Here is a 71,588-nt window from a genome sequence, read left to right as displayed (position 1 = left end):
TAAAACTCAAAATCTGCCTTTGGCAATACTGGMATTATCTCCTTCCCTAGATCATTTAAAAACCAAAAAACAACAATCCAAAATGCAAAGGAAAGTAAGCAGATCTGAGGGGGGAAAAACAGGTAAATTGTTTTACATCTAATTTAAGACTGCTATGAGAACAAAATTGCTGAATATTTAATTAATATTATTTCAAAATAAAAGTTTGGATCAAGGCTACTTGTTATTACTCTTTGGACAAGTTACTGCATAGCCCACTGCAAATGAAGGGCAGGTGATACTACTGCAATGAGGTCTTGAAAAACCTCACTATAAATCTGGAAAATAAACTTGGAAGAAAAATCTCTAGCTATTCAGTTAAGTTTGGAAACCACAAATGTTGAAGACAGGGACAGGTAGTCATCTGTGGTAAAATAAGTAAACTGGTCAAGAAGGCTGACCACAAATCAAAAGCAAATCAGTAACACTTTGGAAATATAAAAAATGTGCAATGYATCTGTGAGAATAGAATCTCATACAAAATCACAAAGCAAAAACATCTGTTAAGACTTTGGCCTTTAAAGGTGAATAAAAGAAAGGGCAACCTGATTAGGCAACAGTGCAGGTAATACTTTCCACAGATAGAAAACTAAGCTTATACAGAGCCCTGTAGCTCAGTACCTCTGAAATACCTCCACACCCTGTCACTAACAATAGTCCTCTAATCTGAAGTAGCCTATAAACYGGTTTTGTAGTTTTCTAAGAATTTTTGTCATCTACTTTGGGTTTTTAAGCTATCCATGCAAAAATACTATTTTACATGTATAAAGGAAGAACAAGATGATTAGCAGTGTGTGAAGCAAAACCACCTTTTTACCTGCTTTTAAGAAAAAAATGTATTACCAACATGTTCTTATGAAAARGACTCACTTGCCCCATACCCTAAATCGAGAGAGAGAAAGCACAAGAGGATGGGCACCAGCCATTTAGGAAATTCAGATGCCCATTAATAGCCTGACTTTCATGCTATCAAGAACCACACAGCTGCAGTATTTTGAGTAATCCTCTGACTCCCACAAGTTATAAATCTCAAGTTTACCTTTGGTAGATGGAAATGCAAAAAGAAATGGAATAAGCCTCTTGAACTCTTGTTCAAAGTGATCAGTAGACACGTGGTCCCTGATTTTTTTTTAATGACACACTCTTCAGTCCTTCTGTCTCACCTCAGATCCCACTGAGTCTGGTAAAGGAACATTCTCTGTTATCCCACACTCCTTTTCAGAAAGTGGGAACACTCTCAGAAGAATACATTGCCAGTAGAGTAATACACTGCCAAAGAGCCCTTTGCAATTGTTTCCTCCACAGTTTGGTTGAAGTGGATCATCTTGTCTAAATCACCGGAGTATGACTACAAGCAGGTAACCAGGGTAATAACATTTTCCACAAGTTTACCACTAGTGACCACTTTTTATAACTTCTGTGAATACAAAYGCCTTCCACAGAACTGGCAAAACATTTCTTCTTCTCCAGTAGATGCCAATGGATATTCTATGCTTTGTTAATAACAGATTTAAGTATATTAAAATTTTGAAAAGTGAAAGTTCAATCTAACCTTCTCCTGAAGTATCCAATTCTGAGACACACTGAGACAAAGGTACAAGCAAATTTTRAGCAAAGAGTTTAAAGAAAAAGCTGTTCACGTTAAATTAAATAGAACATGTTATCAACTTTTGTAYACGTATGTACTTGTTCAGTCTCTAGCCAGTCTGGCAAAAAAACAGGAGTTGTATTGACTCATTTAAAGAGAGAGTTCTCAAAGTCAATCTACATAACTACACTTTTTTAACAAATGCTGTTAAACAAAAATACCACATATACAGTATTGTAAAGGTACTTAACATGAAACAGTTCCACTACTTTAACTTGTTCTACTTTAGAAAGAATAAAACCAAACAGTAAGATGACTTCAAAACTAGAAATGGATTTTAAAAAACCCAAGAACAGAAGAAAGTCATGTGGTTAAGGTGTTTCAGTTTACTTAATTTAAAAACTGAATACTGTTCTTGACGCARTAGAGAAGCTTTATGAATTCCAGCACTCATCGTTAGCTCTCAATTTTATTTAACTTCATGCAGTCTACAGTACAAATTATCAGTTCAGATCACACTTGTGACAACAGCTTATTGCTGCCTTAAAACATTCCCCAAAGACAATTCACAAACCTCAAAGCAACTTTATACCTTGTGTATGGAAAAAAAAAAGCTTACTATTTAATAGGTTTGGTTCAGTCTTCTTGGAAAGGATTGAACCAATGTTCTTTGACAAAATGCAAGAGCTGCTATCATTCCCCCTCATTTTGTGTATCACTTTCTTGATGTAAAAACCCCCTGAAATTTCAAGTTGCTTAAYGCAAGTGAACATTCACAGTATCATAAAGGAAGAGCTACTTAATGTAGGCGTAACATATAGCCCACATATCCAGCATTGACTTTGACACTTTCTAAAACAACTTTAATCTAATTCCTTGAAGAATATAACATGAGAAATATTTTCTAAAATGTTGCCTTAGTAAATAGATTTGAATTTTAGGACAGTCAATGTAAGAGAAAACTGAATACTACAAAATAAAATTTTGTTGTCAAAGCCATGGAAAGGATGAAATGTATTTTAKGCAAAGCCTTTAAAAACAGAAATACAAACAACTTTATTTTAAAGCTGATGGTGCCAGAATACAGCATTGCATTATTTTGCTTTTAAYACACCAGAAACTGAGAGACATCCCCTCAATAGGTGCTGGTAAAACCAAACCCACCTGACTGGAGATGTCCATTGCGGCATGCCAGGTTAGTACTGTCATTATAGACCTCCATTTGCGCCTTGGAAATTTGCAAAACTGCCTGCAGCTTCTCTACATAGTAGACAGAGGGGGAGGGAGGAAAAAGGACAAAATAAACAAACAAAAACCAAAAATGAACCAAGAAAATTTATGTATGTTGAACACACAAATGTCAAGTTTGGCTTTGTTATAATTAAAGTTAAAAGGAATATTTCTATCTATTCTACACATTCAGCAAATGTGTAAGAAAATTCTGTTAGTATGAGCATGACTGAAAACAGCTTTAAAATTCACCCTTTATGGCTGAGTTAATCACAACAATCTTTACAGTCTAATSATTGCAGTTACTTCGCAAAAACTATGTTCAGGATTAACTCAATTTAATTTACCAAATACTTATGTTGATAACCCATTTCTCAAAGTCCTCCTCAAGGTGTTAATTTTGACCAGCTGCAAGAAGTCATCACTTCTCTGCATATTAAATGTTTCACTTAAGTAGTAACAGCCAATTAACATTTTATAGAAACCTTCAAACTTCAGCAGAATACCATATAGAGATGACAGTGATGTCTTTTATTATCTCTATTTAATTRCCTTGAAATTAAGTCAATAAAGTTGTCATGCAAATTGTGTCCTTTAGGAGGATTAGCTTCAGAAACACCTGAATATAAAATCTATAAAGTTAATCCTTAAGGAGACARAAATTAATTCTGAGAAGTAATGAAAAACAGCCAAACCATAAGTCAAAGAGGTGTAAGGCTGCAAACACAAAAAAACCAGTTAAGGAYTATTTATTTTCTGCAACCCAGCTACCATACTTGGTTTTCCTAATGCAGTTAAAAACCTCTGGGTTGTACTTCTGGGGCACTTTACTGCCTCTCCCACCCTTATTTCACACACATCCCTCTCATTTTAAACTGGTCTGTAAGGAAGCAAGGCATACACTGTCAAGCTCTCCCTCTCTCCCCCTTTTGCTTTGCCCCCTCCCCSCCCCCCAAAGAGATAACAGTATCAAGAAGCTGCAGGAAAAGAGATGGCCAAGTAGAGTAATGTCCTCTAGCAAGATCATAAACACCCTAACTGGAGGAAGAATTGCCATGCAGAGCTTGCAAATCATACACCCAACAAGCATAAGCACTTCCTTCCTTATGCTTTTTTATCTGTCACAGATCCTTGTCTAGTCTTCCTGCTTCATTCCTTCCTTCTTCTTCTTCCTGCTTCTGATCACTCACTGTTTAGGTTTCCTGAATAGCACCTTTATACCCCATAGTTAAAGTGATGGCTTTATAACATTTAGGTTGAACACRGTTTAGAATTAAAACTTGGTGGTCGGAAGCAAATATGAAAAGATGAAGTTCAAGACTAGTACGCGTATACAATGTTTACTTCATTCTAAATTGAATGCTTTGAAGAGTCAGGGAGAGTCAAACAAAAAAATATCCATCACAGAAGAACAGCCAACAACCAATCACAAGTTCTGTAACTTTCAAGAAGTTACCCTTATAAGCTTTCCTCTCTAGAAGGGTAAGGGAAATCCTTTTAGYAAGACTGACTGCAGAGAGTGTCTTTAGCAGACACAGCATTACCAAAGGAGGCAGCAGAATGGTCTACTCCCCGACAAGTGCATGCAAACTACGTGGAAAGAACATACAGATGCTTGGGAAACAAAATTAATATTACAAACGTTAAAAATATTAGATAATCAACTGAGTTTTGGAAACATTTCTGAGCTTAACGAAAAAGGCTTTTTAGTGAGTTACCATAATGAGATCAATTGGCTTGGGCAGGAATTCAAGACATCTTTTTTGCTTCAATGCTACAATTTGACACTGGTGTTTTATTGCAATTATCAATGATTACCTAGTTCCACATAACCAGGAACTCCAGAACTCCAACCACAGAAAAAACAAAAAATGTAATCAAACCGTTGTCCAGTTTCAATTCAGAGTCTTCTCATCACACTACCTATTAACATGTCATTCTAGTATTGCACATAAAATTTCTAAAAGAAAACATCACTTTTCTTTAGGGAAAGTTTAACTGTAGGATCCTCTGGAATATCAAAAATAAATTAAGCTATTAAATATTATCACAGGGAATTAYAGGACACCATCATCTTCCATTGAAATGCTTTTCCCCTATCTTTCCAGATACTGAAAAAAAAATTTACAGAATCTCATTCATAGTTCACCTTGGTGATACAATGCTGACATAAAACTATCAAATGAACAGCACTGCAACCGTTGTCTTATTTAGGCAACAWGACACCTTGAGTTCAAGGTAATTGATTTCTACTAGAAAAACGTTACCCTATAACAAAAGCCTGAAGCAAAACTACCATCTCCTCCAACAAAGTGGAATATTCCAAAAGGTGTCCATTGAAGACAGTATCTATACAGGGAGAACGGAGAAATATTAATACCTTCCGCAGAAGATACTGATGAAAGATATCTGCCACATACACCCTTCAACTAAAATACTGAAGCTACACACAATACAGAGGAAGGCACTTGTTGTGACAGAAATCTATTGCCCTACTGAAAGTCTCTCTGAAATGAGAGAACACAGATAGGTGTAACACATAAATAGCATTAGAACTGAATAGTGTTGCACTGGCCATGGCAGCCATTTATCTTTAGGAACAACAAGCTGCCAAGTTCTGTGTATTGACTGTAGAAAACAAAGAGCCTCCTGCCATTCTAAATACATCAAATTTAATGACTCTAACATGGGTGATCAGTCATCCAGGAGAGACCAGGTCTGTGAAGACTAAGCAAGGTTTAACCACGCAACTAACACACCCAAAACCATACCAAAAATGGGGGGTCACCACCAAACCAAATGGAAGAACTTCCAAGTCCCCTGACAGCCAGCACAACCAAATAATGTCAATGGACTGAAAATCCATCATCCAAGGTGGGTAGCTCCAGCCTCTTCCAAGATTAAAAGAAATCAGTGGTGTGATGACACAGTGTTTACACTTGTGTGTAATCAGACATCACACTCTCATCAGTGGGGTCAAACACTCCCATCAGTGGGGTCATGCACACTCACACGGGTGTACCAACACGTAAAAACCATAACAAAACACTGAGCACTTTCAAGGACAGTAATCAGCATGATTTAATATTCACTTTCTAGGTACTACCAATGTAACCTGCTTGACTGGATGGTATTTGAGTTAGGCAGTCTGCAATCACATCTTTGTCTAGGAAGCAGGATGAAATATTTGGTATTATTGTCTAGTTTAAGTTTGTTTTGTCCTTTCTGYTAATGCAATAAAGGACTTGCCTATTCCATCTCAAGAAACGGAGAAATTCCACAAAGCTAGCAGAAAACACTCTTATGAGTTCAATTCATAGGAAAAATCACTTCATTGAACCATAATAGGTTCAAGAGCCTCATKCTTAAATCAACAACAAAAGGATCTTCACAGCACTTAAAAACTTCCAAATATCTGTTACTAGAAGTAACAGGCTGAAAGTGTGTTTAAAATGGCACATGGAATTCAAGTCTAGATTACCTTAAATTTCCACAAAATCCATGTAAAATGACAGAAAAAGGCAATAAAAAAAAAAAGATGCTGTCAATACTCTGAAGTTGGTTAGGTGGCACAAAAATATAACTCAAATAGATCCCTCACGATCACACTCGCAGGGATTTAAAGCCATTGAAATATCTCTCCAAACCACATCTTTTGTCCTCCGAAAGGGCACATGACTTCACTTGCTCCTTTTTTTCCAAATTTTGCTTTTAGGTAGATTGTATGMAGCAGATCCTCAGCAAAAACTGAACAAGAACTAGGCAGAACAAAGTATTAAACTGGTGAAGTCAAATTTAAAAAACAAATTGCTTTACATCAACTCACCTAATAAACACTATTCTATCTGTTYACCATTCAATCTCCACTCTGAATGAAGCAAGCAAATAGTATGTGATCACACGTTCTGGCAGTAAAGATGAGAATATTTCAGGTTTTTTTGTGAATTTTACCCTTTGTTTCTTTTCAGTCAGATCACAGCAAGTATGTGATTCATTACAAGTGCTACTATAGTAATTCAAGCAAGGATGAAGCACAACCCACAAAATACAAACACTTCAAGCTTCAAAGAAGAGCAAATTTTTAAAAGAAATTCCAGTTACTTGCAATTAGGATCCTCACCAAGTCATACCTTATCAAAGATCATTGACATGTAATCACTTTCACTCTATTTTTCCCTAGTTTGTATTATCTCTACAAGTCAGCCTTTAACCCCTAGTGGGTGGAAAATATCTTTTCTCCACGTACTAAAGCTATGCTGATAAACACCCATATTAAAGCATAGAAGACAGATGCCTCTTTCACCTTCTGTCCCCTTCATTTCTTTTTTCAAAAAGTACTAAAGACATCAGGAACTCAAGGGAAACAAAAGGGATTAATTTGCTTGTGGTTGTCACAACTCCCCTGTCAAYCACCAGTTAGGACCACAGAAGCACAAAGTGCAAGAGGAGAAAAGTGCACAAGTTTTCCTGTCTGCTCTCCATGCTCCTAGAAGAATGAGTTAGTAGAACTCAACACAACAGCAGGTAAGATTAAAGCTGAGCTATACAAGTTAAAATGTTAGTTTACCCTTAAAGAGCAATTAAAAAAAAAGTCTTCATTTCAATTTTACTGACTGAACTGAAAGCATTTCCCAAGTYTTAAATTTAAAGGATGCACTACACAGAGTGGGTCAGTTGTCTGCCAGGGGCATCTCTATGCTCTTATGAGGGTATATACAACAATTAACTTTAATAAAGCTAAAACTATGCAACACTATGCTTCTGGAAAAAAGTGACCTGACCTTCTAATTTTAAAAATAGAACACTACTAGGAAAACTAAAATTTCGTAACTGTCTGGTCTACATGATGCTAAAGAAACATCATYATTATTATTATTATTATTATATACCAATAATAAGGGAAACTGTTATGCAAGTGACAGCAATATCAACAGAACATGATGTAGTCACACTTACAAGAGGCACACTTGGCAATCATGATCAGCAATACATAATGAATTTCACTACAGTTCTAATAGAACAAACTCCATCAGGAGTCAAACAAGATTTCCTCACTTTTTAATTCAAGTGTACTATGATATAAAGTCTTCTCAGTTATATACCTGAAAGTCGGTCATGAAATTCCTTTTTCAAAATCCATCAACAGCACTTGCTCTCAACTAAAAATTAAATTAAAGAGACCCTACAAAGATAATGACTCCTTCATTTTAAAAATCAAAGTAGAATTTTAGAAGAATGCATTAAATGAAGTCGTGCAAATAATTACAAACTTCCCAAAGTCATTAGTTGTAACTGGTACCTAAAAGCTGCAACCGATCCTTGGCCATTGCCAAATTTGTCATCATTTTAGATTGGAGACGTCGAGCCCGTTCACACTGATCACCTTACAAAGAAAAATCCATGTTAAAACACAATTCAGTAAATTAAGTGCTACAATACTGATACCCATCCTTCCCCCCTCCTCCTCCCATCCCTTATCTATTCCCTCCACTATGGAACTTCATTACAAAACTAATGAAAAAATTCTGAAGCTTTCTGTTTAATCAAACATTTAAAGTTAGTTGACACTATGTGTTTTACAACAGTGCTTATAGAGCAATGGGAATCCAAACACGGCTTTCCATATTGTCTAACATTTCACGCTGACCTAATATGTCCCTTACCTCTGCATTGCTTTGAACAGAAGTCAAATTAAAAAATATTTTTAAAAAGCTTCAAAAGTGACTGAGAGGCAAGTACAATTTGAAATAATTCACTTTGGCAACATTAACAGATATAAATTCAGTTGACTGTGTCCCTTTACATTTCAAAACACACAGAATTAAACATTAATACCTAGGAAATACTGTSTAAGCCAAGCTTTTTTTTTAACTGTGCAATTTATACAGGTTATATCTTGTGCCACTGGTACTGCCCCCTAAGATCACCATATACTTTTAAACACAGCTGATGACCAAAATACAAGTCTGCAAAAGCAGACAGGCTTAGGATTGGGGCAGGTGATTTGATTTTTATTATTATTATATTATTTTGAGGACTGAAATTCTCAGCAAGTCCTGAACTACAGCCAGTATTTCTAGGGTACATACCGTTTCTACGCTACAGGTTAAAATATTTCCACATAGAGAGATGTGGAAATTTCTGGATGATTTCTTCCTTTGCTGGAGATTTTAATTATTTTGGCCTAAGTTATTCAGTAACATAATRTCAGGCCATTCCAAATTGGAGCATTTCTTTTTAAATTACACTGAAGGAAATATAAAATTCTGCATAAGTGAGAACATGAACTGTCAGCTTCAACAAATCAAATCASAATTCAGTATTTTGGCATTCCCATTATATAAGAAATCACATGTTTTGCTTAACAGTGTTCATGAGCTCCTTATTATTTTGCAGAGCCTGAAAATATTTGGAACAAAATTTGTGTAGGATACAGATCAGAACATTAAGATGCAACAGAGAAATGGACTACTGTTTACCTAYAGCTATAATAGGAATAAGAAAGACCCTTATGAATTAATTCATACAGCAGACTGTTCATAGCAGCTACTATACTAAGCAATATTGATGTCTCACTTCAAAGAAGCCACAAACCAAAATAAGTTCCATGAAACTCAAAACTGGCTTACCTTGACCAATTACTAAGACAGCTATTCCTTTTTCCAGTTCTTCAATTCCTTTCTTATACCATTCCACAGCTTGTTCCTTTTGTCCTGCTTAAAAAGGAAGTGAACCCATTATTTTCTTGAACGAGTTAAAGCTTAGGAATGGTTCTATATAATGCTACATAAAATAAGTAAGAGGGAGGAAGAGATATTTGAACAAAATCCTGTAATTTAAAGGAGSTCTGAAAGGGACACTGTCAACATTTTATCTATTTAAGTATCAAGCAAGCTTTTCTATTAAAAATAGGTACTACACCAGCCTCAAATCACTTTTGCCTTTTTTAAGAATAATTGTCTATTTGCTTTAAAGAACTCCCCCTCCCCATTGCCCCCTCCTCCAACAGAAAAAAAAAAAATATTAAAAAGCTCATCTACACATACTCACTCACAACAGAAATGGTGAAATTAACAGTTTTTACTTCTGGAACATCAAATACATGCCTCTTAATCRTCCAGTGACAACCAACACCAAAGTAACACTAGAAGAACAGAAACTCAAGAAGAAAAGCAACAAGTCTAAGACACTACAAGAGAAAGATGAGAGACACCTCCTCTGGTTAACTTTTGAACAGAGCAGCTCATTTGCCATGAGGGTATTTCTTTGTTTATCCTATTATGAAACTGCTGTATTGGAGGTGTGTGTCAACTTTCACATGAAGCACAAGACGAGTACACCACTGTACCAGCCATGTCCTGAATGGATATTACAGCAAACATAACCATGGACATGCCTATGCCTGACCTATGCTATATGACACCATGACTGCAAGTAAACCATTGCAAACCTATTAATATCTGCGTCAGACTGCTCCTTTTCTATAAATATTCTGCTTTAAAAAGATATTTACCTGGATATGGAAAAATACATTTGCAACATAATTATATCWCACTAAGCATTYCCACAGAGGAATAYAACAGATTAGGTATTAGARCTTAACTGATCAGCATTAACAAACTGCTAGTGGTAGAARAAACTAAAAATGCCTACRATGAAACTTCAGATATCATCACCCRAGTTTYAAAAGACACAGTGTTTTACAAAACTATTCCTAAGTGCCCGTTACCAGTGACTGTACTGCTTCTACACTCAAATTTTTTGATAGCTTCAGTCCCAAACCTATTTTCTGGCAAATTTCAGTGTCAGTAAAAATATTTCAATATATTTCTAGAATCCTCTTCAGGATTTTTTTTTTGCTCCTCTTCACATATAAAGTCTCTTTAATAATAACATTTGGCAAGTTCCCCTGAGCAGTAAATTTCATACTTTGCTCTTCTTACCAACACAAACCACAGAGCACCTTCCTATAGTCATGAACATCACACACCTTGGGATTCATTTCATTATTGCCCTTTCTTCACSAGCCTCATATATCCTGACCGTTGAGGTCAAAGCTAGATAAATTAAATTATCAAAGGTGACTAACTTCAATCCTCCCTTTAGCCTTTTTTTTTTAAGCTTCTTCTCCCCACCAGCCACAGAAACAGTTTCAACTGCAGTGTAACTCTAATACTGATTATAACTAAATAAAAATCTAATTTGAGATTATTCCAGCCACCTCTGCTATTGCCTGAATTGCTTTGTCACTCTTAGGGGCAGCTGCCCCTACGGTCACCATTAAAATTTCATTTCAAGCTTTTAACTGGACAAAGTTTTAAAAGCACTATACCACACCAAGCTGTTTGCAAARGTTGTGCTCCAGCTCCACATAGACTGGTTAACTAGTTCTCAGTGATAATGACATTAAAAAATACAATAAACACCACATTYCTTGGAAGCTGCCAATTTGCTATAYTGGCTCTGGCAGAATGGAACTAATTTTCTTCAAACAGCCCCAATGGCACGGTGTTTTGGATTTGTGACTAAAACAGTTGATAACACAGAAATGTTTTGGGTATTGGTGAACAGCACAACCTCAAGGTTCTCTTTTTACCATCTAGATCCCCAAARAATAGGCTGAGGGTGCACAGGAACTTGGGAGAGGACACTGCCAGGATTACTGACATAAACTGGCCAATTTCTGTATCATACAATATAATGCTCATCAATAACATTATAGCATTGATAACATCCATTGGGTAGAATGAATAACTGAATGGGAGCTGTCTTCCAGTGCAATAATTGCTTGGAAAGATTTTTTTTTTCTCCTCACTTTTGTGCTCTCCCCTGTCCTACTGAGAGGGGTAAACAAGCAGCTGTGTCGATGCTTAACTGCCTACAGGGGTCAACACACCACATGTGCCCTTTTAGTCCCTGGAAAAGATATTAAGCTTGACTATGAAAATAGCAGAGAAAGAATAACTGCCCCAAAAATTTAGAAGCCTACAAATTACCAGAAGTGCTATCAAAATTACTGAAGTGTGCATAGCTTCCACAACAGCAAAAATGCCACATAACTAATAGGCTATTAGACAATTCAGAAATTCCAGCCATTTCACACACTATGTCTAACATACTGTTTTCTCTTTGATGCTATAAAAAGCTTGTTTACAGACCAAAAAATTTTCAAAGATAGACATATATTCTGGGAAAATCAGATAAGCAAATAACAAATCTATGTATTAAAGCAAAGTGAGTTCTTTCTCAGTGGAACRTATATTGCAGTTGCAGGGCTGTAACAGCTGTGCAACTGCTCATGTTAGCAGCAAAGACCATCTTACTAAATATGTGACCTGTGCAGCGAATTAATGTATGATCACCCTAAAGGCATCTACATCACAAGGCCATGATTAAAACTGGTATTTATGGGCTCACCCTYCAAACCACCCTCAGTTAAAGGTCACAACAGTGGAATAGGTACCTGATAACCCAAGACTTTGATACTCCTCACAGAGCAACCATCAACACTGAAGCTTTCAGCTACCTCACCTTCTTTCATGCTCTGCTCCGAAGACCCTCAGTGCTCTCTCACTGTACATCTGTGCTGAACTAATCCTGCTGCACATGGTGCAGGTTTTTTTTTCTCTCCCAGAGCTTACCACTGCCACTCCCAAATTGTCAAAGCAAAGGAGGACACATCCCACGCTTTTATGRTGCTCTCAGCACGTAGCTTCTATTGAAGGCCTATTCCTGTATTTAGAACCTCATCCTCTGGGACAGCAGTTTTCATTAAAGCTCAACTGAAAGTGTAGAATAAAGTATTCTCAGGTTTCCAGAGAAATTTTAAAAACCAGCACAGCACATTCCTAAGGCCTACCTTTTGCATGCTGACAGAAGCATGTATTTAGAATACATTGTTAAATTAAATGCAGTATCAAGTGTTTTCTTTTTTTTTTTAATGCTCTACAAAAAATTTTAAAATCCTCTCTCCTGTTTTATTTAACTGCATCCTAAACATTCTCCTTAAGGTCTTCTCATCACACAGTGGTAGRTTTTTAGGTTTTCTAAGAGTATGCATTTCAAACTGTTTAAGAAAAACGTTTTTTTAAGAAACTGCCAAAATACAATWATTTCTTTCCTTAAAAGTCAAACTAGTCCAAATGGGCATTTTGAGGGCCAAGTAACCTGAAGCCTCGCTTCAGCACTCACRTCATGTCAGGCAGTACATTAAAGGATGCACCCTTATTATTGTCATTGTTGCTTTTGTTGTCCGGCTGGCTTGGTGAGGGCTAGTTGAGGTCAGACACCCGCCCGCAATTTTTAATCTCCTCACCCAGACCTTCGCAGGAAAAGGTCTTTAAGTTATTGAAGAGAAATACAAGCACTTGTATTACGTGGGGAAGGAGCCCGAGCCGCAGCTTTGTGATCCGACCGGCACCTGCGGGCTGCGGCAGGGACGGACCCGGCTGGGCAGGGAAGCACCGCCACCGCATGCGGGCACAGCACGGCTCACCCCCTCCCGCGTCTCTCTCAGCAGCGCGTTTTGTTTGCTCGTAGCAGAAAGCGCTTCCACGGCACAGGGCTGCAAGGCCCTGCCGGCCCTTCCCCCGGCACCCCGGGGCGGCCGAGGGCGCTCCCTCCYTACCTGTCTCGTCCTCGTCGATGCGCAGCGCCATGGAGATGTACTCGAAGGCCCGCTTGTGGCACGCCCGCACCGTCTCGGGCGCCCCGCCGGGCTCGGGCGCATCGCCGGCCCCGGCCCTGCTCCCCTTGGCGGCCATGAGGGCGCCGCGGGAGAGGCGCTCGCAAAGCCAGGCGAAGAGCAGCCCGAGCTGGAAGGCGACGAAGCGGAGCAGGGCGAAGGCGGCGAAGAGCGGGTACGAGAAGTAGTACAGGTTCCGCTTGTGCGGGGACGCCGCCGCGGCCGCCCCCGCCGGCGGCACGGGGGGCGCCGGCCCGGGCGGCGAGGAGGGAGAGGTGCCGGCGGCCGGAGGCGGGGAATTGGAGCCGGCTGAGCCTTTCTTCTTCCCTCGGCCGCCCGGAGAATTCATTCACCGCCGTCGCCATAACCCGCTGCCAGGGACTGACAACAACCGGCCATGGCGATGGCGGCGGCGGCGACGCCCCTTTCGGCCGGCCCAGGGGGCGGGATGGAGGGTGGGATGCAGGCAGCCCCGGCCCGAGGCGGGGAGAGGTGGCACCGCCCCTGTCCCCATAGGAGGGGACGGGATGCCGTATATGGTACGGGGCGTGCGCCGCTCCCACAGCTGGAGAAGAGGGCTCGGGGGGACGCTCAGCGCTGGGCCTAGAAAGAMTAGAATCACTGAACCGATTAGGTCGGAAAGGATCTCTGAGATCTTCGAGACCAAYCTTTAACCGATGAAAAACTAGACCAGAGCACTAAGTATCACGTCCAGATGGTTCTTGAGCATCTTCACGGACGGTGACTCTACCACCTCCTCGGGCAGTCCGTTCCAATGTTAAACAACCCTTTCTGTGAAGAAATTCAGGCCTAGTGTCCAACCTGGACCACCTCCGGCACAGCCTGAGGCAATGTCCCCTTGTCCTTTCGCTGGTTGCCTGGAAGAAGAGGCCGACTCCCACCTGGCTACAGCCTCCCGTCAGGGACTTGCRGAGAGCGCAACTGGCGAGTGAAATCACTAGCCCCCTCCTGCCCTGACCGAGGCCGTCGGCCCATGGAAAGGCACCGAGTGGACGGGCAATGAATAATTTAATAGTATTAATTATTGTGACTGGAGTTGTGAGCCGCTCCGCAGACACAATGCAGCGCAGGTTCSTGGCGCCGCTCCCGCCGGGAGTCATTGCTGGCGGCACTGGAGGAGAGCCCGGGGAGCTCCCTCGCACCGAGAGCCGTGTGGCAGCCACTCACCGAGCGTGGCCCTGCTCCCGCCGCTSTGCAGCTGCCCCCGGGAGAGTGTGCTCCGCTGCTTTGTCTGCTCCAYATTGCTGTAATGGGAGTGACAGGCTGTCTCCTCACATGCAGGGAGCTAATGGAATTCAGTATACATTATAGATACGTCGTTCTAGGAAAAAAAAACCAAAAAAAAGACAAACCAGAAACCAAAAAACTAAACCCCTCTATTTCCACTCTCATTACCAAAACTGAGCACCCAGTTGTCCAAGCCCTTCTTAATTATTTGCTCAGCCATAATATTTATTTATTTGTGTCTCCACTAATGAGACAGATCCTCCAGCTCCCTACTCCTTTGGTTATTTAAAATCTTAAAAATGCTTCGGTACATTTGGTCTAGCAAACTAGGGGAGGCATACACACACCAGCATTGCCGCCTTCTGTTCCTACCACTATATGCACCATTGTAGCAAACCCCTTCCTCTGTCCTTMAATCTTCCCACCCTTGTGGTTGCTTTGTCTGTTGGCTGATCTTTTTCTATTGKTTTGCTTTGTCACACACTCTCTGTTTTAGAAATAAAATACTGAGGTATTTTACTGACAGTCCCAAAACTGTAGACAGATAATWGAGTGCACAAGCGAGTTTCCTCCAGTTTGTAGCAAGAAATTGTAGTTGGTGGGGTATGTTAATTAAAAAGATATGCCAAAATAAAATCCAGAATATCCAAGATAAGCCAAAATACCTCTGCAACATTTTATTCTTTCTTCAAAAATTACTATAAAACCCTTGCGGTTTTTTCTTGTTTGCTTATGCCCCATGTGGTTACTTCCAGGAGCCCCTGGTAATGTGTATTTATTTTCTTAAATGACAGAGTGGAGTGGTTTTCTTTCAAAAACAGAACCAAGTATTAAGTTTTCTTACTGTATAAAATATAGAATTTTATCAACATATAAAATATGTTATATAAAAATATAACAAAATAACTATTCATGACATAGAGCCATTCTTGCACAGAGACAGTGGACCTATTAGTGCTGAAAAAAATGCAGTGATGTACATAAAGTATTTTTCTTCTGTGTTTTGTAAGAAAGGTTATGTACTTCTATTATGAAAATATTATCAAGTATTTTCCGGCCCACTCATGACTGGAGAAAGTTTAGCATCCTTTTTTTTCCCAGTGTACTTAACTGTTCTTTAAAAAAATCTCATTTCCTGATATAAAGGTTTGACATTTTTTGTAATAACAAAGAAATTCCAGAAATTTAATACTAAATAGCATTCAAAAATGTGAAGTGAAATAAGTCCCACAACAATGGGTTATTGATCTATTGTCTTTATTGTCCCACTTCCATCTAAAGTATCTTCCCATTCCTGAGCAAAACAGAAGTCAKAAAAGGAATAAGTTTATTAACAAGGACAGATTTAAAAGCAATAGAAGACAACATATCTCAGTCAATCTTGACTAGTCAATTTATGCAATCATTTTTATTTTTCAAAAAATTTAAAAGGACACCTTTGTAAATTCCATGACTGTATCATGACAATAAGAGTGCATTTATTAAGGGAATAACACGTTAAACCAAAACACAGCTTCAAAAGCAGACATCAGTCAGAAATTGTGAGAAAGTGTTAATGCTTTTAGTGAAAACCTAGAGAACCCATTTACTGTTACTAAACATTTTAGTGTTTTGCAAGTTGAATTTCTCTACCCTCCTATATTAAGATGACACTAGCAGTCATTGGACTTGTTAGTGAACTATTCTAATTATTAATCATCTGGCATAAGATTAATGCTAGTTTGAAAAAAACCCAAACCCTTAAACTACATCAGCAGCAGGTGGATTTCTGCTGGTTAGTGAGATATTCTGGTTGAGCAAGTGTTCTGATGAACACCAGCAAGGTGTGGAAGAAATGAAGCCATATTTTCTGGATTGAGCAACTGTTGACATGCTCTTAAGACTGAGGACTTGTGTAATCCAGGAGGTACAATCAGGTGTCTCAGCAAAATGTTTGGTAATCTGAGCAGATCAGCATTACACTCACAGGAATTAGAAAGGTGCGACTACCCTGAGACCATGACATACCATTGCGCAAAAAGGTAAATTGGAAAACCTTTTTTCATTCCCAACATGATCTTTCTGCAAAACCTGAATATAAAAGAGAATATATTAATKGGGAAACAGGGCTAGGCAATTTTCAGRTATTCTAAATCRAATTCTCTAAAATGTCATTACTAGRACATGATGAAAAATTARGAGGGAGACTCAAAATGTACTGAAAAGCTTATACCTCTTCACACTAAAAATTTGTATTCCTGTTCTAAGTTTTAGTACAGAAATCTCAGTGTTTTCACCTTGTTTCTTCAGCATGAGGTAAGTTTGCCAACACGAGGTACTAACATAGACACAAAGAMAGGACACAGTTCTGCTCTAATTCCAAGTCCTTCAGTTGACGATCAAATCTGTGACTGCACTAGTTCTTGAGCCTGCTTATCACACTGGCAACATTGTCAGTTCTGCAAACATTATTCAAAATYATTTATGCACACACACTTCATTACTACCACTACTCGATGATTACATCAGAGCAGTCTGTTGAGAACATGGCATTTTCTGTTATTTCTGCATTTCACTAATCATCTAGGTGCGTCAACTAGATCATTCATAGGCATCGTCATGACTGCAGCAAGAAGACACAAAAAGAACTAGAATTATTTTTTTAAAACAACAAAAAAGTTTATTTTAAAAAAAAAAAAAACAAACCCTAACAAAAAACCTACAGAAATGAAATTACTTTGTAAGTCAAACCCCCCAAAAAAATCTTCTTACGGCCTTTTAATTCACTAGCACAAATGCCATTACCAGACAAAGAATTCACAGAATCTTTAGGATTGGAAGGATCTGGAGATTATCTGGTCCATCCATCTAGTCCCAAGGCTAGGGTCATCAAAAGGAGGTGACACAGGAACACATCCAAGTAGGTTTTAGGTTTGGAACATCYCCGGAGAGGAAGACTTCATTACCTCCCTGGGCAGCCTGTTCCAGTGCACTGCCACCTTTAATGTAAATTAGTTCTTCCTCAAATTTAATGAAAACAAAACATTCAGGCACAGATTTCCAAATACTGGTACAGTTTGTAACAGCAMGACAGCTACAGAAGCAGCAGGTTCTTCCATTTCCTTGACAGCTTCAAGCAAGGACAGGATGACCGGAGCTGATCCCTGCAGAAAGCTGGTCAGCTGCGATTTTGTGAAGAAAAAATAAAGGCCAGCAGTCACCCTTGTACAAATCACACCCTATGCAGCTCCGGAAGGTTATTTCGCTAACAAARCCCCACTTTCAGACCYAGATTAACTTCAGCAWTGTTATTCTTCGYGAACACCGCAGTGACCTCCTCAGACACTACGCCGCACTGATTACGAGCACATTTCTCTACCAAAAATCCCCCAGGCGCCAGAGTTTTTCAAAGACTGCTKTAGAGGTGGACCCATCCCGCCAGCTTCATTCCCGACGGAGCACCCAGACACAAACCCCGCTCCGCCCTCCCCCCGGCAGGCTCCGGCCGCTGGGCGGGGCGCACCCGGCCCGCGCAGGCGCAGTGCGCTGGAGGCGGCCCCACGACCGCCTCACTGACGTCAAAACATTTCGCGACAGCGGCTCCGGTTGCTGCGGAGCGGCTCCCGGTGTCCCGCCGATCCAGGTGTCCCGCCCATCCCGGTGCCACGCCTATCCCGGACCGACCGGCGGTGAGAGCGCTGTGGCGGGGTCGCCTCTCCCCCTGGGGCGCCTGGGGCACGGCTGAGGGCGGTGCGGCCCCAGCCCGGCCCTGCCCTCCGGGGGTCTCGGGGCGCTGTGGCGTGCGGTGGGGTGGTGGGCACGGAGGGACGGACGGAGGAGGGGAGGGAAGGAAGGAGGGAGGGAAGGAAAGGGACGTCTCCGGGTTCCCGCGGGGATGAATGCTATGTTGTCTAATCCTTCTGCTGCTCTCCTCAGCGGGCGTAACGCGAGACTTTAAAAGTCATTTCTCGGTTCTCGTGCGGGAAAAACGTTTAAGTTTGGCGCGGGGGGGAGCACGGACCAACTCCTTCTGCTCTCTAGTAATCGTGCCTTAGTAACTATTAGTAACTAAGTGATGCAATATCACTTAACTCACACTGGGCTTCATCTCAGCCTGCTGACCAGTTTTTTAATTGCTTTCCAAGATTTTCCTGGACGTCCAGCAAATTTCACTTTACAAGTCATGGAGGGAGAACAGATTATGGAGGGACAGCCACAGGTATTACAAGAAATGTTTTATGTGCATAGTGTTATATGTGTAAAAGGAGCATTTTAGCTTTGCTAACCATGTGCTATTTTACAGGTTCCGGAAAATCCTCATTCTGAATATGGTCTCACTGAAAATGTAGAGGTAACAAAGATTTTGTTGCAGTGAAAGTCACATTTATGATTGGGGAAAAAATGTTGAATTTTGAGTCTAAATTCAGCAAATGTGATATTCCCARCTGAGCCAAGCAATACCTGTGCCTTGTGTAAATGGCTGTAAATATATTTTCTGTTGTGCTGCTTCCATTTTATTAAATAGTACTGAAGTAAATAATGAACCTTTTAATGAGTTGGGTTTTTTTGAAGTATCTTATGATTATTATCTATTCTGTTGCTATCTGTGAGAGATAGATGGTTAATGCCACAAAAAAAGCCATGCACACGAGGCTCAACCAGTGCAGAGCAGGCCAGGACAATCACCTCCTAACTCTATGGCATTTATTTACTGTTCATTATTAAAAAAAAGCCTTCAGACTCCCTTTATTATAAATTCCTACTCTGTTCTAAACTTTTGCAGAAAGTATTCTTAAACATCTTCTGTGACTCATTTGATAATCGCTTGTTTCTGTGCCTTAGCTTCCACTACAGAACCGTAAGATGTTGGTCCCGTGTCAGTAGATTCATCTGTTGCAAACGTTTGGTTTACTGGCAGTGGTAGGGTATCACTTTTTAACTATAGTTAATGGTGTGAGAGGATTCAGCATTTTTTGATGCTGAACATCATCAGGTAACAAAAATTACTTCCCGGTAACAAAAATTACCTGGAAGCATTTTGCATATGTATTCCTGAAACGGTTCATCTATACTTCAGTAGAGCTCAATCTCTAAGTACTTGACTTTAGCAGAGTCTTCTTCGTCAGACTTCCTGAATTCCTTCACCTGAATTCCTTGTGCTTTTAGCATTTTGTGTTAGAAGCACATATGTACAGGAACCATGTAACTGAGACTSTCTCTAGTGGTTATTCCTGCCTTAGTGGTATAGAGTTCAAATCAGTGAATGCAAAAGCAAAAATAAAAATTACTGAGATTGGATGTCTTTTTAGAAAATTTATGGCTTCTGAACAGACTTTTTCCCCAAAATGTCAGAATTTAACAGAAGGTTCTTCTGTATTGGGTTTTTGTGCAAGGAAAAATATATAAATTTTCTTAAAAGATGAAAAAAGCTACTGTCAGTGAACTGCAGAGATGGGTACTTTGCACACATACTTCAAAGTAGATGTGGCTGCAATTACCAGTGTTCATTCACTTTTTTTTTTACTTCAGAGGATAGTAGAAAATGAGAAACTAAATGCTGAGAAAACATCAAAGCAGAAGGTGGATCTTCAGTCATTACCCACACGTGCCTACTTGGATCAGACAGTTGTACCTATCTTGCTACAGGGACTTGCTGTTCTTGCAAAAGAGAGGTAAGGTATTTCAGGGTTTCTTCTATTCCTAGGAAAATGTAGGTCTCAAACTTGGCCTATGCAGCACCTTTCAGGGCTCACACACACCACACATGGTTTTGCTCTTTGTAAGATCATTGTTACAGCACTTTTATGAGACAATGAATTAGTGTGATTGGCCATGCAGAATGTGTTCCTCATTTAGGGGCATGTGGCATGATAAGAGTTATTTGTTGAATTCATATTTATTGATGTCTCAGTGAGGTATGCTACTGCAACAGTTTTGGAGGGAAAAATGGGAGGAATTTTGTTACTATTTTTATCACATAATTCATCTTAGAGAAGCAAGGCAAGAGGATGTTTTAGTTGTGAAGATTTTTGTAGTATGGAATTACAGAGAGTTCTGCTTGACTTTTAAAAGAAAGACAAATCAGGCATGACATGCMTCTTTGTCAGAGATTAAAATACTTTCTAACTGGTGAGGTTTACCCTCTCAGTGAAGATTGTGTTATTGAGGTACCCCAACCTCTTTACCAGTCAGGGTAGAAGGGTGTCCCTTCAATAACAGCAAAGAGGTGTTCATCTTAACCAAATTAATTTCTAGCCTTTTGGTGTATCCTCACTAGTGGCAAATCATATCGCRTGTAATGCATAACTGCATCTCTCAAACCAAAATAATACAATCAAAAGCTGGTATAGATGACCATAATTACATCATGGCACCTACAGTCACAACAACCATCAACAGTGTATGAACTTCAAAAGGAGTTGGGATTTTGAACTGCACTGTACAGACAATTAACTAGGCAAAATTAGGCACCTAGGAAGGTCCACCCTGKATGCACACCTGAGGGATGGGCAGATCTTCAGCTGACATCTGTGGGAGTTCTACACAGCCAAAGGCTGATACCCCACCCTCACACGCTGAATACTTGTGTGACAGGCAAACTTTTTCTTTCCTTTTCCTTTTTTTTTTTTTGTTTTGTAAACCTTCATTATGGAAGGAACAGTTTTTTATGGGGACTCAGACTGGAATGAAATTGCATCATTTATAACAGGGTTTGGGGAACACATAAGTAAAAAACAGTATGAACCTGCCAGATCAAATTGGCTATTTAGCTGATCATAATAAACCCTCAGGAGCGACAAAGCTGAACTGTCAGCTCTGCTGTATAATCTTCTGCTTAAAATTGAACTGGAAAATAACTAGTGGATGTTGTTCTTTTCCTAAGGAATATAGAAACRTTCAGGGAACAGCCCAGTACATCTGACGATCATGCCTGGAATTAAGTAAAAATTACCATCTAGGATAGTGAGCATATGGATAAATGACACATTTGGGAAGAGGTCAACACAATTTTTGTCAGGTCTTTTAAGTGTCTTGAAGTTTATTGAAGGAGTCAGCAAGCATACATTAAGAGGAATGCAGATGATGCAGTCTGTCTCTTTAATTTTTCAAAAATCTTTTTGCATAGTTATTCACTAACAGCTTTTAAAGAGAGTTAGTTGCTGTTGGTCATTAAASGAAAAGCCTTTATATGGGTTTGGAACTCATGGGAAGATATGAGATAGAGGGTAGAAATAAATGTTGAATTTTCATGGTGTAATGAGCTCAACTCTAGAATCCTGGAAAAGATCACTTACAACAATTTGAAGAAATGGCTGACAAAAGCTGTTAATGAGTTTTACAAAATAGGTTAGGGGGGTTTTGTGTTTCAGTTTCTGTTTTCTAAGTTGATCTATTGTAAATAATTGCRCATAAAACGGTGAAAACTGCCATGAAAAATTTAAACTGACATTGAATCCAAATAAACAGAAAATTGTGGAGCTGGGAGGGTAGTGGCTAACACCAGTGACAAAATGTTAGATTTTGARCTGACAATTACTCTTGTGAAAAAATATCTTTATGCTGTTACATGTCAATACTGTTTTAATGAAAAATAAATTCTGAATGATATGACTTTGAAGGGATAAAACCAACTYAAAGGGGTAAAAATCAAGTGTAATGCCACTATGTGAATTTGTAATGTTCTTGTATTTCTGGTATTACATGTAGTGCCAATTGCCCTGTATTCTGGTAGAATGTGAAAAAGTGAGAGTGACAAGGTTGTCAGAAYTCTGGAGTGCTATCTGTATATGGAGCCACTGAATAGACAATATCCAGAAGAGAGGCTTCTGTGGGAGAATATATCAGGAACCTGTTAAATCACAGCAGCAAAGACATGATGGATTGGGATGGACTGTTTATATCTCTTCTGATTCAGTAATGAAAATAAGCGAAGCAGGTAGCAAATTTATAATGAATGAAAGGAGTTGATCCTTCACACGTCACATAATTAAGCTATTTTTTCTTGCTTTCAGTTGAGGGACATTAACATTTTATTTGTGCTCAGGAGGCAACTGGTTAAAGCTATAGAGGACTATTAAGGTGCTAGCTCAGAAACTGGTACATGCTTGGAAGCCAAAAGGACAGTCCAGAGAAGCATCTCTGCATATTTTTTTCTGGCTTTTATGCTCTTTATAGGCATATGTGTTCACTGCCAGACCTTTGGTTTGACATAGTGTGGAATAAGTAAGTTTGTCATTTATTCTGTGGACAGAATCCAGATTAGCAGGGTTCATGTGGAGTAGCTGGAAGAGCTTTTTAGAAAAAACTACAGACTATGGTCAGTGATCAAAAGTGTTTATTCTTGACTACTTGTAAGTTACAGCATTTCTCAGACTTGAAGTTTTGTTGTGTTCAGTTGCCAGAAACCATGAAAACTACTCTTAACACATAAAGCTATAAAATAACCACTTAAAGAAAATGAGGCAAAAAAGCAGAGATTCACTTTTACTTTATATAGCATGAGTTAAAATAGGCAAATGCATGTCATATCCAATGATGTAATTACAGTATTTATGCTTGCAGACTACGCCCTGTTTTTAGGTATGTAAATGTTCTAGCAGTTTAGTAGCATTGAACCAACAGTGACTAAGATGCCTTTTTAGAAACTTTCTCATCAGACATAAACTGGAAATTTACAGAGTCACTCAAGGTAGTTGGTCATCCCTAGATCAATGTTTACAGGTGTTTGGAAGGAATTGCGTTGCTTTTAAGGAAGATGATTAGTCTTCAGCTACCTAATTTCATATAACAAAACATAATGGCTTTTGATTTACTTTTTTTCTTTACAGACCGCCAAACCCCATTGAATTTTTAGCAGCATATCTTTTAAAAAACAAGTCACAATTTGAGGACCGAAATTAACTCCATAAAAATGAGGACAGTTTGGCTGCTAGACTGAAATGCTCATTTGCCRCAATTTGTTTTCTGCTGTAAAAATCCTTTGGCCACGTTGTTATTTTTCTTAACCACACAATTTGCTTTATCTTTTGAGGTTATTTAATAAAGAACACTTTACATTTAATTGTTCTCTTGTTTTAAAGTAGCTATTAAGAGACTTTTGAAATAAAGTACTGAAACTGCACTACTGGATGAAAGTCTTAATTCCGTGGGGCTGCATCCTCTGAAGGTATGAAATAAAAGGGAACAGTTTATTATGGGAATCGTGTGACTGAAAATGTATGTAACTTAGTTCAGTTTTATATAGCACCCTCCGTGTGCAACATGCCTGAACAGAATGCATACAAATGCAGAACAATTAGAATTTATTTTGACGAAATRTTAAGTAGAGAGAACTTGTTTCAGAACCCCAGGAAATGGTTTAGTTAAAATAAACAATTATATTCAGCAGCTGAACAGATCACCTACAGCCAGTGTCCTGTGTTTCATATAGGTACATTAATGAGGTGAGCTGTTCAGAATTTGTCATTTATCTCCTATGACTGGTGCACGGGATTTAGCTGAAACACAAAAKAAAGTTGGAAGTGATATATAAGGGTTCTGTAATTCAGTTTTCTGTACTGCTGCCCTTAGCTGTAGTATTCTCTGTCAGAGAKAGATTCATCAAGTTCAATTGGACCTGTAAGCATCATCAAGTCTTAACTCCCTGCTCCTCCCAATACAACCTGAATCTAAACCATGTGACCAAGAGCATCATCCAGATGCTCCTTCCGGGAATTCTCAGAGGCTTAGTACCATGACCACTTCCCTGGGAAGCCTGTTATGTTCAGTGACCAACTACCCTTTTGGTGAAGAATTAAGATAGAAAACACTGTGTTGTGAAATTATATGAAAGCTCTGAAACTATGAATATTGTGGATTCACTACCTATTGGCAATGGGTGCAGGGACTAGACGCAGCCCTCAGAATTCCTGTTTTTGTTTCCTATACTTGTAACAAGGACCATAATCAATGTTCACTTGATACTTGAATCCAGATTATGCATAGCCCYATTTTTCACAGACTGGAAGAATAACCATCATTTGGGTGACAGTCACAGAAATGGTAAACTTGGCCTCCAAGAGTTGCTAAATTAATCAAAACCCTGAATTACTAAAAAAAACCCCACTTTAATACTGCCATCTTACGATTCCTGTCTCCATTCTCTTTTTCTTAGCTAATTGCTTTAGCATAGCAAACAGTTAAAACCTTTAAATTTAATTCTCACCTGCAAGGACTGGGGTTTTTTTCCATGTGTTATGAAAAGGRTGCATATTTTTTGGTAATTATGCATAAATTCACAGAGATACTTGGATCTCTCATTTGACTTGCTCCTTAATGACTTACCATTGTATTTGCTGCTTATTAAGTGTCCCACTGCACAGTAACATTTTCCTTTAGTTTGCTGACATGGGGTTGGCTTTCTTATGGTAATCTCAAGATTTTTTTTTATCATAAATAGCTTAGATACATGGGTGTAAGAGTAGTCAGAAGACAAATCCTTCAGAGCTAAAAAAATTAACTTTTCAATTGTCTACTAACTTGCAGGGACTGAGGTCTTGCTGTTAACACCCTGGACTGAGGGAAGGTTCTCACTATTTTACATGTATCTTAGCATCTTAAAATGGAAACATTAAATTAGTCTACAGTCTACGAGAAGTAAGAGAGGGGACCAAATAAAAATTGAAAAAAGCCTGCAAACCCAAAATCAAGCCTACAAGTTTTCTTTCGGAAAATGTACCAAAATTTGGAAGACTACAAATTCTATTGCATTGTGGTGAACAGAGTCTCCATCAAACACTGACACTAAAAAGATACTGAAAGGATTTTAACAATGGTGTTTTGACTTTCTGGAATGAGTAGTAACATTTAAGTGAAGACAAGGAGACTCCATAAAGACTTGGTACTGCTATTTTTATTGCTAAAATGGCATTCCAAGGTTTCAAAAGTAACAACTTTGCAAGACTGTAAGAACTGTTAAGTGCTAGGGGAATCTATGCTGCTCCCTGCTTCTATGTTGCTAATTTGTGCAAGACCATACAAAAAGAAGCCGTTTCACTATTAAGCTTCCCCAGACAGAGCAATTTTCTTAGATCGTTGTACCTGAATTCAGAATACAATTRGATTTCTTACCTCACAGTAATACCTGCAGCTTCGCAGCACTTGTAACACATTGGCTTTCTGCACAAATCTTGCATCAACCTGGAATCTCAAAGCATCAGTCCTAGTCCTGAGGTGAGCTGTCCCTGCTAGCAGCATGTCATCTACTCASCATCACTAGAATGTGGTGCCATCTGCTGTTGTTTTCCCATGTAGGCTGGAGATTTAATTCAAGAGAATAAAAAATCCATGTTCACAAAGTGATGATGTTAGCAGATGATGTTACTACAGCAGCTTTTCTGGGCAGCCTCTTCTCAGAAATAAATTGAAATGTGACTAGCAGCAGTGAACTTGGAAGCTCCAGGAATTAATTCTTAGTGATTCCTGCAAAGGTTTGGCAAATCAACAAGATAAGCGCAACCATTTTCAAAGCATTTACTTGTTTTAAGCTCCACGACAAAACCATGAAAATTCTGTGAAGAGACTTGACAGATGCYTGCTATCCCTATTCAATCTAGAAAGAAAGTGGTACTGCTTTTCCATAGGAAATAACAGTTCTGAAAGCTTCAAGATAAATTCTATTTCATTTTGAAGTAAAATACATTTAGGGTAAAAGCTTGAAGGAATATTTGAAAATGGCAACTCTAGATGTATGAGAGGCCACTCCTATGTAGCTGAAAGCCATTATCTCTTGTTTTTTTTTAATTTATTTTTTTAGTGTTCACTACCCCAGGTAACTGAGTCGGTATGTGCTCCAAATGGCAATAAAATAGAGTAGAAAATAAAATGGAATACCTAGTTTACTTGACAACATGACTATTTTAGATTTCCAATATCCAGAAGTTACTATTCAGTAACTGTGAAACAATTATATATGAGTCATATGCAGTATTTTGAAGTGTGCCTTTTTAACTGCTTCCACTGAGAATGTTATCTTTTACCTGGAAGGGAACAAAGACAGAAGAAAGGATTTCCCACTAAATGCAATTCTGATCAAAGGATTTTATATCCCTGTATCTGAAGCCTATTACCATCTAAAATTACAGTTTGACTTGCCCAATCCGTTTTTTTTTGCTCCTCTGATTTATCAAGGACTTTCTCCAAAATCAGTACATGTCTTTGAGCAATCCATTTTATTTTCTGAAGTGCTGTCACCACTGTGCATGCAGTCTGATCAAAAGAACTTCTCTCTCCCCATCAGACTTTCTAGAAATAAACAGCTGCTTTCAAACAAATGAAAAATCTGAAAAAATCTGAAAGATACCAGCAGATGAAACCCGTAGGTTGGAAAGGAAACATGAGAAGAATTCCTATGCCTACCACGCTTCATAGAGTGGAGGTTTTGATATATTCTTACCATTGTACTTATTACATAACAAATTATTCTTAGCCARGCCTTAGCTTGTGTTCCCTATTCCATTTCATAGTCAGGATTAATTTTAAGAGTAACACATAGCCTAGATCACAGAAGTAYAGAATGCCAGCTGTTACAGAAAGAGGCATTTTTCCATGATGGTCTATCAGCACTGTTTATACCAATGTTCCCATTCAAATACAGTTTTAARTGAGAACTTCAAATGTAAATATGCCACGAATAATTATGGGGCAGTTTCCATCAGTGYGAGTGCAACACTGACTAGGAATGTGTCATATTCCTATTCCCAATGTGCTTTTAGCTCTCTTCTCTGAGTTTGGTTTGCAATTGTGTGTAACAGACCCGTTTTCCAAGAGAAGCCTAAATTGATAAAAGGCTGCTGGGTGGTTGAGAAGTATTTATAAGATGGATAATTACCCACCGATATGATCTCAGATTCTCTTACATTACACAGGAAGTGGAGACACTTCCCTTGTAAGCACTGTGAAGCTGGGGGTGAGGCGGAGGTGTCTGCTTTTAACAGTAGAAGGAAGGACTGGTAGGAACAGCAGGTTCCTCAGATGCAGAACAACAGTTTGTAAATAGAAAAACCTAAAGTAACAGTGAACAGCTTCCTCAGAAGGGAGGAGACAGGAAGCGGGTATTGTGAAAAATATTATAGGAAAGAACTGTGTGCAAGAGGACAATGAGAGCAAAAAGCAAGAAAGCAACAAACTTTGAAAGCTGGGCCGCTGAAAATGTCCCATTCCAGCTGGTCACAGGGTGCTACTCAAGGAAAACCTTGCATGCTAAGGACGCTCGCCAGTGCCTTCACGCTTTTCTTCCAGGTAAGGAACAAACTGCCAACAGAACACATGTGCAGCAGAGGTCTATGCTTTAAGGGTATGCAGACGTGGGGGACTATCCATGCATTGTGTCAGCTCTCTCCTGCATATCAGAGAAAAATGACTGGAATAACAGCTCTGAACACCAGTTACGTGCTCCTGTTACTGCTCCCCATACAAATAGGGCTTGGAAGAATGTTAGATGAAGCTGGAGCATCTCCCAACTAACCCATGCTTCACAGCATTCCACTGAAAGCTCAGCCTAGTTCCTCAGTCTCTGGCTAGAACATTTCCATACCCCAATGTCCTGAGCACCAGGAAGCCCAGCACTGCTATCACTGGGACCCCACCCTGTGKGAAAGAACCCACGAAGATCAGCACAGGATACCCCAAGACTCACACCATGTGCCTCAGACCATTTTCCAAACACTTCTTGAAGAGCTGACTGCTTTTCTGCTTCTGCCTCTTCCATTTACATGTGGTGCTAAGGGAGCACACCACCAGCCCTTTCACAAACAGTTAATGATCCGGAGAGGACAGTTACAAGTGTAATAGTAGGAACCCACAGATCACTAAACATTGCTCAGTCGTATTATGTCCAYCCGTATAAGGTAAAAATTAAAATCCCACTGTCACTCTAACCAGTGGAAATGGCAGAAATTCCTTTTGTAGTGTTATGGCTGACAAGCTTTGTCAGGAGCAAGCAAAAACTGAGGAGGATGTTCTCCAGGCTTCCATGGGCTCTGGATTGACAGTGCTAATTGGTAACAGAAAAAGCCTGTCCTTGTGCTGTGTGGCATATACCACAATTTAAGGATTAGCAAAGAAATAAAAAAACTATGCTTTTTATGACCTGCTAACACTATAGTGTTCCCCTGCATCTACATGGATACCATTTTCATGTTACATCCAGTAAAATCTTCATCCTGATCTGCACCTAGTCTAGGAGAGATAAAACTACACTCAAGAAAGGTTAATGAGGAAAGCAAGGGGGAAGGGAGCTTAAAAAAGAAGTACAAGGAGAAAAAGAATCCAGCCTGTTATACAGCAACCAGAAGAAATGTATTTAAGAAATTTTTAAAGGCAAGCTAAGGAGTAAAAAACCACTCCATAAAGAAAGGAAGTACACCCAGAAGAGAATACTTATAAAATGTTTTTACTTACTAAACCATCTAGATTGTTACTCTGAAGTTCTTATAATTTTAATTGGAGGGAAAATGCTTAGAGAAAATGAAAGCTGTTCCTCCAAATGGTAGAAAATAATAYCAGAAAATTAAAAATTATTTTAACTTCCATTTCCCCAAAGATGTTCCTCCTAGTGGCTTCCTCTAACTATGGGACAATGGTGTATCAATAATTTGAATAGACCCTGGTGTGACCCATTTATTAAAGTATATAATCACAACATTTACTTTGTAAAATTTATCCTCTGCTGCATTTAGTTAACTTTATTGAAGGATTAGTTTATTGAAGGATCACTTCAGGAACTATTCTTACTACTGAAGTTCATGTACATGATTTGAGAGGTATAAATGGGTACCAATATAGTTTTATGTTGAAGCAGTTACGTAGTGTAGTTCTTCCAGTCTAGGCAGCAGCTATAATCCACATTAACCTTTTTCAAGATGCTCTTTGTAAAACAACAATGTAATACTCTCAGGATGCATAGAGCAGTGAAGGCTACAAAAAAACATTAGACATTTGCTGGGATAGTCGGGCCCATTTCCTCATGACCACTTATTAGAAATTATTAATTGGAGACTCCAGTCCTTACTGTCGCTCAGCTGCATTGGCAAGCCAGTATCACGGGTGCAGAGGAGGAKCTCACTGATAAAAAGGAGACCAGCCATGTCTGCAGCACGAGCCTTTTTGATCTCCAAGATTTACTGCGAACATGTCATTGTCCCCCACTTCGTTTTACTGTAAAAAACATTAAAACCAAAACCAAACCAAGCAAACAAAGCCAAAACAACCCCCCAAACCTCTGAATTTTGCGCGCGTTTATAGCTGCCTGGAGGACTTTTCGAGGAATTAGATGACAAAGCGGGAGGAGGAGAATGTGTTTCCTGACCTGGCCCACATGTGCTCCACCTCACAAAGCCCCAGTGTGCCTTTGAGACCTTAATGGCGCAGCCTCTCATGCCTCCTRTTGTGGTTTCCTCTCTGCTGGTTGCATCTCTCACGTCAGCGGCTAAAATTGCTTTTTCCCTTCCCCCTTTTGTACTGGCCATACTCCCCTTTCCAGTTCTGCCTCGTTAGCTATTTTGAGCCACGCTTGATGTCTCCATAGCAGCAGTCCATTCACCCAGATAATTTAAAAAAAATAAAGGGGTGGGGAAATATTAAGCTGGGAAGAACCGGAGACTTCCACACACTCCCACGGCCCTCGCTTCGTGCCACGGTGCCACGGGCGTCACTGCACGAGCAGGSAGGCGTAGGGAAAGATCCTAGTTCGGAAACACGGAGCCCCAGCTCAGCAAAATCCCAAAAGATGCTTTTGGAAAACGGTGCCCAGTCCCTCGAGTCCTCGGCATCCCAAATGCTGCCACGGCCCGTGCCGGGCGCGGGGAAGCAGCGGAGGCAGCGGCAAACGGGACGCTCCGGGCGGGTCACCCCGGGGGTCTCCCCGGCCCCCCCGACCCGCTCCCCTCAGCTCACCCGCGCCCGGAATCTGCCCCGCCACCACGGAGACACGGCCCGGCCAATCAGCGCGCACGGCACCCATCGCCACGGCAACGCGCCGGCCAATCCGCGCCGGGCTCTCCCGTCTGGCCCCGCCCCCTACCCCGCCCGCGCGGGGCGGTGCCGCGCTTGCCAAAGCGGTGGGCGGGGCCGGCGGAGGGCGAGCGACCAATCACGGCGAGGCTTTTGCTTTGGTGCCCAATGGGGGCGGGGCGCCCGCGCGGCCCTTAGTCCACGGGAACCGAGTGGGGCCAAACCGAGCTGCGGCCGGGGCCTCCTTCTCTCGGCGCCCCCCACCCGCCGGCGCGGAGTTGGCGGCGGCGGCCTCGAGCTCTGTCCCCTCGTCCCCCCTCCGCGACCCCGCCCGGCCCCGCGCCCCCGGCTCGCGCCGCTCCGGCAGCGCCGCCTCCGCCCGCGGGGCCCGGGCCGTGCCGGGGGAGGAGGGGGAGCAGCGCCGCCGCCGCCGCCGCCGCCGCGGGCGGGCCCGTCCCCCACCGCCCCCCTCGAACACCATAGGCGGCTCCGGCTCCAAGATGTCCAACCGGGTGCTCTGCCGGGAGGCCAGCCACGCCGGCAGCTGGTACACGGCCTCAGGTACCGCCGCGGGGAGCGGGGAGCGGGGGCTGAATCAGCACTTAAGGGCGGCCGGGGCCGATACCGGGCGCGGGGAGGGGCCGCCGGTTCCGCCCCCGCCGGCACATGGCGGGCGAGGGGACTGGGGGCTGTCGGGCCCGGCCACCGACGGGGAGCGAGCACAGCCGGCGAGGGGGTGCCGCGGTGCCCCCGAACACACCTGCCGGCCGCCGCTGTCCCTCCCCTCCGGCCCGGGTACCTGCGGCGGGGCAGCGGCGCCTCTCGGCGGAAACCGGCGTTTGATCGTGGCCGGGGATGGATCGGGTTCCCCCGGCTGCGCCTCGTGTGCTTGCCCTGCCCGGCAGACGCGCCTCGCCGCAGCTCCGTGTGTCACGGCAGCGGGGCTGGAGCCAGCCTGTGGCTGTGCTTCGTACCGGGTGTTGCGCTCCGGCAGAGCGCACAAACGGATTTCAGTATTTTCATCTTCTGGGGGGTTTTTTTGTTTTTTTTTTTTTTTTTTGTTTTGTTTCGTTTTGTTAATTCTATGAGAAATACCTTCTGTCTGGGGTTAGAAGGCAGGGGGAAATGTCTGCAAATAGGGAGGTTTATTTCTTGTCTGGGTGTGAAAATAGGGAGATTTATTTATCTTTTTGTAGTCCAAGAAGACCTATTTTTTTCTTCCCGGGTGCTTTAGTAGGAATGAAAAGTTACTAAGCAATAGTGCAGAGTGGCTCTGTCCATTTAGGCATGTGGTATTTGAAAAAGAAGAATAGAAGAAAAACGTGGTGTGTTAGAAGGAGAGCTGCTTCTCCCACCCACGCCAAAAAAAAAAGGGCAGAAACCTGTAATAATGGTTTGATTGCTCATATGTTTGGAAATAAGTTTTGTTCGGTTTTGGGGCAGAACCGCTGCTGCAGCCTGAAAAGCAAATTTGTATTTTCAGAGCTGTTAATAAGATTTGTAAGGGATGTTCTTTTACTGGCCTCGGGAGTAAAGATGATTACAAAACTGCAGGTGAACGGGCTTAGATGAACAGGAGGCTGTTGTAATGAACAGTTCAGAAGGATAGAGGGGTACAGTTGAAAAAAAACCCCAAACAATAAAGTGTTGCATCCTAAATTACCATCTAAGGAGAATTAGATGTGAAAAGTCATACACTTCTATTGGCTACAATAGATGTAGTATCCTCTCTCGTCCATAAATTGATGAACGAGGTATGAGACGGAAAAGGAAAGGGAAGGGAAGAAAAGAAATACAGGGAGGAGGGTAACACAGGAAGAGGTGGATTGTGTTGTAAGTAGCTGGGCTTCAAATGGTGGGTAGGCAGTTTCGAGACAATAGAGGATGATTGTTTTCCTTCTGAGCTTAATATTCAAACATAATTCTTTCGTCCATTACAAAACTGGCCTCAAATCTTCATGCGGCTTGCAGTTAATTTTATTTCCAATGATCTAGAAAGGTAGGTAGTGCTCTGTTTACAGAAAATATACAAAATCATACCTTGTCAAAGGTATAGAATTAAACATGTGCAATGACATTAAAATGTTGAAGCTTTGTGGTAATCACTTTGGCTATGCTATTTTTGTTTTCATTTATGAGTAAGGCAGAAAACTGATCTGTGGTATGGCATRGCTATGTGACCTCACACACAAGTTTTGTAGTTTGCTTGGTATTGGACTTCATATTGAATTGTTACTGAATGCTTGAAAATAAGAATTTTAGTATTTTARAAATAATTTAAGAGACATGGATACTGTTTGACTATTTCCTATACAAATTCACAATTTTGTTAGACTGCACCCTGGTAAGTCTGTGTGACTCGTTTGGCCAGTGCTAGTTGTTTGTAGTAGGACATCCAAGAGCATGTTGCTCCCATTGCTTTTGGGCAGCCCTTTGGCAATTGCTTATTGAGGACATGTGGGATGGTTGCCCAGACACACTGCATGAAAAAAAAAAAAAAAACCCAAACTGAATCATGTTGTAGTAATGAATTATGACAACTGTACTTGTGACAAGTTAAATTGTTACAGTGTGTATGGTGGGGGTAAGTGGTTGATGTTGCTTAAGCTGGGGATTTTGAAAATATGTCTTTTTTTTTAAATGAGCAAAGATTATTATGTGTCTTACTATGGAACTATCTTTGCTGTTTACASTGGGTATGTGAGAGCAGGAATTCTGCATGTTCAGCGAGGCGAGGGCTATCTGTTATTTGTTGCTTGAAAGCTGATTTTTGTGTGCTGTTTAGGAAGGTCCACCAAAACTCAAGAGAAAACAAATGGGGACCAAGAGGCTATGTGTTTATCATAGACTTAACATCTTCCTGTATTTCAGGCGAAATTCACATGTCAGCTGCCACGTCAAACTTGTAACATAGGCTTCTCAATTGYACTACTTAAAGTGAATATTACTGTATGTTTTCAGCCTGCATAGCTTCAAGGATGGAGCTGAGGCAGGGATTAGTTTGAATTGTGCTATTTCTTCAGTGTGTTCCCATGGTTCTCTGGGGATTGTCTTTTCAAGTCCTCCTACCTCCTCCTTTCTTCGTGCTACTGTCTCGGCCCAGAAGCGATTTGCWGTGTTATATATAAGCTAGTTAGCATTTAAGCTTCCCATTTCCTCCAAACTGCTCTTTTTCTACAGAGCTGAGTCTGGCTTCATGGGGCAAGTAGATTCCCTGGCTACCCTCATCCTGCTCTGTAGTTAAGATGACCCATCTGAAAGGGTAATGAGAAATGTGATTTTTGACAGATATGTTTGAAATCATTACGTCTGAAAGCATTTTTCAGGGCGCTGAAAGGCAATAAGGTTTTTAAGTGGCAATTTATCCGGAGATGCCTGGTACCTAGGGTTAAAACATCAACACACCATCCAGGATGATGCATTGCATCCTGGACTTGGGAGGGGGTTTACTGCAAAAGTGAAGCACCCATTGCTATTTTTTTTTTTTTTTAAATAAGTCTAGAAAATCTGGCTGTAGAAATCAGCACTGGGAAAAAAGGGCCCAAGCCAGCTGAAGGGGAGGAGGACAAAGGATCGATCCAGAATGCATTCCAGCTTTTGTGGTCAGAGGATATTCTTAAACTGGGTTAGCTGTCTCCTCTGCACTCCCGGAGTGCGAGCAATATCAGAGGTGAAGCCACAACCAAGAGGTAGCTACTACTCATCATGGATGGTCAATGTGTGTAAGAGGGTTTAGGAGAAATACTGCTTCTTGTCTTTAGAGGCTGATTATTTTTATGGGACAGCAGTTGCCTCATCTGAAAGTAGACCATTGCTCCACGATTTTCTCCAGCCATGGGTTATGCACTGCTTAGGTTCTGCCTAGGAAAATATAAACATGCACTACATTCTAATATGAATAAGCCACCTACTTGTATGATGCTAATGAATGCTGTAGAACAGGCGATACTGGCTGTGCAATTATGCACATCCAGGCATGTTCACATGTTAAAATATTGCATCTAAGTAAACAACTATGTATTAGAGAGGAAATTAGGTCCTAGGGAGAAAGCTCACTGCTTTCTACTCAGTAAATCTGAGAAGGGGGCAAGAAGTGGAAGATGGACTTCACTGTGATGTTAGCAATTAACTTCCTGTGTGTTCTTCATTGTATGCTGTTGTAACAAAAAAAAAAAATCTAGACATTAATTTCCTTGGGAAGTTTTGGCAAGTGAGTTGAGTATGAAAATTTTAACCAAAATGGTTGTCATTTCTTTTCCTCTAGAATTCTTGGTTTGAGGAAGTKAATATTCATTCCACATCAGTCAATGCAGCATCTTAATGAACTTCAGATGTGACCTCTGGAGCATTTGATTGGCAGCAAACAGAATTGTGCAGTTTGGTCAGTTGTTCATCCTCCTACTTAGCCGCAGCACTGACTATGGGAAACTTTACAACTGAGCTTCCAAACTGAAACAGTGCTAAGCCCATTGCTGATAGTATGCCATGGTCTAAACAAGCAAATTCTTTACTTGCAGACCTTAAGCTACATGTTTACTTTTAAAATAAGTTAATGGTATATCATGTGCTTTGGTGGACTAACAGCCTAGTGCATGCTAGCCACTGAAAACATCTGCAAAATTTAGATAAAAGCATAAATAAAAATATCACCCTGCTGCACTGCTGTCATGTAGATTGTTTAAAATAAAAAGAAAGTATTACTGTTGTGTGGTGAAAAATAGTACACTCACATTTATTTTTGGAAGAAAGTCCCAGTCCTGCTGTGTTAATTCAACTACCTAGCATCCAGACCTCTTGAAAAATTGATTTTTAACCAGCAGGGGGAAGAGGAAGATTAAGGACAACTTGAAACAAAAGTGGCATAATTTTCAATGTCTTTGAATGCAGGCAGACACATTCCTAGATACAAAAGGAGCAGATGAAATATAATGGAAATGACATGCTATCCTGAGCATGGACAATATGCAGGATAAGGTGCTCATTCTTTGATGTGAGTAGATTCAGTGGGTGCTGGGCAGTTATTCCTGTGGGAAATCAATCCATATGCTCCCGAAATGAAAATAAACACTAGCTATGTGCATCTTTTTTTTTTCCTCTGTAGCATGCCATGACAAGGGGGGATGTCACACATTAGGGTGCTTAACATGGCTGATTGGCTGGCAGCTGGCCTCCCTCATCTGGCCTCTGGAAGTGCTAACTGAATAATGTACCACRCTGTTATAATAAAGTGTGTGATCAGATTTCTTGTTTCAGCTTTTCCCTAGTCAGTGGCATGGTGATAGAGGCAAAACACGGTTTTTAGTAGTGAGAGGGATAAAATCAAATTGAGTGTATGTGTGAGTGACAATAGTACACAATGTGAAGCCAACCCTGCAAAACAAGTTCGTTGTTGCATTCGTTAGGGCTTATTTCTCTGCTTTCCTTGACCAAACCATAGTGGCCTGAGGTGTGCTGTTAGCCTGTGACAACTTGTTTGCACTAGGAGAACCTTGATTTCCATAAGCTTATTAATGCAAATGTGAKTTGGCAGAGTAATTGCTGTGTCGACTTGAAACAGCATTGCGCTTATTGTCTTCAAAGCTCTTTTTTTTTATGATGAGCCAAGTAAATGCCCAGTAAATATTTGAAGAGACTTTAAACTTAATGGGCACTTCTGTTCAGAGTTTTCTGCTACCCTAGCTTGTCAGCAAAAGAACCCCAAAGGAGGTAGGCACTGACATTGTGTTGCTTGCTATCATTTGTRAGGATGAAGCTTCTAACTTGTTTGGACAGGAAATGCCAGAACTGTTGAATAAACTGGCTGTTGTACAGCCAAGGATGTTTAGAGCTTGTCTTTTTGGGTGGAAATCTGCATGATGGTGTGTACTGTACTTCAGTAGATCAGAAAATGAATGAAAAGGCAATRGGGTGTCGTGAATGATCAGTTTAGAAGTTGCATTTCCCTCAAAGCTGGCCACTATTTTCACACATTTGCAGTCTCTCCTATTCCTTTGTAATCCCCAGTAAGGTCAGCATTAATGCTTTTTTACTGCCTTTGTACCAAATACCATTTTTTCTGATTCCAAAACCCCCTAACTCTCTGTTAGTAGCTCTKTGAGGTAGGCAGCTTCAAGATGCAATAGCAGTGTGATTCTGAGATAGTGAAACAGTTCTCATTTGTGCCTTCTGGGGTTTGGGGGCCCTGAAGAGTGATAGGAGAATCACTTCATTTTAGCAAATAGTGCTGTAATCCCAGCATTTGTATGCTTGTTGGCATGAGCTGGAACTTCTCATCAGCATTAGAGAAAGTGTGTACATCAGTTACAGCTGTTTCTGCCTCGCTATGRTGTTGCTGAATATGTGTAATCCATTCATCAGGTCTGCTGCCCAGAGTTTGAGGGCAGATGCTRCTGCTGGGTCCATTGACCCTGAGTAGCTGTATCCCACCTTAGCTTACGGTAGAACCTTCTCTGTAGTGTGTTGGCTGTGGGTTTCTGCAGCAGCTGAAGTGGTCAGAAGGGAGTCGTGTGTGATTGTGTAGTTTAAGTTAGCAATGCAGACAAGGGCTTGAAGAAGATATTCTGTGTGTCATAAAAGAGCCTGTGAAAGTGGTTTACTGTGGTGTGCCAAGAACCCTGGCGTGCGCCCCAAAATTGGAACAACTCATCACAGTTCGTTCATAAATGTAACGTAAAAGTAATGAATCATCGTGTTGTTCGTACATGGTCATAGACAAATAGATCCAGGAGAACATGGAAAAAGCATGTGGGGCTCACTGAAATGAAATGTGGTTTAGTGGTAGGCTTGGCAGTGTTAAGCTTATGKTTGGACCCTATGATTTTAAAGGTCTTTTCCAGCTTGAATAATTCTGTGATCTCTTGTAGTGAAAGGAGCTTTCTGCAGTCACAGGATAATTAATGTACTGATCATGAAATCTTAATGTTGTGACATTAGCTGAAGCATTACAAATACAGCTGTTAACTTAAGTTCTTACCTTGCAATCTGTGAACAACTAATCATAATGTCTTACAAATTCATCAAGTATTTGCTTTGCAGAGTTAAATACTGAATGTAATATCTCTCCCTTTGGTCGTTTGTCTTTTTTTAGGCTTTTTATGGGGAAACTGGATGTGTCATTACTGACTCTTTTATGAATTAAACATGGAACACAGCATTAATATGCAGACTGTATTATTTAGCATTGTGTACTGAAAAAGTGTACTGGAATAATTTGGAATACAGTTTCTAAGTTATTATTTCTAGCTGAATCACTTAAATACAGCCAAAATCAAAGTGCCTAGAGAGAAGAATGCTGATTCAACTTTTATTGTACAATTAGAATTGAAAAAGAGCTTTACTTTTGGTGTRGTTCTGATATCATTAAAATAGGCCTGTGAGTATCACTTAGTGAATATTTTCACAAATTTAATTTATATTTAGTGTGTATTGGAGCCAAAATAATTCTCAGAGGTGTGGAACAGAAGGTCATTTGATTTGATCTCTGAATGAAGCTAGGTAGGTACATGTTGGTTGGCATTCTTAATGAGTGGTGTTGTAGTTTGCTGGCTTTTCAGGTGGTGGTTTTTGTTGGGGTTTTTTTGTGTTTTTTTTTTTAAATTCCTGCCAACTTTCAATAAAGGAAAATCAAGAACTAGTGGAATATTGGAGAACTGGGGCATGCAAGTAAGAACTGTCACCAAAGCAGATTTTCTTATCTATTTTAATGCTTCTTTAATGTTGTTTTTGATGTTGTGGCTTCAGTTTTATTTTCCCCCATTCAAGCATAACTTGTAGTTTTGTTTCCATCTTAAAATATGTATAAAAAGGCATTTATGTGGCATTAGTGTAAACTCTATTTGCATCCTAATTTTTACCCCAGTTCTTGTTTTCATAGATAAATTTCTCCATTGCTTATAGTCTGATTTCWCCATTTTATCAATATCAAAAGAGAGTGTATGCTAGCAGTGGAGAATGTGCCCATCAACATGAGTTGTTGGAAATCACCTATTCCTGAGAAATCCTAGTCTTTGCATAGCTAAGACTTGTTCTTTATTCAAGGATTTGGCTTTCGTTGCATTAAGAAACAGATTTTTTTTTCTAGTGGGGTCTGTGTTTTCTGAAAAATCCTTATGCTTTGTGCAATTTTAACTGTTAGTCGTCTGTCATGTTTGAGTAGTTAACCTAACAATGTAATTTTTTCAGATTCACCTTCAAAAATTTGGAGAAGGGAGTGTTCCAGTTACCAAACTRATTGTATGCCAGCCCCCAGGGTTTCACTATTACTTTGATTTTTCTAATGCTCTACAAGAGTAAAGACTTATTCWGTTCTTACCATACATGTTGTAATAYTAACTTAGAAGCATTTTCAAGGTGTAGACTTTTTATCAATGGGAAAAAGTAGTTAAGAGGAACAAGACTCAAAGGTAGCAGACAGGCTTGGACAAGGAAAAGCTACCAAGTAGAGCTGTGAAGGCTGGAGACTGCAGTGTTACTGTTGTGCTCCAACATTACTTGCATTTCTGCAAGTGCTGTGCATGTGCAGCCAAGGGAGACTTGAGTGGTTTTGCTTGGTGCAGCTCTGACTTTTGGTTGAGGAGTATGCTCTTCCAGTAAAAAAAGCATTCMCTGAGACTCAGAGGATTCAGAGCAAACAGTGAATCTTCCCTACTGATSTGATGTTTTGTATGAGTAATGGTGGCTGCRGAAAAAGGGGAGAATTTCCATTATATTCTGTTGACACTTGGCATATWAGCACTTCAGTCTCACCAACAAGGTGAGTTTAGCTGTGGAAACAACGTGCTGGTTTGGCTTAACACACAAAGAGTGTACCAYGAGAGCTGTAAATTGAGGTGATGAACTTAGCTGAGTCACTGCCAGATGTCTTTGTGTTATTATTCACTGGGTAACAGTGGCATGCAAGTAACATGGAAGGATTCTTTCTTACTTACTCTAGAGCTTTGTAATGGGACAATATCGATTGTTAAAATATGTTATCCTCTTAGTCAGGGTAATTGAATAAATGCTGCCTGTAGTTGTATCCGTAAATTTGCCTAGTGGAGACTTGGTCTGTGCTTCCAATTATTTTAAACTTTGGCATAACTTCTACTGGCTTTCAAAACAAAACAGGATGTRAAATATCCACAGATAATGTCAGAAATGTTTAGTTACACACCTRTATTTATACCTGACTTCATAGGATTGAAATGCAGATCTTAATGTTACGTGCTTCAGTGGAGCTCATGTTTTGCTGCTTAACCTTCTTTTGATCAATAAAAGGTCTGATCTTACAGTATTAATGCTAAAGTGTATTGATTGCTGCTTCCAGAAATTGCATTGTAAGGTTTTCTGCCCTTCTGTCTGGGTTAGCCTTAAAACCCCTGTTGCTCTCATCCTGTCAGCTTTCTCAAGATGAGCTCTCCACCTGAGGTTCAAGGAGCTGGGACCTATTCTACTTCCCACCACAGCAGCAAGAGGATGCATGAGTGGCAATGCTCTTCACTGTCTATACTGGTCAGCTAAGGAGATGCATATTTACTGCTGCTGTCTTGATGACTGTTTTTTCAGTTAAGCTTCATTTAAATATGAACAAAACTTACTTATAGAGCACTACATGAAAAAGTTACTCATCTAGTATAATACAATTCCATATGGCAGAGCATAGCAGCTGTGATAATGTGGGTTTATTTGTATTTTGTATAACCATTTCAAATATTTTGACTTTAGCCTTAAGCGTCCTCATGTTTGAGAAACTGGGAGAAAAACTTCTCTGAACACTTCAAGAAAAAGTTTGTGCTAATTTAGTTGCTAGAAAATAACAGCTTTACAGTATCCCCCTTAAAGTACTTGTAAGCATAGGAAGCTGCAGGTACTCTGTGCTTCTGTTGATTATGTAGGTGCTGTTTGATTTTTATATTTTTTTGCTGAAAGGTCAGATGTGTCTGTTGTACTCTCCATTCTCTCTCCCTGTTAGTCCTTAGGAGAGAGAAATTTGATTGTCTGTTTTATTAAAATAATACCGGTAAGTATAAGTTGAAATGAAAGTTTACACTAGGTCAAAATTGATTATTTTAACAGTCATTACTTGCATTATGGGAAAAAACTCTGAAAACAGATGTTTTACTTGGTCCTTAAAGTTTTGTCTTTTGGGTCATACAGATCTGTTGCTTTACTTTTACTGCCTCCTGGAAGAAAATGTTACTTTGTTAGAATGTCTGTAATACTGGACTATGCAAACCTGGGCATCTTACTCCACTACTGCACTGTAAGATCAGAAGTTTTGGTCAGATTTGACCACTCATGAAATTTTCAGATACTCCCAGATATTTTGACCTTTGTCTTTAAAGTATTCAGCAGGTTACCTGATTTATCTTTACCAAAGACAAATCGCCTTAACTGCCTCCTTAGTGAAAAATCCTTGTTAAAGGGATGGAGGAAAGCTAAGCACAATGCCTTGCTGGGGAAGAGTTCCCCTTTGCTTAACAAGTTCTGGCCTTTTTGTGGTTGTGCTGCCTATGAATCTTGTCCTTTGCGGAGAARGGGTCAGGTGAGGCAGAGTAATGTCAAAGTCCAGGTAGTCAGTGTTGGGGAAAAAAAGTGTCCTCCTAAAAAGCTTAATTCAGAAAATTTTTTCTCTTTGTACATATTTTGGGATAATTAGGAAGTAAWTTTTTTGGGGGGTGATTTGTTTCTTCACCTAAGTATATAGTGAATAAAAGTGATACTACTGTAAAACAGTACTGTTTTGTTAGTCTCCTAGCAGCTTAGAAGGGGGATGCAAACAGACCTATTTATTTTTACTTAGCTTCCCCAACAGCCTCCATTTTCTAAGATGTCATTATCCTTATCTCTGTTGCATGTCGTCTGCTTTTAATTTCCCCAAGCAACAGAAGCAGCAGAACAAAATTGCTATGTGGTGTTTTTTTTATAATAATTTCATCATTTGACAAAGTCACTGGGTACATGAGTGACAGCAACTAATCTATGTCACTTTTTCACCCTGTTAGAGTTACAGACAGTAGCTATGGCTTTCAAGGTGTGGTTGAAAGCTTAGGAAAATGGTGTTGTACCATTCTCTACTTTGTGAGAAAGTAGGGCTCCTCGCAACTACAGAAGTTGTCCTTTTTCAAGAAAGACATGGATTTAAGTTTTGTGTAAAAAGTAGATGTTTCAGCACATCTGCCCTACACCCCGTGGTTTTCTAGGGAAAGCTTTTTGACTATCCCTGGTCAGGGGCTGATTGGATTCTGCAAAAGTTGGTATCTGGTTCTCTGTGGTTCTTGTCAGCCTTTAGGAGAGCTGTCAGCTTGAGGTGGGGCTGTTTGGAACATCKGTGGAATGGTTTCAGACACTTGGTTTGGTTCTGACTGACACTGGCAGTTGGTAGTTCAATAACTGCATGGGGAAGATACAAAAATCTACAATGTGCATGGAAGAAGAAAAACAGCTTGCTGCACTGTACTTTTACCGATGAGCTCTGCTGACATYAGGGTTCTGTCAAAAGCAGAGTATCAGCTAAAAAAAGTGCATCGGTTTTCTTTGTTAATAGTATGTTACTTGTAACAATAGCAGCTGAATGAGTTTACTTGAAAGCTTGTTTATTGTTCTTAATGTTAAAGAATGTTGTACTGTGTTTACTAGACTTGCTTATTCAAGGGTAGCCTAACAACGGAAAGTTTGTTGTGATGGGAAATAATCAAAATGTGGGGGTTTTTTTGTTGTTGTTTTTTTTTTTAATGTTGCATTTCTAGAAGGCTTTTTTATCATCTGTCAGGGGATTGAATTAAGAATATTTGCTACTTGTTGAGGTACAGAATTTAGTTTACAAAAATTAAATTCTGGATTGGCCAGTTTTCAAAATTAATGTTGACACAGAGTTCATGTAGTATATGTTGGTTGATCAGAAGTTGCTAAGGTGTCAGTATAAGCATAATGTTTGCTCACTTTTAGCTTTTTCCTGTGCATTTACAGATTTCCATGTTACAGTGTGTTTTGTATTATGCTCTTGTGCTTGCTTAATAAAGGATTTATTACCAAGCCATTGGCTTTCATACAAATATGTCAGGCCTTTGTATTATGTCATCTTATTGTATTGGGCTCTCTTGGTATAGATCTTTTTATTTCTGATTCCTGCAAATAATGGTTACCAGAGGAATCAATCATCTGTTAGCATTTCTTTTGAAATCAGCACTCATCCTTTCTAATGGTGAAGTGGCATGTTCGTTAGTCCCCACTGAGCAAGAAACAATAAGTATATGTTCAGATGTACAGTAAATGAACTTCCTGCACCAGAAGGTTGAAACTTGCCTACTGTAACCTTCAGTATTACAGGGTTRGGGTTTCTTTTTGTTGTTGCTGCATTGGGTTTTTTGGGGATGTGTTTATTTCTCTTTGCTTTTAGATTTAAACCCAGCATTTATTGTTTAAGATGTCTTTTAAAGCTGCTGGACTTTTGAACTTTATTTGTAAATTTTTGAGATGTATTAGTTTCTTTTATAGCTTCAGAAGTTCTATGTCTCTTCGTAGGACCCCAGCTGAATGCACAGCTAGAAGGTTGGCTTTCTCAAGTACAGTCCACAAAAAGACCTGCAAGAGCCATTATTGCACCGTAAGTCTGAAATAGAAGTTTAGTATATATATAATACCTGATTAGTTAAATGCTATTTTTTGAGTATTTTTGAAAATTGGTAAAAGCTAGTATTTAGCTGAAACAAATGTTGTGTTGTTTCTAAATAAAGATTTTAGATATAGCATAGAATGGCACGAATCTATTCACGTTTGGGTGTATGATTAGTTTCCTTTTGCTGATGGATTGCCCACATAATATTTGTTTGTGATTCAGTAAGATGGGTAAGTGGTATATTAATGAAAAACAACAAAACCTCTCCAATAACAGAAAAAAAACTCCCCAAGCAAAACAAGCAAAACTCCTGGATCCCTCACACCCCTTAAATGAAAYGTAGCAAAACTTAAAACAATAAGTAATTAAACACTGTTCAACTATCCAAAATGGTTTATTTTTGTTACTCTRGTTCGCTCTTGTTTGAGTTATTTGCTCACAGCTGAACAAGGGGTCATCTGAACATTTAGGGGAGAATTCAATTTCTTGAAGACAGCTGAGACATGTAATTAGAACTATGTTGGTCATTCCAAGTAATTATGAGTTGGAAGGAAACACAAGAAAAAACACCCCAAATATGATGTTTTTCTTGTGCTAACATAGCATTGTCATAATGTTTGAAGTTTTGCATAATAGTGTTGAGTGTGCAGAAATTGTCCCACATCTGCSTTAGTCTTTCTCAAAGGAATGTCAGGAAAGAGACCTTTCAGCTGCAGACTATGTAGTCTGGTTCTTTTTCCAGAATTGCTGGAGGTCTTCCTGTGATGTCACCACATTTTTTGGTAACTGTGCCCTTTTCCTGCCACCTGTGAAGTGGTGTATGTCTAACATTTTTGTTGAAGAGGGAGGAAGCCTGTGGCAGAGGGAACATTTCAGCAKACTCTTTTGTCATAATTACATAACCTTGCCCATTCCTGAGGTCTCGGTCTCYCGTTTCTCCCCTTAGCATGTATGTTAGTACCTTTCTGACCTCTTTAGAATGAGTGGGGTAAGTGATGCTGAACTAAAATCCCGGGGTAATTTTGAAGGTAACTTGCTCCAGGTACCAGTCTGTGAATGAATATAGATGTATAAATACATATCAAATCCTTCAGTGCTATTAATAGCAATTTGTATCTTCAAACATCCTGTATATCTCAGGGCTTTCAGAATGCATCTTTCTTGGTGTCATTGAGTAAAGCTGTGGTGTGGGCATACTGCTGAGTGACCAGGAGCCATTTTCTACCACTTGACCTGGGACTCTGGGAATGAATGKTCTCTGAAGTTAATGCTTTTAGTGGTGTAAAGTGAATTTTCCCTGATTTTAACAGTTTTGAAGAGAATGAGTCTTCAGATTTGAATGCCATGTTTGTAACAACTAGTCAAAATAATTATAAATTGTTTTGGAGCACACACAGGAACAGWGGTCAAGAAAAGGACCAGGTCAGAGTGGTGGGAAGTGGTGAAGCATGTAGCTCATTCYCTACAGTAAAAGCTAGCATGCTGTCTTCCACTTCTTTCCATGTGCATGTTTATTTTGTCACTGAGGTATTCTTCAATGACAGAGCATTTTTATTCTATCTTTATCTGTTGTGACATGTGGTTCTCTCTTTGCTAAGACCCYTCTACTGTCATTATATTCAGTTACTGGAGTGTGGATAGAGGAGCATTCTCCAGTACTTTGCCACTCCCTTGTTCCACTGAACTGTTGGCATTATCATGAGCTTTTGATAGCAGGCATTCATGCAGTCTGCATGCATCCTTTCCAAGTAAGGGAAGGCCCTTTGATCTGGAAGTTTGCTGTCAACAGTCGTTGATTGTTTTTTAACTGGTCAATAAATGGTCACTGGAGTTCTTCAACAAATACCTCTCTTGTGTGATCAATACTGCAACAGTGCTTTCCTGCTTTTTCAAGAGTTGATTTTTGGATCACTCTTGCAATTTCTAGCTCACTAGGTACAAAAAATAAAGAGATTAACATTTAAGATCTATGTGTTTTAGATGTTAAGCAGTATTTCACCTCTTAAAGTTTTGTACACTTTAATTTGCAGCCATGCAGGATATACCTACTGTGGATCTTGTGCAGCCCATGCTTACAAACAAGTGGATCCCAATATCACGTGAGTGTTACAGCTTTTTTTTTTTTACAAAGTGTGAGACTGTGAGACTTTCCAAGTTGCTGATAAGTTGAATGCTCTTACACCTTGAAGTACTCAGATTTTAATTTTGTATTCTTTTTAGGCTTTTAAGYATGGCTTGTGTTTCAACATCATAAATGTTCAAATTGGATGTTACGAAAGGGGAGAGGAAATAGTAACATTGTTAAAATTATTGCTAACTAGTTTTTTACAAGGGAGGGATGAAAGATGTTCTTTTTGCAGTTTATTACTGATGTTACACTGCTTTCGTAAAAGCCCAAACTGGTTTCATTGGGTTTTCTTTGGGTTTTGTTTTGGGTTTTTTTTTGTTATTTTTAGAATGTTTTGTTTATTTTTTAAAGTCTGTTAAGCTATTTCACCATGATTCTGCATTGGTCTTTCAGTGCAGGATTATGGGCTGAATACTGCCAGGATTCTCTTCTGCTGTGGGGAAAAGTGACCAGTGTGTTTATATAACATGTGAAGTCAGTGAAAGTTAAYTGTTCCAATAATTTGAAATGGACTTTTGTTTTTAACAAGTTTAAAAAAAGAAAAATTAAAAAAAAAACCACCCAACATGTTATTGTAGTCTGTGCCTGTCACAGAAAATATGAACCCAGATATTTTAGGTTAAAAGAATGTAATTCTTGTTATGTTCTGCTGACTGCAACTTTCTTTTTTTTGTTGCAAAAATTTAACGCATCTCCAGTATTTACTCAAAGTATGTATTTTGCAATGCTAAATAAAACCTGGCTAGGCTTATCAGATGTTCATAGGATAACATGCTGTGATACACTTCAAAGATAATGGTTTTAGTTGTTTCTAAGCTATTGCAAATTATGTGAAAATAGCTTATGACAGATACTGAGTTTCTCCGAGACTTCCAGGACAAGATGCRTTCCCTAGGTTCTCTGATACGGAGTTGGTTGAACTGGATAATTTGCTATTTTACTGCATGGGATGTTTAGAATTAATCTTTGAGCTGAACTATTGTATGTTTGGATTGCATTTGTTTTTATTAGCTTTGAAGAAATTTTGTAATTTAGTATACCTTGTTATAGTGCTTCCTGTATAAGGCATTAAAAAACTCCCTCACAACTTTACATGTTTTCCACCCCTTTAATTCAGTGCCAGAAACAAGACAATATGATCCTGAATCTGAAAAGTGGAATTGCCTGTACTTTTTTCTTTTTTCTTGTAAGTCCTGTGGCAGGAGACCCTTAATATCTAATCAAGAGCCAGGAACTGAGGACTTGATGAAATAATAATATCATAATGATGTGTAAAAGGATTCAGAATCAGCCAAAGTTATGAACGTGCAGGTCCAAGTCCCTGTTGTTGATGCAACGAGAAAAAACCATGACATATAACAGTATAGACCCAGCATTTTAGAAAGACTTAAAATTTAATTCAGTRAAACCTAAGTAATGCCAATCAAGTAAATAAGGGGAAAACTCTAAATAGATGATAAACCCATATCATTATTTGATCCTCTGTTTACTGAAGGTGGTGTGTAACTGAAGGTTGTGTTGATTCAAGGAGAGAATTCAAAAATCTGTTCTAAGCGCCTGTAACATATCATTCAGCCTCCAAATGACTTCAGTCAGACAAATTTTCAGCTGATGAGTGAGTCCCCTATGATATATAACCTGCTTAAGAGATTTAAGGCTAGAGAAAACATTATTGAACTGATCTCATGATGATTTCTGAGATTAAAAGCAGGGTTGGGCCATGGATTGATCTGTGGTTTTACTGAGAGCAGAGTCAAACTATTCTAACCATGAGAAACTATCACTTTGAACATTTTTATTAAACTAAGCCAAGTTGYAGTACAATTGCAGTTATTTAAATTGTGGCCTTCTGTGTTAATTGTTGTAGCCGAAAAATTTTCATTCTTGGGCCTTCCCATCATGTGCCCCTCTCCCGATGTGCACTTTCCAGTGTGGACATTTACAGAACACCTCTGTATGATCTTCGAATTGACCAAAAGAGTAAGTGCATGGTAAAGCTTGGGCTTAACTGAGGCTTGAGTATTGACTGTGGCCCTACAGTGCTGAGGGCTTTCTTCTTGTTGGGCACTTCTTGTTTTAAGTGGCATACAAGTGCAAATCTGGTTTTAGTGCAACAAAAACTAGCTTCTGAAAGGTCCTGCTTGTTTCAGATATGGTCACATTATAACCATAATGTCTCTCTTCCTTCTGGCAAGTRAAGAATTCTAATTTTTTGCTTATTTTTCCATTTTGAGTGTATGCCTCAGGGTTTTAAAACAAAGCAAGTTGTTGCATCAAATAATAGCTCTCTAAATACTTTATCCATTCTGCTGTGAAGTGTCTGGCTGGAAAGAAAGGTTCTTTAGTTGGTTTGAATTTGATTACTGATAGAGGAATAACAAAGAAACAAAAAACAGTGTTTGTTTGGGTGCATTATTGCATGTGCCTTTTTAACTTGAAAACATAAGAACTGTTAGTCTATGAAMTACCAGTCTTTTGAACTGAGTGCAGTTAAGAAAAAAACTGATCTTTTGACTTTTATGTATTTTGAGGTATACCTAAGTGATATAGATCTTTTTCAGAAGGACTAATAAGTGCAGATGTGTTGTGTTTCATGGAACTGTGACTAAGCAAGTTAATTCAGGCATTCTGCATWGTGCCTGCAGAGATTTCCTTAGGCATGAAATGTTATGCTTTCTGTAGAACTCCTTTAYGGCGTTGAGAAGGAGACACAGCCCTACATCAAAATCTTCATCCAGAGGAGAATTTTCAAAATGTAGAGATGACTCTGCATACTCTCAAGTACACTTGAGAGTAGAAAAGATAACTTACAAATGTGGATTACTTAACCAGTTGTGGCTGTCTCTAGATTTCACTATGCAGTCAATAATAAATTGTATTGAATAGTAACACATTCAGCAATGGCTTAGCTGAATTTTAATTTTTTTTTAAAAAATATGATGGAGCCATTTATGACAATAAGAATCCATTGACTGGGCAAATGCATGTATATTTTCAAATGTGTTTTATTTGTGTAATTAAATTTTGTATCATAACTGAAAGTCTTTTTCATTATGCTGACAAGGTCATTTATTTAACATAMTTAGTTTGTAAACGGACTCAATTATGTTTGTATTTTAATAATTTGAACATAAATTTAATTCTGAATTCATTTAGAAACAAGTGGTTTATGATGATAGCCCTTAAAGGCAAGTAATTTTTATAGTGGGAATTTTCAGATAAAGATATACTATAGCTTGTTTTTTGCATTTGTCGTGGCTTTCAAAAATGAATGAAAAAAAAGTAAAAATGAATCTTTAATTCATTTCAGTTTATGGAGAATTGTGGAAGACTGGAATGTTTGAGCGTATGTCCCTACAGACAGACGAAGATGAACACAGTATTGAAATGCATTTGCCTTACACTGCTAAAGCCATGGAAAGGTACAAATCCTAATTGCTTCTAGAAGAGTGAACATTATGTGCATTAAATGTTTGAACTATTGTGAAGTGCGGTAGGAAATAGTACATTTTATGGCATAGAAGACTTCATGGTGTGTATAATGCTCACACTCCCCCATTCCCCAATAAAAATTTTGGTAAGGAGAGGGTCAAAGACTCACATAAGTAATAGAAACTATGAGTGGRGCAAACACCTGAATGGTGAAGTTATAATACCTTTTATAAACAGGTTGACTTAACAGAGTTAATATTAAATATTCTTTCATGACCCTTGCTCAATAGCTGTCTTTTTYCCCCCCACTTTTGTAAGGCATTTCTGAGAGAAGTTCAAATAATTTTCTGTGATGTTTTAAATTTGTTTGGAGTCGTAATACTAATTTTGAAATCAGGGATCTGTTTATACCTGCTGTTTCAGATGTTTACTTGAAGTAAAAGTAATCATCTTTGAAGAAAAGATGTCCGTTTGTGTTGGGGTTTGTTCCCTAATACATGCCCCATGTCTTTTTTTTTCTCTTTTTTTTCGTTCCTTCCATTTTGTTATGTATTTTCCCTGGAGTATCAGTGTATGCTTGGGTACTATATTGAGCATTTTCATACATATAGTTTCATATACTTTGGAGAATTACCCAACATGTAGCATCTATACATGGAGAATTTAATTCTTACCTCATTGCTGATTTCACTGTGTCTTTTTGTTTGCCTGGTGTTTTCGCTTTGCACCAGAGAGAAATACTGGTTTTGGGCATGTGTGTTTACTGAAGTTGAAGTGCTTAGAGGTTGTAAAACAGCATCTTAGTATGACCTTACCAATTTACTATCCTCAAATCAATATAAACCTTTTAAACCATTCTGCAGTTTCAGTTAGCAAGCCCTGAAAGATCTTCAGATGTTACTTGAATTACAACATTTTTTCTTTTGCTTATAAGCCATAAGGATGAGTTTACTATTATTCCTGTGTTGGTCGGAGCACTGAGTGAGTCAAAAGAGCAGGAATTTGGAAAACTCTTCAGTAAATACCTAGCTGATCCTAGTAACCTCTTTGTGGTTTCTTCTGACTTTTGCCATTGGGGTAAGTTTCATATCTCGTAAGAGTATATTGAATATTTTGTAGCTATTTGAAATTAATGTATTTTATTAAACRTTGAACATTTTAATTTCTGGTAAATGTATTTTTGCAACCTAAATGCCTTTGTATGRTTAAAAATTGCTTTTAAAAATCTGSAACAATAGGTGAAAAATATTTATGTGGTAGTGTGTTTTCAGTGTAGTAGAGGAAATAAATGGTGAAGGTGTGTGGGTTTATATACATCTGTTTTCTGTTGCAGTGAAATCATTGAATGAAGTTGCTTGCTCTTTTTACTCTTCTTTAAGCACCTCAAAACAACTTTCAAAACCAATTAGCTAAAAATTCACTGGGCATGGCCACATTGTTCTGACAGAAATAAGTTTTGTATGTTTTACTTCTGGGTAAGATAGCAGATGGATTGTTTATGCCAATTCACCAGTGCTACCCCAGTCTTGGTGGCAGAACTATAAAGACTCCAGAAGCCTTGACTTCTGTCCTGCTTTAACATTTTATTTTTCTTCTAAGTGTGCTAGTGGCTGGAAAAGGGACTGCTTCAGAAAGATATGTTACACAACAGACTTTCTTCCTTTTTTTCCATTGTCATCTTTGGGCAGCTTAATTAAGTGCATGTTTTACTTGTCTTTGAATTATGGAATAGGTGGAAGTATGTATAAGAAAGACCTGGTTCTGTTGTGGCTAATCATCCCTCTAGAAATGCTTATTGAATTATCATGAATTTTTTCTTTTAACCTTCATTTAATGTGGGTATTGTTGTGCAAGCAGAAGTAGTCTGACTCCAAGGTTGACTTTGTCAAGAGGGTTAACAAAATCAAATGTTGCTTTACTTCTTAATTTATGGAATTGGATTCCAAGGCAATAACAGGCAATTAGTGAATGATATTTCAGTGTCTGTTCTATGTAGTAGATTAGGATATAGCTACCCATTGTACTTTTTTTTTTTTTTTTACTTCTGGGCTGCTACTTCACGATTGCCCTAGAATTTCCTCAATGGAGCTAAAAAGTATAAAATAAATGAAGATTACTACTTTACAAGTATTATACTTTCATATATTTAGTAAGTATTAGGGAGTGTTTTAGCTACAATTTTTCCCTTTTTTATTTTATACATGATTTTTGTTTCAAGGTCAGAGGTTCCGTTACAGTTACTATGATGAATCCCAAGGAGAAATTTATAGATCCATTGAGCACCTAGATAAAATGGTAAGTTTTCAGATTTGGTGGAACTAACTAACAAATTTCTCCTGTACATTCCATTTCTTTGAACACTTGAGAAATTTCTATAATGAGRTATTATAGATCAGCTATTTTATTGAATGTATAATTTTCCTTTGTTTACCACAATAAGAATTTAGCAGTTGGTTTTAGCTAGTGTCCTCCCTTTTACTGACTGCCTACAATCATGATGCAGGTATAAACTAGTAAGCATAATTTATGACAACAAATGCATGTTCACCTACCTAAAGTGCCCTAATGTAATGTAATTTCTGTCCATGTACCCTCTTATGTGTTTGAGAAGAAATAAAATTATGCATGGAGAGTTGTAGTTCCAGCTTGCTGGGTGTGATACCTGCATATAGAACAGTATTGTGATTATGCAAGGGGTTTCAGACTCTGTTTGGAGGAGAAAGGCTGTAGGGCATTGCGCTGGTCAGGAAAATTAAAGCCAACCTTTCCTTGGAGTAGCCTTTCCCTCGCCCTTTACTCTGTATTAGGTGGTGGGGACGAAGCAGCAGACCATACTTCATTTTGGGTTTGGCTGAAGGCTGAAAGGAATGCTAAATACATAAAGGTCACAATGCCAAATTTGTTCCATTTTCTTTGCAATCACGGGAGCCAAGGATTTCTTTTTAAATTAGAAAAAAATCCCTGAAAGCTTAATGTTCAAGACTGTAGTTAAAGGCAAAGAACAGAAGTAATTATTTTGGAAATATGTAACCTTAAAATTTGTTTTGCAACTGTTTGCATCATTTATTAAATTCTGTAAAATYTGTTAGAAGTGAAAACTGTTCTTATGCATGACATGTTAATTTTTGTCTTGAAGGAATAAATCCTATCTGCTGGAGAGGTCTCTAGACTTTTTTGCTTTATGTATCCATATTAACCTCTTTGGTTTYCTACTATTCATCACTGAAATAGAAAGAGTAAATAATTTGCCTTTATTCTGTTTATCCCATTTTTAATAAGTCTTGTAGTCAGTTGAGAGCCTTCTCTATGAAGACAAGTGTTTTTCTATGGAATCCCAGAATCAGGAGCTTTGAGTATTTTTGCCGGAGAGAAGATTATGGTGCATTAACAAACATTAGTTTCCTTGTTAACTTCTATGGTGAAAGCTTGAAGAAAGACTGGACTTTAGCATTTAATTACTTTTAGGGAATACATTGCTGCACCAAGTCTTTCTTTCAGTAGTGATTCAGCCAAATGGAAATGACATTTTTTGTGACATGGAAAATCATGTCTACTGTTTGATAACTGAAAATGCTTTTTCAGTCTTAAGTATAACTGGGAAACTTAAACGTGCAATATAGCAGCATACTGTGGTTATATTTTGCTTGTTTATATCATGCTATATATGAACACATGACTCCATATTCAGATTCTGTATGGAGAAGGTTTTGCTCTGGGTGTTTTTCAGACGTATCTTGCTAGCACCATTGTGGGTACACAATGCCATGCATAATATCACAAAAATCTCCCTGTCACATTTTTCTAGTTTTTGGAGGTTTGTTTAATTTTRTGTTCCACTTGGCTACTTCTTGTTTCCTTATTTAAGTATAGGATTTTTTTCACATGATTTGGCATGCTCAACAAGCTTGATTGTAACCACTAGGCCTCAAGACAGACAAAATAGTGTTAATACAGAAAGAAAATTAGTGAAACTGGCTTCATTTTGTTGGACCTAACTAGGAAAGCARCTGGCTGAGTACATTGTAAGCAGGAAGGTATTTTGGGGTGTGATTAAATCAATTTTCCTTACAAATGCCTTTGTGGGACAACGATGGTCTCTTTCTTAATTGGACTGGACCTTATAAAATAGATGYATGATGCTTTTCTCACCTAGTGCATAAAAACTGCTGAACACTTCGGGCATTGAAGTTTTACTAACCTGGTAGCTATGGTGAGAAGTTTTACTTACTGTGATTCAGTCAGAGCTATTAGACTCCAGCACAAAACAGATACAGAGTAGTAAATACTGCTGGGCAGACACCAGTTTCTCTGTTGATCTGACTGCAGTCACCACGTGACCTGTGGTATCATTTGTGACATGATGGCAAAAGGAGGAAAGAGCCTTATGGTTAGTAGGGATACTTCAGGGGAGAATCCTCAAATGAAGAGTTACAATTGAGCAGCTGATGTGCAATAGTTTGTATATCATAACCTGATATACACTGTCTTTTTTAAATCAAAGTGGGGAAAGTATTGTGTGAGCCATTGTTGAAGAGTAATTGTTTTTGGTTATGACTAGCCAGAAAATGAGACTGCTCACTTCAATCTTCATGGCCAGAGTGCTCATTTTATGTCAGCATATATTTGACATGGAGTACTTTATGCCTCACTTGAGTCAATGGGAGGATTCTGTTATCCTGAATGCTGATGAGGGGAAATGCAGGCACTGAGGAGTGCTGTGCAGGAGCAGCCAGTAGCTGTCCAGGAGCCATGCTCTGCACTGSCAGCTTCTCAGTACCTCTAATGACCTGCTGAATTCTGGGGGCTCCTGCAGTATGCCAGGACCTTCCACAGTGCTCCAGCCTGGGAAGGCTTCTTAGGTTGGGCATGATGTAAGAAAGTGACTCTCTGCCTGGGTGCCCAGGTCCCTGTGCTCTTTTCTATGCCCAGCCACTAACTTTCCTGTTGGTTRTTTGTCTTTTAGTCTGAGTTACTCACACATGCAAAGATAGTTGGGTTGGACAGTACTAAGACCAAGTTTATTTCCACTTCTGTTGGAGTGCTGTTGGTTTAGATCTCTAAGTGTGAARAAACAGTTGAAATAACTGATAACAAACTTTAACTTGACCAGCCAAAGCTYTATTGGAATATAGTATAAATGAGCTGATAGGTTGTTGGAGCGATTTTTGTGTTTGTTTGTTTTGGGGTGTGTATGTRTGTGGGTTTATTTTTTAAAGGTTTTTTGTAAGCTTGTAGACACTTGATCCTATGAAGGGATGATATTTAAAAATGTAACGTTTAATCTTGTGTTCACTGTGCTAGGATATTGTAGATGCCATTAGCAGTATATGGGTAACTGAGGTATGCAAATTCTATGTGATGCCACAATAACCATGTGATAAGTTGTGAAACTGTGCTTACACTTTTATCATGTGGGTTTTGTTATGTGTTTTAACTATGTTCTAAGCCATACCTGGCTGAGATGTTTCTAATACAGAAAAGTGTTAGCTTCATAGTTCTGCTTTTTAGAAAAATAAAACACAACCTGGCAAAAATGTTTCCTTCATTTCTCAACATCATTTTAGACTGAGAAGCAAACTAGGATGTGTTAGCTCCTCTGCCATGATTTTTAAATCCAAAAGATTGAAAAGTTTAGTACAACCTAAAGCTTACAGGATATCTGTTCATACCAATTTCCTATGCATTTTCTCCAGTCTGTGAGGTATGGAACTCTGTTAGCATTTTCTGGGATGAACTGCATAGCTCTAAATGTTTTGCAGAGCTGGACTGTGCATTGAAATAAGCTTACTAGGCATTCTCATAAATCCATGTCCATTTGAGACAAATGCTCAAATGCCTCTGCCCAGTATGTTCCAGTGACTTACAGCTATAAAATGAGTCTCTCAATTGAGCAGCCATTTTCATTTTTTTGAAAGGTCATGAATGAGTTTTACAAGCAGATAAAATGTATTTTTGTGAATTGTTCTGTATCTGAGTAAGTGCCTTATGCATGTTTAGTTTCACTTATGTAGTCAAGTTTAGTTCTGCTTTCTGTAGCTGTGAACTGACATGYACAATCTACAAATTGTTCAAAGATATGCTTTTGAAATGCAGTAATATCCATGTAATCACTACTAGTTAGAGAATAGCTACCTTTTTTTTTYCTCTCATTTAGGCTCTGTAGATCTGGGGTGATTAACAGCTGTAATCACTGGCCAGAGGTCCACATACTCTCTCCATGACTTCAGAAGAACTGAGCTTTTACCAACAATTGACCRGCTTAGCTTGATTTTGTTTTTCCATAAAATGTATTTTTTATGAATTTATCTTGTGTCTGTTTCCATTTAAAAGTACACAAGGGTAGTGGTTATCATTGCTGTTTTATAATTCTCCCCACTCTCCTGGGAGTCCRTTGTAACTTGTGATTCAATCTGAATAATTAGTTGATCTGCCAGATTAGCCAACACCCTTGCAGAGTATTCTGGAGATTTCCCTCTCAAGGTGGGGAGACTTCAGACTGACTGCTTCCTGCATTGTGGTTTCTCCTTTTCTCACCYAAAAGTTGGGGAAAGGGCTGGGACAAATAAAAAAATCTTAGAAGAAATTATTTCCAGTTGTTCCCATGCAAAGCATATTTTTTTCCAGTCTCTAAGGAAGACCTTATCATTTCACCAACTGAAGCAGCATATTTTATTGAATTAGTGAGTGTCTGGAGCTCATTTCCCTGGTGAAGGGAATTAATAATTTTCAGAGGAAAAAAAAACCTAAGAGGATGGAGTCTAATACAGGCAAAATGGCAAATACATTATGAAACCGAGATAATAATTGATTTAGACTTGTTTTTTAACTACTTTCATGGTGTTTAATCTGCTTTGTGGGGTGGGGTGAGAGTAGGCTGTATGTAGAGTTGTAGGATTCTTTTTGCTTTTAAGAATGCAAATGTAGAAGATACTGTTTCCCACACATGTGCTGGTATTCTTAGCATGACTCCATGGGATCATGGGTCTCGCTGTGAATGGAGAAAAGGATGTATATATGTTACTGTCTCATGGAAAGTAGAAGCACCATCTCCTGGTTCTTACCTTTTTATTGTGCACCAACTTAGTACTTTAGAGATTTTCTGGTTCTGTTTCTTATGCTCTGAGCAGATGGCCAGTCCATGCCCAGATCATCTGCCTTGCATGCCTGATGTGTCCAGGATACATCACCCTTGTTGTGTGTGAATCGCATGTGTGTATAGTGATGGTTTTATCTAGGGTTTTTGGGCATCCAGAAGTCGCAGACAAGTGCTTGGCCCTGAACTCTGTTAGGGAGTTCACCAGGGAAAGCAGATGGAGGCACACCTTCATCCTGCTTTGCCTTTTAGTAAATTTATCTGGTTATAGCTGTACCAATTCATCTTACAGAAGTAGGGCCCTCTTGGATGGTGGGGATCAACTTGTCTGCAGGAGGAGCATTTTTCACATGAGCTTCACTGGTATTTGCAAAGATAACTTCACAGATCTGTGGATTATTGGCAGCTTTGGAATTTTTAAGCTTCTGCACTCTTAGTTTGGCAAGGGATGGAAATAAGATGACTACAAACTAGAGCTTACATGCTCAGATTCCCTTGCCATCCTTGGTACAAAGGAGAGGATTTTTCCTCCTCTGTTGTAACAGATAAGTGATGTATAAGCACCTGCTTGTGAATGTGTAATGCAATTTTTGCTATTGATTCTTTTTCAGGGTATGAGCATTATAGAGCAGCTAGATCCTGTATCTTTTAGCAATTACTTGAAGAAATACCATAATACAATATGTGGAAGACATCCTATTGGAGTGTTATTAAATGTAAGTAATTTCTGATTTGTTGAAAAATGTAACCTTTAGAAAAATGCTTGCATTTGTTAAAACACAACATTGCTGCAGTATTCCTTAGTTCTCAAATGTGAAGCCTTGYATTAATTTGTTTTAAGTGTTCTCAATTTGGTCTCTGATTTTCGTGTCTTGAATATAGACAAATGTAAGTTCATAAAAGGGCTGAGTGTTTTCAGTTCCCTAAGGGAGATGAGGTACTACATTCCTTTTGAATTGCAATGAAATGCAGTCATTCACTTTCTCTTGGCCCTAAATAAATTAACAAATAAATCCATCTCCATGAAGAAGTGTGTACTTACCCTTTTGAATCAGTACTTATAAATGTGTATATATTTTCTCTGTATTGCTATTAGCTAGCTATTGTGAGTGCCTTGTGATGTCTGGCAGCGTTTTTGAGTTTTGCAAATATGGTGAGAGATTGCACTAATACTTACAGAGGCAATGCACCATTAACTCATAAATTAACAGCAATTAGAATTCAAATTACTTTCTAGCTACCATATTCTGCTTTGGTGATGCAGTGCAGACATAAACCTGGCTTAACGTAGTTGTTTAAATTTGGTCACAGCTGCATTACAGCACTGCTGGAGTGCTGCAGATTTGTCATACTGCTTGAGTGAATCTCACTGTATTTTTACTGTAATTCAAATTTGAAACAGGAAGCATGTTAACTTTTTTTAAAAGGGAAAATTTAATTAATTGGGAATGTAGTTTGAATGGAGAACATACAGAGGAACCTTTTAAAGTGTAGTCCAGAAAAGTTTGTATGAGCAATACCAATATTGGGGATGCATGTAACAAAGTTCAGTACTATGACAACTCTGCAAATATACCCAACACTCACCCTCAGATAATTATTAGTTTTGCAGTGAATCAGAGCTGAATTCTGTTCATTCACTATTGCCAATTGTCACACTTTAATAAATTATTTTTGTACCTTCTTTTTCCTTAATGGAAAAAATAGAATCTGAAAAGTGTTAGTAATGTTGGGTCCTTCTTTTGCATCTGTGTTTCTGTGTAAGTTCCCCATGGAACCTAGAGTGTTGTTTCTTAAGGATCTATCTATGAAAGGGGTAGTGTTGCTTTGGAGAAGTGCATGGATGTACATAGTGCAGTGGGGGAAGTACCAGTGAAGGAACAGCACAGAAATGGGCTTTGTGCACTGGTTACTGGGAGGTGCTTGTGTAAGGAGTTTATGAGAGATGGTGCAAGGACCTTTAAAAACCAGGGAAAGTAACTTCACTGACAGCTTTTTTTAAAGAGCTTTTTTTCTCTCTTCAGGCTATCAACGAGCTCCAGAAGAATGGAATGAATATGAGCTTCTCATTTTTGAATTACGCTCAGTCAAGCCAGTGTCGAAACTGGCAAGACAGCTCAGTGAGTTATGCAGCTGGAGCACTTATGGTCCACTGAACTGCTGAATGCTCAGGGATGGCACCTGCACACACTCTGTATACGGGGTCCCAGCCTAGCCCTTACCAAGATACAGTCCCTGGTCTTTGGGTATCCTGAAACCTCAAACTAATAGAACTCTGTTCTTTTCTAGTAGGTGTAGTCCTTCCTTAGTTTCAACTAATTTAAAAATGCTTTCTTGTTTAGGACAATGGAAGGAAGACTGGTATCAGAACTTTTTGTGAGATTTTTCTTTTTCTTTGTRAAAGATAATGGCTATGAAGGCATGRTGGTAGACTGTCCTTAAAAATACAACATGTAAAGCATTTACCATATCCTAAATTTGCACTCTTTGCAGACCTGTGCACATATACTCAGCTTTCAGAATAGTTTTGCAAGTTGTAAACGGAAAAAGGGGGAAAAAGGGGGTGGAAGCTTTTTATAAAAGAAAAAAAAAAGAGGAAAACAACGCATTTATAAATGATCCTGTATTAGAATATAATAAAACTTCAGTATAGTCAGTTACTACCCGTGATGTACCACAGATATCTTCTATTTTAGTTGCTAATAAAGGGCTACACAAACCAAAATAGTCTGATTTAAACTTATTGCTTTGTGTTCTGTATGTGGCTGCTTGTCATTAACATTCTTTATCCTCAGTTCTTATGCTTGATGATTCAGCCATTCTGTAAAATACTTTAGAATGTATTTTGTATTCAACATTTATTGACTACTTCATTTACACTTTTTTTAATCTTAAACCTGCACTATGAGTTCAGCTGTGCAAAAGAATTTGAAAGACTTTTTGTATAATTTTTTTTGTTTCACAGTCTGTGAAGTAGATACAAATTTGTATCAGCAATACACTTTAATGATTTTTATGCTCAGTTTGAATATTCAAGTGAAATAGATGCAATATTTTGCTTTGAAGTGACTAAAAATTGAAAACAAGCAGTAGCTTGAAAATGATAATTCTTAGAGTATCTGTCTGGAATTCATAGACCATGGAAGCCATACACTGCTAATCTTAAGCAATTAATCCTCAAAGATTATTTGTGAGGGGAAGGCTTTTTTTTTTTATTCTTTGACTGTGAGTAGAATTGTTTCATGTTTTTTAAACATCTCATGTTTAAAGAGTTCTTGAACTTTCTTCCAGCCAGAATAATGATGTAATTATTTTAGTTGTCATTCCCAAAGACTTCCTTTTGTTCTAATAAGAAATGCAAAGTAGGATGCAGTATTGGCTCATTATCTAAATGGAGATTTCATTCCTTGATATTTCACCTGCTATCAAGAAACCTCCTGGTACATTCAGCTTTTCTAAGTGGCAGAGGGGAATTTCAGAATTCAATTTAGATTATCTCTGAAAGTTGTGGGAATTGCTGCATGCAAATTCTTAGCAGAAAGCATACCAGACATCTTGTTTAYTCCTGTTAAAATACCCTCTGCTTGCAACTCTCCTATTTTCCTTATCACAGCTGACCACCATTTCAGTGATAGCAGGTGAATGCTCCATTTATAAAATGAACTACTTTGCAGATGTTCAGAATCCATCCCAAATGCCAAACTCCTGTGCATGCCTGTTCTTTTAGTTGCCTTACTGCTCTGCCTTGTTCTTGGAATGTCTGTGCAGCAGACAGGTAAAACAGCTTTCAGATTACTGTTGACAGACAAGTCAAGCAAGAAGGCTGTGCAGGTAAAACTGAATTGGTAGCCAGTCTTTGTAAATACTTGTCTGAGTGTGCCTTATTAATGAARTAGTTTGATCATGAGGTTTTTTAAAAAAATCTTTGGTGACTACAAGTTTAATTAGGGCTTGGGGTTTTTTCAGTCTTATGCCAAATGCTTAACATCTTTATTGAAACAGCGAATTAYATACTTTCTCCCTAAGGTAAGCATAGTAATTAGCTTCTGAATACAAATGCCTAAGTTGCATCTTAGTTCTGTAAGATAATTTTAATGAAAAAAGCCCGTAACTGGAAGAGCTTTGAGGAAATTGCTCAGCCATTTTGCTCAGCATAATGTTATTAAATACACTTCACATGTAAACTGTATAATGTATTTCAAAATAAAGTTTCTAATTAAAATGGGAATTTCTGTGCCTACTAGTAGTAACCAGCAATGACAGTTCAGAAACCCTCTCAGAGAGAAATTTAAAGCTTTGTGAAACCTATTCTAAGTTAAAAAAAGCCCTTGTTAAAGCCTTTTTTCTTAAGCAGAAAGTACCTGATTTCAAAGAACTCAGATTTTTTTTTTCTCCCTTTTGGTGGGCTTGGAAGGAGTTGACTTCAGTGCTCTGTTTCCTGGTGTACTTAATATGTGTCAGGAGGAAAAGTGGAATCTCTTGAAAAATCTTCACTCAAGAMTATTAATTCATTCTTTTAGCTTTACCACACATTTATTCTTTTAAATGTACATCTGAAAATAGCATGGTGGGACAAAGAGTTAGACAGAAGGGTTAGACAATATTGACTATTCAGTCCTGTTAAGTTTTCTGRAAGTTTCTTCCATGCATAGAATGACTGAGCTTTGACCACTCTTCTGGTGCAGGAAATCCARCCAGGGACATGATTCGCATTTTAAAATTTTGGCATTTTTGAGAGATGTTCAATATGTGAAAATGTTGATTAAAACACTCCTTTGTTTTTCTGTTCCCATGTTCACRAAGGAGCTTTATATATTTGGTTTTCCTTAAATGCTGCTTAAAAAATTCTTGAAAAGTACTATCTACTGAGTTCTTAGTTCTTCYGTTTAATGTTTTTGACATTGAAATGGCGCAGTAGGTATTGTGCTGCTTTGAGTTTAGATCAGCAGAAGCAGGAGGAAGCAGAGGCAGGAAAGCATTGCTCTGCAGGTCAGTGARTGCCTCTGTGGACATTGGGAGCCCCCTCCTGCTTTGAAACCCCGTGGCATGGAGTGAGTTGGGTGTAGCTGCTCCAACTCTCAGCCTTCATCAGGTTATAAGGATAGTTTGGCTGAATTTATTTATTTTAAAGATCACTGCCTGAGTGGCTTTGATCCACTGYTATTATTGAAGCTGGACTTCTACTYCACTGCAGTTCTCCTTTCTCAGTGCCTTCAGAAATGTTGAGTTTGCCCTGGCTTTTTTAGACACAACTCTTGCTCTCACTGTTTCCCAGTCAGTTGCTGATCTGAGGAGTTCTGCATATTGCTTTAGGCTTTACTTGGGAATTTTGGATTGACATGTCAAGTAGTAAAATGCGGGGAGGGAGAGGAGGGTGTCTGACACCTGCACAGTCTCACAGTATTTCAGCATCTTGTTTCTGTGGCTGTGAAGTATTTACATTTCCTGTTTGTAACTTTCTCCTTATTCCCTCAGAGCCATGCTCTTCATTGCATCAAAGGAAGTTTGGCTTTGAAACAGTGTCAGTCATCATAATTCTCTTGGTATTTCCTTGGGCTGAGYTGGGCTAACTAACATCAGATCCACTCTCAAAAAATTGCCCAAACTATCGTGGGAGAAATGTTTAAAATGCCTTTGCCTTCCTACATCAGTGGGAAAACCTTCTGAAAGCAAGCCTTGAAAARATCTTCATGTGATCAAATAATGAATTTTGGGGTCCAGTGTAGCGCACATCAAAGTGACATGTTTTGATTTGGGACCCACAGTGCAGCCAGATGGCTTTTTCAATAGACAGTTGCAAAACATGACTTGGAATTAGCCTGTATGGGTGGAATGACTTTATTMTTTCACTAATGCACAATCTATTGTCTCTAAAGCTTTTTTAAGATTTTTTTTTTCTTGTTTGGTTTTGCCTGAAAAATTCTGAAAACAGCTTGTCCCCACAGACAACTTCCAGATACCTAATTCCAGGATTAGCTGAAAACTCAACATTTGTTTCTTCGTGTCTCTTCTGGTGCTGATTTAGTATGTGTATTCCCTACTGCTGGGGTCAGAGGTGTCTCCCCCATTGCTTTTGCCCCAGGAATGAAAATGCTGTGGTACTGATACATCCAAGTTAAGAAAGCAACTAAGTCAGTTTGTTTTCTTGTGAGTTGCAAGAGGCTGTGTTGGTAGAGGCTTGGATCTTTTTGGAAAGGTCAGAGGAATGAGGGGAATGCTCATAGATGGGGAAGAAAATGGTTGCTTTTCAAGTTTGATAATCAGCAAGAGTTCTGCTATCCTGTTTGAGATCTGACATGCTGCCAAGTACTGCCCGRTGCAGCTGTCAGCCAGGTGCAGTGGTGGGCAGCCTGTTACTGCTGTTTCAAAGTGAAGAAATGCTGGAGGTATTTTGTCAAGTGAAGCTCAGTTTGTTGAAATTCAAGGGTGAGAATCCTGTGCTGAAATCTTTGAGTTATAAAGGTAATTAAAGATGTCTCAGCCTTTACACAAAGGTGGCAGGTGGACCTCCATACCCCCCAGGTTTCTAAGGTGATGTGTTTGTGTCTTGGTGGATGTAAGAGAAATTATCTCAGTCCTGCCATCTCAATTGATACAAATATGTATTCCCTATAAACAGTTTTAGACACCTTTTTCAATGCTTGTGGAGCCAAAGTTATTTTATCATTAATTTCAAAAATATATCCTAAGTCTAGTAGTTGTGTTTGAATCTCATTAGAAGAATTAGCCAGGGCCTCAAATTCTGAGTGAGTGAAGCCAGTAATGAAACTTTAGTGATCTAATGTCTCCTCTGTATGTGACAAYTACCTAAATGACAGAATAAAATACTGTGTTAAGCATCAAACTAGGAAYTCTACAAACCTAAACTTCTCAAATTTCATTTTTTCTCTAGTGAGTTTTTWAAAAGTGAGAAATAACCTTCCTGAACCTGTGACTGTAGTTTCACAAGACTGAAAACAGCAGTGCTCTTGGATGAAGTCCCTTTTTTGGCAAAAGAGACTCTTTTACCAGGGACTCTCGTGCAGTAGAAAGTGGAGTGTTGGCACCTTAGTGCCTGGGCTGCAGAGGCTTGTCTCAGCTGCTGAGCTGTGCAGGCAGGTTGGGAAAGCCTTCCCCTAGGGTTTGTTGGCTGAGACTTAAATCACTTTTCATTTGTCTCCAGGATTGTTACAAAGATTTGAATAGTGAACCTTTAAGCTCAGCTGTGATAAGTAAGTGTTGAACTCATGCTTATTTTTTACTGATAATTTTTTTTCTATGCTCACAGTCCAAAGAGCGAGTGTTATAAATAATCTCAGTAAAATATCAGCTGTAAATGGGTGGTCTGGAAATGCAGACTGGCCTCACAACTGCTTTCAGGGAGAAAGCACATCTCTGCATTTTGAGGAATGGTTTTCTGTTTGCAGGGCTGGCATGCAACCAAATGCTGCTTTTGCCCTGTTCTGAAATAAACTGACTTGGTTGTTGTGTGTAAGTGCAGAGATCTGGTATGGGTTTTAGGGTTGCATCCATCAGATGGCCGGCAGGGCAGCAGGGTGCCCTGTTAATGACGCGTGCCCACCTATTTCCAAGCCAGCTTCAAGGCACTGGGCTGATGGGGGAAAATAATTCCCGTTAAGGGATGACAAATACGTTGTGCCAGGTGTAAATCTCTACTTCATGAAGACGACGCCGGTAGTCTCATGTTCGTTTAAAGAGGAAGGAAATGAATGCAAACCTCAGGAAACCAACCAAATCCCCAGGACTCAACCCCGCTGTGTGTGTGAGGAGCAGGGGGAAGGCGCTGTGGGCAGGGCCGGGCTGGCCGGCGCTAGGTGTCAGTGTGGGAGCGCGGCCGCCCGACACCGCCACCGGCACCGGCCGCAGCCACAGCTCCGGCAGCACGGGTAAGGTATCACATACAGCCTTGCCTTTCCTGCTTTGTCCTGAGCTTCTTGGCCGTGTCCAAAAGCCCCTCTTGCAAAAGCCTCTGTATTCTAAATGCAAATTCTTAGTTGTAAGTTACTTTGGAGATCGTCACCTGCTGAGAGTTAACCTCTGTCACAAACTGCAGGAGAAATGGTAACAACATCTGTTATGTACAAACGTTTCAGCTGACAAAGCTCATAACCAAACACTCCGAGAGAAGTGATGGCACAGTTCCCACTGCACCTCTGCTGTAACCCGTTTGTGGTTTTTGTGAGTCCTGCACGAATTACTGGTCTGTGTGGTGTTTCAGGAAGGGCATTTTTCTGTTCAGGACAACATGGCAGCCTGGGTTACGAGCTGTGTGAGGGAAGGGCTTCCCTCAAACTCTGCTGCAAAGTGGCACTGTAGTTGGGAAGTGTTCAACATGTGCCCTGCTGGTGTGAAAGGTGCGGCCGAAGGTCTGAGGGGTTTCAGCAGTGTCGGCTCATGGGGGTGGCAGGAGGGATGTGAGGATCCTCAGTGGTGTCTCCCACCCTTGCACCCCAAGACCTTGGTCTGTGTGTGTGTTGTAGCCTGGCAAGCAGAGGGTTCCCACCTATGGAGGGTGGGGCACCCATTGAGCCATGCATCTTGGAGCATCTTACTTCTGCACAGATACTCCTTTTTTCAAAGCCTGAAAAYATACCTGTGTCTGACAGAGCTGTCACTGAAGTMAATGGCAGACATATCAAACTTCCCATTCTTAAGGAGGTTTGGAACTGCTCGAGAAGGTGCTGAGGGAGCCAGGTCTCAGCCGTTGTAACCTGGAGAGAGACTGAGAGGAGGGTGCTGGCAGCTCATGCGGTGGAACAAACGCAGAGATGAAGAAGATGCACTTAAAWTGTATCTGGAGATAAATGTCTATGCTTTTTAACCCTAAGCAGAACTTTTCTTTATCTGATCTCCAGTTAATTTTACAAGATTATCCTGTTCATTAAAAAAGGAATAGGAGTCAAGCTGCTGGCGTTTAAAAGTTTTTTGAAAACACTGCTAAGTTTTCTGTTCTTGACATATGAGATTTTCCATGACTAGAGTTTCTTTTAGCTAACCTCATCTTTATCTGAGAGGGAAATCTCAGGCCAGATCCAKCTTAATTTATACTTAAGCGGCATTCCATTGTCAAGTCAGAAGGTGAGGGTCTAAAAAGTCAGGCTGGAAAAGACAAATATAGAAAAGAAAGAGAACATCTACTTCTTTTTTCCCCAGCTGTCTCTAGCTGGAACAGAGTTGGGCCAGTGAARAAATACTGAAATTCATATTCTTCCCTTTCCATGTTGGGTTGCTTTTTTCACTGGAGAGCTTTGGGGCCCTGGCACCTCCTGATGTGCTGGAATGTGCCATCACTAGTCCTTACTGAGGGATGCCAGTCCAGACCCAGCACTGGTGGTGCTCTGCACCCAGGAGCAGGAAGGTGTGTGCTGAAAGGACGCTGTAGCTCCTGTGTCTGGGTTAAGGTTTTTTGCACGGGTGTAGCTGACAGGGTGCTGAAGATGTCCTTTGCTGCTGACTGTTGGTAGGGCACAGCTGCACCTTTACAGGAGGGAAGGTAAAACAGAGGTAAGAGACAGTGTCTCTTGGACCCTCCAACAGTCTTGCTGTACTAAGGGAAACCAAAACTGAGGGAATGCCCAGCCTGACCAGGGCCAGAAAGCGCGACTGACCCTGCCTGCATTGGAAGTAGGGCCTTAGGTGATTTAATGCATTGTCAAACAAAGCCCTGCATGTTTCCCCTTGGGATATTCCACCCCAAGGAAGCCTGTCACAGCCTTTAGCTGGTTTCACGGGAGAAGTTTTTTTTGTGTCTGGAGACAAAATTTGCCCTGAAATTACTTAACGTTCAACACAGCGTCATGAAGAGAGTGCCTTTGTCATCTCTAACACTCATTCCTGACACTGAAAAGCAGGAATGTAATCCCCCTTGGATGAAACCAATCCCTTCAGCCTTTCTTCATGTSCCAAGGTCTCCAATCCCATAACCATTTTAGGGCACTTAACCACCCCCTCCCCATCCCCAAACCTGTTGGGCTGCCCTCTATTTTTTAATGTCCTCCTTGACCACGGGGGGAAATACTGGACACAGTGCCTGAGTGTGATGTGGCATCGTTGTAACCCTTGACCTGCTKTGTTCCGTCTCACTGATGTGGCACAGTTAGGTACTGGTACAATGACTGCCATGGGGTATTTTTTTATCATGAGCTTTAAAAATGCTTTGTAAGGATGTTTTAGGAGTAGCTCTTGGTTTCTGCCCTCCTGAGATTTGTCAGAGTAGGTCAAATCTTCTTCAGCCCTCCCATCTACAGATGAGAAAAATTGAGTCTTATTTAAGCTACCCTCTTCCTTTTGGCCTGGCAGACAAATACCTCACCTTCTGCAGTGTGTAACTCTAGGAGGAAATTTACAGGGAGAAAAACACCCCATTAAAGAGTAAGAGGGATATATCAATTTTACAGATAAATGAAAGGCAATGAAATCTTCAAGTTTCTCTTATGTACACACCACATGAAAGGGATTTTATTTTTTTCTGAACTGTTCTGTAAATGAAACACCATGTTTTTATTGAATATTTCCCTGGGTAAYATAATATTGACACAAGAATAAGTCCTGATTCTAACACTGATAATTTGATATAAAGGTATATTCCAGCTGGGCAGCTGCTCCACCAGATCCCTGGTGACAAGATTGCACGTTCTGGGTGAGAACACACTGGCCTTCTTACCCAGCTCTGTCCTTGACCAAATGTTGAACTTTGATCCAAGCAAGGATATGTGCCTGAATTTCCTCATCTTTATAGCAGAAACCATGGTACTTGACTTCCTTTTGATAGCAGCAAGATGTTAGTGCCCTCCACTCCATCTGTCAGGCTCTTTTCACAGAGTCACAGAATTAAGTAGGTTGGAAAAGACCTTTGAGATCAAGTCCAGCCTATGACCTAAGAGCACCTTATCAACTAAACAATGKCACTGAGTGACACATCTAGTCTTTTCTTAAACACCTCCAGAAAGAGTGACCCCATCACCACCCTGGGCAGCCCATTCCAGTGCCCAATCACTCTTTCAGTGAAGAATTTTTTTTTTGTTAATGGACAGCCTAAACTTCCCCTGGAACAGCTTAAGACTGTCCTCTTGTTCTGTCACTGGTTGCCTGGGTAAAGAGACAAACCCCCACCTGGCTACAACCTTTCAGGCAGTTATAGAAAGTGGTAAAGTTTCTCCTGAGTCTCCTTTTCTCCAGGCTAAACAACCCCTCAGCTGTTCTTCAAAGGGTTTGTGTTGCAGACCCTTCACCAGCCTTGTCACCTTTGCAGGCAGTTGGAGGGATGTCAGCGTCACATCCTGTGGCGCTTGGGAGGTCCAGCACCCATCTCTCATTCAAGATCAATGAGCTCAAAATGCCTGTGGCTGATGTTTCTCCACTGTGTCCATGGAAATCCTTTGGTGTGGTCATCCCCAGTCCCCCAGCATGGTCTTGCCAGGGCCTTGCTGCCYTTCCTGGAAGGCATTTGAGCTGAGATCTCTTCTGTGAAATTGAATCCCATTTGTTTTCCTATCCCAGCAGTCTCGTTAAACTCTTCCATGTCCTTTGCAGCTGCTGGTTTTGATTGTGAAAACCTTGTTACATCTCTTCTCATTTTTCTCTTCCCTGTCAGAAACAACCCTWATTCTCTTCATCCTTTTCTACAACATGACTAGCTGTTCTTGCTGCTTTCCTCTGGGCTGCTGGGCAACACTTCCTCCAACTGGAGCATCCCAAATGACTCATTTGTGCTGAGACCAGACCAGTAGCAAATGTGGGGGAGCATAACTTCATGTTTTCACACATGTCACCACTGCATGCTGTGACCCAGGATGATGCTCCCTCTTCCTTAGCAGCGAGTCACTGTGACACACACTGACACCTAAATTCAGCAGAGCAACTGAACAGCCAGCTGTTGCCTTGTTAAATGCCTGCTCCTCTGGAAACCAGGTCAGGTTTGCACTTTTTCTTGTCCTTATCGAATTGTCTTCTCTTTTTCAGATACTTTCTCCAGTTTGGCTAGATCATTTTGAATTCCTAGGCTGTCTCCTGTGTACTTCTACCCTAGCCACCCTCTTCAAATTTATCATTAGTATTTCAGGAACTCAGTATCCATTAATGAAGATAGTGTAGTACCATAGACYGGCTTCAGTGAAATCCATTCTTAATGCACCCTTCTAGTTTGACAAGAAATTTACTGAAGTGACTCTTGGAAGCAAGTTTTCTAACCAGCTCTGAACTGTCCTTATAATGGTGTCACACTGACTAAAGTCACCTCCCCTATAACACACCGTGTGAGAAGATGATGAACTTTACTGCAGTCAAAGCACGTCTGTTGCTTACGTAGGATGACAGTTTCCATTTTTATCCTGTCACAGAAGGAACCTGAAAAGGTTTGAAATGTTAGTTCCTCATTAATCGGTATTTGCCATCACTCATCTGCTTGTCACCTTTCATGTATCTGCAAGTAGCCTGGTTTGTTCTTACAGGGTTTTTGTGGGTACTAAAGTTCAGCCAGCAGGTCTGCAGCTGTCTTGCTCCTCTGCCTCTCCTTTATTAAGCTCGTCACTCCATTTGCCCTTCATCAGTTTTGTGGGACCTTGGTCAGCCACCCCAAATTCTCAGGTAACCCCAGCCAGCTGTCAGATGGCATCTGCCACTGGTGGAAATACCTATGGGGAATTTCATTAGATGCAAGCAGTTTGAAAATGTTTATTTTATCAAAATGGTCTTTTAAAATAAGTTTAGGTATCTTTCTCCTTTTTTTTTTTTTTTTGGTACCCTGAAATCTCAGTCTTTCGATGGCAGTTGTGTCAATTGTCCAATCACAGCTTGACCCTTCCATAGGAATAGAAAAAAAAAACCAAAAAAACAGGCACAATTGACATTGATAGATTTAAGAGATAGAAAGTAGGAAAGAAAGGACAACCTGGTTCACCAAGTCCCATCTCCACTGCCCATAAAGGAACATCATGCAGAGACTGCACAAATCTCTACCTAACAAGCCAAACCTGCTTTAGCACGTTCCAGCCAGGAATCACTAAGGGAATGCAAACAAGAACTSCAGGAGGGACCTAGGGTAATGGCCATGCTCATCATCTAAACACTGTTTTTGAAAGCTTTTATACAGGTCCTTCTCAATTCAGAGGGAAAGACACTTTATTCAGGGCTTCACTCTTTCCTGCAGCAATCCACCACTTGGTTGCAGCTTGCCTATGGCTTTATGATGGCTGTATGGTCTCTAGCTCTCCATTTTTTTAATGCAGCATCATCAGATATGTCCCTCAGCAATGTCCCTAAGCTGTAAAAGTGGGTTAATCATCCAACAATCTCTTGTTTCAAGTTCAGCAAAGTATTGTACAAGCATTTGTAAAAGATGATCTTTGAAAATAAGAGCAGCTTTACATGCAATTGTTTGTTCAACCAATGTACAAAGCAAAATGTTTTTGGAATGCTACATTATGGGTCTTTTTTCTTAATACTAGTGGTCCTTTAGTGAGTGTTAATCTCTGACAGATGGCTCTGTCCATCTGGCACTGCTGAAGAGCGTAAAAGTCTAATTTATGTGGAAAATTTATTTAAATTGTGTATTAATTAGAAACAACTAAAACAACTGATCTTTTCATCCTTGGAGAGCATGATGATGCCAAAGCACCACTAATAAATTCCACTGCCAAGAAGTGGGAGAGAGTTTGCAGACAGAACTCATGGCAGGAATGCTTTTTCTCTTTTCTTAGTTGTGAAATATCCCTAAGGACAAAAAATCCTGTGAACAAAGTGCAGTGTCCCTCACAGACATTCACACAGGCTCTGGCTCCTGCTGAAGGAAGGTGTGATATTCAGGTCTCATTCTCTGGTCTGATGGAGGGCATCCCTTGTGGAAAGGCAGGCTTGGAGAGTCTGGATCGGAGTGTGCCTGGTGCATACAGCACCGAAGGGATGCTGATGGACTGCTACTGCTGCTTCTCCCACCAGASCAGCACCTTTATCCTCCTCCTGCTGCTTTCTGAAAAGCCTGCAGCTCTTGCCCAGCGGTGTGGGGTGCTGAGGGCATCGCTGGGAGAAGACAGTGGGGGAAAGCTGAGCACAATGTCTGCAGCATGGCAGAAGAGGAAGGAGGAGGAAGACATGGGGGCCCTCTAGAAAGTCTGCAGCATGGCTCAAGCAGGAGGTGGATCCACATGAAACCAGGCTTTATGAGCCCAGCTGATCTTGGAGCAGTGTTACCTGGGCAGGCATCAGCTTCAGGGAAATTAGAAAGGCCCTGCAATGAACAGTTGCACAGAAATTTTTAATAAAACATAGATTTTACCATCTTCACAKCATGATCCCACTCCCATGGTGACCTGTTTGGTGAATACACTTGAATTTTTTGGGACCTTGACTGGCTTGCTGCATTGCTCAGGGAATCGTCTAAAAAGTTTAAAATGCGATGCGATCTAAAAGATTAAAATGCGATGTCATACTCAGAGAATATAGCRCACTTTGATTATGACAAGACAAATGTTTATCTGTTATATTTTCTGCTTTTAGCATCTTCAAGTACTCAGGTTGAAGAGGACCACTATTCTCAAATTTGTCCTGAAATTAAAAAAACCCCATTCTTCTAATGTTGGTTCAGAAAAAGTTTTTTTCTGTCTGCTATGGGCAAGATGATTGTCTTACCTCAGACCATGAAAGGGTTGAGCATTGTTTCATGCTGAAGTACAAATATTATTTCATCCTGAAGATCTGAACAGAGAACTCACTATTCCTCCATMAAGCAGATTTATAATTAGAATGACAATAAATAAGGTTTTCTTAGCAATGGTAATTTTTTTTCCTACAGAAACTGTTCTGAAAGGAAATCCTTAGACAAGACTGTTTTGCATTAAAAACATGCTTTCCCTTTTGTGACTGTCAAGTCAGGTTAGCATGTTCAATCTGTGTGGAAAATTCTTAGGTAATTTATTAGAAAGGAAACTAATCAGAGTTTTGCTGTGCAACAGCAATCTATTAAAATGCATAATTTCAGTAAACATGTATTGTTCAGGTGGTGTGATAATCATGAAGTATCTGACACCATAAGCATCGTTGCTATCAAATTTCAATTGCATAATTTTGAAGGCTCTAAACCACCCTTTATTTCCTTTTAAATGCCCTATGTGTTCATGTGTTGCCTTTCAGAACTGAATGAGTTTTTTGCATCCTTCAAAAGCCAGGAAAAAAAAAAAGCTGCTGGTGGTAATGCTTGAATTTTATATTAGTTGTTTGAACACKTGCTCAGGAAATGTGACACTTGCCTTTTAAACTTTTTTCAGCTGGATGATGTTCAAATCCACATCAGAGAAAACCAGCAAGAAACAGCCTGTGGCTGAGGGATGAGAGAGTGCTTTTGGGGCAGAGGGCAGGCCTGCTTACACATTGCACTCTCATCCTTGGATGGAAAGCAAGAATAATTCTGGGAACACAGACTGGAGCTTTGCTGGCCTTCTGAGTTATATTTCCTCTGTCCTGGTCTCTTCTTCAGTGCTCTGGAGAGCTRCATTTGTGCTGCCTCTGGCCAAGGGTGCTGGCCCTGTGACAGATACTCAGAATTATTACCTTGGGATAAAACTGCCCTGACAAAAACCTCACAGAGGC

General features: G+C 39.7%; 3 protein-coding genes across 6 annotated transcripts in view; 2 read left to right on the top strand and 1 right to left on the bottom strand.

The window, feature by feature from the left end:
• SPAST (spastin) overlaps window positions 1-13,982 on the bottom strand; it is a 34,752-nt gene extending 20,770 nt beyond the window's left edge. Inside the window, exons 1-4 of one of the 4 annotated variants that reach the window (XM_057389764.1) lie at window positions 13,485-13,982; window positions 9,487-9,573; window positions 8,157-8,240; window positions 2,792-2,887 (exon numbers count right to left, since the gene is read on the bottom strand). In XM_057389764.1, the coding sequence (XP_057245747.1) occupies window positions 2,792-2,887; window positions 8,157-8,240; window positions 9,487-9,573; window positions 13,485-13,890 (673 nt within the window). In that variant the 5' untranslated portion in view covers window positions 13,891-13,982. The remainder of the gene's footprint in view (window positions 1-2,791; window positions 2,888-8,156; window positions 8,241-9,486; window positions 9,574-13,484) is intronic. The other 3 variants (XM_057389765.1, XM_057389766.1, XM_057389767.1) reach the window with 3 other exon arrangements.
• Window positions 13,983-18,322: 4,340 nt separating this feature from the next.
• DPY30 (dpy-30 histone methyltransferase complex regulatory subunit) lies at window positions 18,323-23,889 on the top strand. Its single transcript, XM_057389763.1, has 5 exons — window positions 18,323-18,457; window positions 18,914-18,987; window positions 19,072-19,119; window positions 20,298-20,440; window positions 23,597-23,889. The coding sequence occupies exons 2-5, from the start codon at window positions 18,952-18,954 to the stop codon at window positions 23,667-23,669; spliced, it is 300 nt and encodes a 99-aa protein (XP_057245746.1). The 5' UTR covers window positions 18,323-18,457; window positions 18,914-18,951; the 3' UTR covers window positions 23,670-23,889.
• A 7,292-nt stretch (window positions 23,890-31,181) lies between these two features.
• MEMO1 (mediator of cell motility 1) lies at window positions 31,182-60,246 on the top strand. Its single transcript, XM_057389762.1, has 9 exons — window positions 31,182-31,319; window positions 43,260-43,341; window positions 45,384-45,452; window positions 47,349-47,461; window positions 48,792-48,903; window positions 49,848-49,990; window positions 51,132-51,208; window positions 56,618-56,722; window positions 58,031-60,246. Exons 1-9 carry the CDS (start codon window positions 31,259-31,261, stop codon window positions 58,160-58,162), a joined length of 894 nt encoding a protein of 297 aa, XP_057245745.1. The 5' UTR covers window positions 31,182-31,258; the 3' UTR covers window positions 58,163-60,246.
• The last annotated feature ends 11,342 nt before the right edge of the window (window positions 60,247-71,588 follow it).

The sequence above is a fragment of the Malurus melanocephalus genome, unplaced genomic scaffold, assembly GCF_030028575.1.
Source record: "Malurus melanocephalus ecotype Western Australia unplaced genomic scaffold, MMel_1.1 scaffold_19, whole genome shotgun sequence".
In the NCBI taxonomy this organism is placed as follows: Eukaryota; Metazoa; Chordata; class Aves; order Passeriformes; family Maluridae; genus Malurus; species Malurus melanocephalus.
The sequence above is the reverse complement of the archived record's forward strand: the minus strand, read 5'-3'. Positions and strand labels throughout refer to the sequence as shown.

Coding starts and splice junctions, on each gene's coding strand:
- MEMO1 (XM_057389762.1), top strand. CDS start 31,259: ATGTCCAACCGGGTGCTCTGCCGGGAGGCCAGCCACGCCGGCAGCTGG. Junction 31,320..43,259: donor CAGCTGGTACACGGCCTCAG/GTACCGCCGCGG, acceptor GTCTCTTCGTAG/GACCCCAGCTGAATGCACAG. Junction 51,209..56,617: donor TTGAGCACCTAGATAAAATG/GTAAGTTTTCAG, acceptor ATTCTTTTTCAG/GGTATGAGCATTATAGAGCA.
- DPY30 (XM_057389763.1), top strand. CDS start 18,952: ATGGAGGGAGAACAGATTATGGAGGGACAGCCACAG. Junction 18,988..19,071: donor TTATGGAGGGACAGCCACAG/GTATTACAAGAA, acceptor GCTATTTTACAG/GTTCCGGAAAATCCTCATTC. Junction 19,120..20,297: donor GTCTCACTGAAAATGTAGAG/GTAACAAAGATT, acceptor TTTTTACTTCAG/AGGATAGTAGAAAATGAGAA.